Source organism: Natrix helvetica (assembly GCF_964273705.1).
Source record: "Natrix helvetica genome assembly, chromosome: Z".
NCBI lineage: Eukaryota > Metazoa > Chordata > Lepidosauria > Squamata > Natricidae > Natrix > Natrix helvetica.
Genome location: NC_138554.1, coordinates 108,551,434 through 108,623,522, shown reverse-complemented (window position 1 = coordinate 108,623,522; position 72,089 = coordinate 108,551,434). Strand labels below are relative to the sequence as shown.

The 72,089-nt window shown below is 42.3% G+C and overlaps 2 protein-coding genes across 4 annotated transcripts; one reads left to right on the top strand and one right to left on the bottom strand.

Moving 5' to 3' along the window:
* The first annotated feature begins 5,914 nt into the window (after positions 1–5,914).
* Positions 5,915–16,346, top strand: TAC1 (tachykinin precursor 1). 2 transcript variants are annotated; one of them, XM_081932311.1, is made up of 7 exons: positions 5,915–5,945; positions 6,214–6,454; positions 6,738–6,869; positions 9,355–9,451; positions 10,071–10,094; positions 14,412–14,465; positions 15,822–16,346. In XM_081932311.1, exons 2-7 carry the CDS (start codon positions 6,326–6,328, stop codon positions 15,869–15,871), a joined length of 486 nt encoding a protein of 161 aa, XP_081788437.1. In that variant the 5' UTR covers positions 5,915–5,945; positions 6,214–6,325; the 3' UTR covers positions 15,872–16,346. The 2 variants fall into 2 exon arrangements, with proteins under 2 accessions (XP_081788437.1, XP_081788438.1); XM_081932312.1 differs by lacking the exon at positions 14,412–14,465.
* Positions 16,347–38,100: 21,754 nt separating this feature from the next.
* ASNS (asparagine synthetase (glutamine-hydrolyzing)) lies at positions 38,101–64,118 on the bottom strand. 2 transcript variants are annotated; one of them, XM_081932631.1, is made up of 12 exons: positions 63,879–64,118; positions 60,841–61,110; positions 59,371–59,608; positions 58,551–58,736; positions 57,445–57,546; positions 56,079–56,206; positions 54,857–54,983; positions 53,559–53,665; positions 47,846–47,946; positions 44,871–44,952; positions 44,001–44,156; positions 38,101–39,322 (listed from the first exon to the last, which is right to left on the bottom strand). In XM_081932631.1, exons 2-12 carry the CDS (start codon positions 61,087–61,089, stop codon positions 39,113–39,115), a joined length of 1,686 nt encoding a protein of 561 aa, XP_081788757.1. In that variant the 5' UTR covers positions 61,090–61,110; positions 63,879–64,118; the 3' UTR covers positions 38,101–39,112. The 2 variants fall into 2 exon arrangements, with proteins under 2 accessions (XP_081788757.1, XP_081788756.1); XM_081932630.1 differs by having other exon boundaries at positions 60,841–61,113; positions 63,879–64,117.
* Positions 64,119–72,089: the final 7,971 nt, after the last annotated feature.

Sequence of the window (72,089 nt, the reverse complement as noted above, 5' to 3'; positions counted from 1 at the left end):
CATTTTCTTTTATGATACTATCCAACACTAGCTGAAAGATACATAAAATCTGTTACTCTTCACTATCCATTTCATCAAAAATAAACTCTGGTGTCTAACAATAGAAAGAACCAGGAGGACATTTAGTAGCCATTTCAAGCTAATATGGGTGCAACTTATCCCATCCATGGTCAGCCTCATCTGCTGTCTTTCCGTAGCTGTTTCCCTATATAATTGAATATAGCAATGCTGTCTACTGCTCTATCAAAATTGTGCTATAACGCTAGACCAGTGACGGCTAACCTTTTTGGCACCAAGTGCTGAAACTGGAGCACGGGTGTGTGCCGGAGCACCGGAACCCATAAGAGAGCATCTGGCCAGTGCACATGCGCACAGCGGCCAGCTGCTCTTCCAGGTTCCATTGTGCACATGCACGCCAGCCAGCTGAGCTCTTACGGGTTCCGGCATGCATGCACACTGGCCAGCTGCTCTCTTACGGGTTCCAAGCAATGGAATGTGGAAGAGCAGCTGGCAACCTCTGGAGCGCCTGCCATAGGTTCACCATCATGGCACTATACTGCATAGACAGCATAACTATAAATGCATAAATGTGAAATAGTGAACAATAAATAGGATGGGATGACTCTCACAATGCATCCTAACAGAGTGTCTGTTTAAAGGAAATAAAAAGGAAGGAGGGAAGAAAATTCCACATAAAATGATTTTATTTGCTTGCAACTTACCTCTCTTTATGATTCTTTGTTGCTGTTGTTGTTGTTATTGCTTTAAATCTTATTTAACTTAGTGAAATGAAATATAGGAGAAAAACACATGAAAAACCTTAGAGAAAATCCTGCAACAATTTGACAGATATGCTTTTCCTGCCAGCTAGTGACGAAAAGAGGAAAAGCAGTAAATCTAAAAGAAACAACTAATTGCTCTGATAACACATGGTGTACAGACAACAACAACGCAGCACTATTCAGCAATGAGTCAGGACATGGCAAAGGTCAAGCAGGTATTCACAATGCCAGTAATAAATTTAATGCTGGAGGGGTTTTTTTTTTGTTTTTGTTTTTGCCGAAAGGATGGGTGGGTAGCACTTCAATGCAAAAAGTAATTCAGAATTAAACAGAATCATAAAGTTGCAATGGGCCATCAAGTCCAAATCCCCATTTAGTGCCACAATTCAGTGATTTTTCACTCAGGCTATTTACTTGGTCAGCCTGGGTTTTACTTTCTTATACTTTTAAAATAGTTTCATGATTACATTTTTCTTTTTGTCACATTTTACCAAAAAACAACCCCCCCAACTTCTGCTGTTTGATCTTTTTTGGGTACCACCATTAGCAGCTGTTGAATCAAAAAGGAGGGGCCTACACATTTTAAGATTAAGACTAAATCATAAATAGAAAGTATTTAATCATAAAGAAAAGACCATCTTATAGGGTTGTTGTTGTGGGTAAAATAGGTACGAATGTTAGTTTTGCTTGCTGCCTTGAGTTATTTATAAGAATAATGAAGGCAGAATATACAAAAATTAAAAAGAAATAGCTATACTCGTTCTAAACTAACAAGGTATAAAATAGTTTGAGTAAGATGGTGCGATTTAACCCGTTCACCAAACCAAAAGTGTAATAAAAACATAAAAAATTGCTTTATCCTGATTTGCAACCTTGATTCAACTGACTCTTGCCTAAAAGTAGAGGGCCCCAGCAATTCAGGATTTCAGCCAGTTTTCCAGATTTTCTAGCATAAAATGCAAGGATGGAATTTGTTGCATTCAAATCTCAAACACTTTTTTCCTTGCAATAAAAAGTGTTATGGCATCATCTGGGTAGCCAGTGATAATTGTATCATGTGATACTGATAAGTCCAGTCAATAAATAAATGTTCCTTAGGATGCAGATGAGAGCCCACTGCACTGGACATGCATGGCATCCTGCCTGTGGGCAAATATCTTCATAAATCTACCAATACCAATAAATGAGAAGAAATTATGGTTTATTTTCAATGAAACACTTCTTATACGTTAAGAGTAAAAATGTAAGAAAGAACCTTTCAAACTCACCTGCCAATGATAATCAAAAACTCCTAAAGCACATACAATTATTACAATAGAACTGATAGTGTCAGCAAGCAGATACAAAAGGGAAACTGGTTGAGATCATTTTCTCCTTGACTTAGAAGATGTATATCTCCTAATTGGACTGCCTTGTTGGTATAATCAATTTTTTTGCTGCTAATCATATCCAGATGTATTAAGTGTAAATTACTGTCAATACCACTTTTTTAATTAGCTATAAAAAAAAGGCAAGAGCAATCTATAAATACTAAAGGAGAGAAGGCTCAAATCATTAGGAAACTTTTTGGATGTGTACCTCTAATAAATAATTCACAGATTAAATCAAATGAATTTCTTTTCCATCTATCACCAAAGATGATGATTAAAGGTGCGAGGCACAAATATACAGATTGTATAGACAATTACAACTAGACTGTTTTAGTTTTGCAAACGGGTCAAAATTTCTTGAGTCTGAGTGCCCATTAATTGGCAAGGAAATGGGTCACTCAGAAATCATAATGGCTTTTTATGTATTTGATTATTAGTGTGAGGATAAAAGTTTAAGCTTCCCGTAAGGGCTTGTTTTCTCTTCTTGTATGATATTCTGGAATTCTAGGTAAACAAACTGCTTCTACACTATGCTATCAAATGTTGAGGTATCAGCTGGCAGCTACAGACCTAAGCCTATTTGGAACCCGGATAGCTAATCTAATATCTAATACTGGCAGCACTTCTCCAGGTCTTTGTTCATATGATTTACCATTTAACTCCTTAATACAATAGGAAAGAACAGCTGGGTGGGGGCAGGACTGGATCCTATTTTTTCCTTGCAAGTTCCATTTTGATAAACATGGTCCCAGAAATTCTTCCATCTACCTGTGTATGAAACTCATAGTATTTTATATATTGGTGAATTTCCAGTTCCTATGAACTTCAGCTAACATACTCAATGAACAGGCACAGTGAATGTTTAGTCTAGCATTCTTTGGAGGGTCACTAATTTCTAGTCCACATCCATTTTATAGATAGTTATGGACTTGAAGTTTCCTCCAGATAATTCTAATAATGAAGCTTGCAATGATTATCTCTATGTTTACTTTGATTTACAATCAAATATTTGTGATGCTTTTTGAATCAGCCGCAAGTCATATTCATACTAAAATTATAGGAGGGGAGAGAGGAAGAGAAGAGGGGGGAAGGTGCAGAGAGGGAGGGAGGGAGGGAGGGAGAGAGACAGAGAGAAAGAGGAAAGCATAAATTGAAGAAGTATTATCTATCTGTATGAACTTCTAGAGCAGTGGTTCTTAACATGGGGTCCACATCCCACATGGGACAATTTGATTTTTAATGGGAGCAATTTGAACCTTGTTAAAATCAAGTTAATGGCTTTTAGGTTTCCTCCGCGTGAGTAGAGTTCACTTTTTGAGTAAAGTAAGAATTATATGTCACCAGGAAGGGGGGGGCATCAGGATTTTAGAGATGCTTAGGTGGAGCATGGGCAAAAAAAAAAAGGTTGGGAACCACTGTTCTAGAGGCATATGGCTGATTCCTGTGAAAACAGGATGCTAGATTTGTTAGTCTCTGAAAAGGAATTCAATATACTTCCAGCTACAGTGTTACAGAAAATTATTTATTACGATAGTCTTCAAGGCTCTAAAGCAGTGGGTTTCAACCTTCCCAATGCCACGACCCTTTAATACAGTTCCTCTTGTTGTGGTGACCCCCAACCATAGAAGAGTGGTGTCTCAGTTCCTAAGACCATGGAAAATATGTGTTTTCACATGGTCTTAGGCGACCCCTGTGAAAGGGGGTCAACCCCTCAAAGGGGTCCCGATTCACAAGTTGAGAACCGCTGCTCTAAAGAGTCAAAATTGGCATTTTGCAATATGGTCAAGTGTTCCTTTTGGACCTAATGAACAATTTTATTCAATTCCAACCATGTCCTAGCATATCAATAGTGTGACTGTATATGTATTTACTTACATAAATGAAATTAGGTTGAATAGGGCTTACTTATATGTGTTTTCTCCCTCAGCCAGTGTTACTTCTTTAACTTTGATGGTGGTATGATAATAGTTTAGATCACGGGTGTCAATCTTGCTGTGTCACGTTGCCATCACATGATGTATCGTAATAGTTTTTCCCTTCACAGAGCTGGGGTGGGCAGGGCCTGCACATGACACATCCAGCCCACAGGTTGCCAATTTGACACCCCTGGCTTAGATGCTTCAGTACAGGAAAGAGTTCTTCATCTTATTTCATTTAGGGTACTTTTTCTCATCCTTATTTAATATTCTAAAAAATACACTGCAGGAGATTCATTCTATTGTTGTATCCCTTTAGTTCCTTGTTGCATTCCTTAAAATTTATATATTGACAGCTAATCTTGGTTAAAATACACAAACTTCAAACATATTCCCCTTAGAAGAGAACTATCTGACTACTATTTACATACTGATGCAATTGGGTGATGCATATAAAAAAATTACTTGCATCACTCATCATTAGGCAAACTCATTTTCTATCTTTTCTTCTCAAATTTCAGCAAATATTTCATACTAGTGGTTTAGTAACCAAAATTGTTCTTCCTTCATTTGTGGTATATTTTCCTACTAGTTGCTTTATAACCTTTCTCTATGTGCATCAAATTAAAATCATTACAACATATTTTTCTGCCTTATCTTTATGATGGCTTCATTTTTCTCTCCTACCTGTGAAAATTCATCCTTTCTTCTGCCAGTCTTAAAACAGTTTTCTTATTCTTATTCTGACTTCTGAATTCAAGATCAGCTTCAAAGTATACCACATTTGTTAAGCTTTGTAATTTGGAGGGTGATCTGGTGATTGCAGTAAGTGGGAAGAGAAACAACAGAGCCAGCAATGGGGCCAGAAAATATTACGATGGCATAGTTTTCTGCCAAGTCAAAATGGGTTCACAATATTCCAGCTTAGATGTGGAGAAATACCCCCAGCATCTTCTAAAATCACCCAACCAATACTGTGTCTATATAACTTTACCTGAACAATAATAAAAAATACAGCAGAAATGGTGACTATTGTAGAGTAGGAATGGCCATTGAATTATTGCAGAAACCACTGTCTTTGTAGATTAAGTTGTTTCTCTTTTACACCTCAAATGTTGTCTTTATGCATGAGGCTGTCTCACTATTTAGCAAATGAATGCTTTTGCCTGTAACTATGAAGTCTTGACTAAGCCTAGAATAAAATAAACAATGAAACAAGTACCAGAAATTTCTGCAACAAAGCAGTGTGAGCAAAGTATTTTATACACAAATGTTGATGTAATGGTTTCATTACATCATTGAAGCTTATTTTATTCCACATATACTATTAAAAAATCTCATTGAATTTTATTCTACATATACTATATTATTATAACATATAGTTTGTTTAAAAAAACACTCTTCCAATCCTTTAATTGAAATTTGGGGTTCAGTCTCTAAATGACAGTAGGTCTGTCATTCAAAATATTATGTCAAAGTTGCTATAGATAAATCACTCGATCTACTTTGATGTCTATAGGTACTTTGTAAGCTGGGAGATGCTGCCTGCTAGGCGAAATAAAGTTTTCCCTTGGGGGTGCTTGTCCCAGCTTGCTGATAAAGAGATGAGGGGAAAAAAGATAATAATTCCCGGGGAGAGCATCTCCAAAAGAAGTCTTGTTCATTCAAAAAGAGCCTGGTGGCAACTGCATATTGAACACATATGATGGTAATGTGGGGTGAGGGGAGGGGGCTAGTCAAGTGACTCATATGACAAACACCTGAAAGTCATTAGATTTAAGACCTCCCCCATCCTCTGGACTATAAAGTAGAGAGGATTCTTAGCCTGGTACTTGGTATTCCACCAAGCAGCTACTGGGTCACCTTTCTCCGTAGCAGTAAGTGCTCGGGGTTCATTGGAGCTGGCAGGCAGGCAGGCAGGCTGGCTGGCTGACTGGCTGGCTGGCTGGCTGGCTGGTTGGCTGCCTGCCTGCTTGCTTGTCTGGATCTTGCTTTAATTCAATTTTATACATCCAGATCGATTACGGGGCGGGTGTTATGGGCTACGTAGATGTCTCCTTTTCCTTCTATGGTCTTCTGTAGCGGGACGGGAGGGAAGAACCTTCACACTCATCCTTCACTTTTCTCCTCCTCTCTTACCAACAGCTTCGGACAACTTTGGAACAGGCGCAAAAGCGGGAAAGGAGCGCTTTCGCTTCTCTCGACACTGCTCTGCTTGGATTCTTCGGCTGCCCTTCGGCGGGAGAAAAAGCTCGAAATGAAGAAGGCCATGCTGCTTTTGGTCATGCTTTTCCTATCTTCCGCGCATGCCGTGGGGGACGATCTGGAAGACCAGCACGAGTTGAACTACTGGGCGGATTGGTCCGACGGAGGCGAGCAGAACCAGGTGAGACGAAGCGGCGCCTCTCCGCCACTTTGGGGAGGACATCCGCAACTTAGGTTGCTTTTGAAAAACGGTCGAGGGCAAAGATGGCTGGATGGCGGGGCACGGGCGGGCGAGGGAGTAAAGACCAGAGCGGGCAGGAGCTGGCCGTGTGAACGGGCATCCCTGACGTCGCCAGCTTTTGGCAGGTGCGCCAAGGAATGCTGGCCGCTCGCGCTCAGCTGAGGCGACGTCGGGGCGAATTATCCGCTCTATTCCGCCTCTCTGCATCCTCCTTTCGGCCCAGGCGAGAGCGCCGGATTGTGTTGACGGAGCGTCAAGTTCTCCTTTCCAAACTGAGGCCACCGGTGAAAAAGAGCGATTGCTTCCTGACGTCGCTCCTTCCCGCGCGCTTTCTAGCAGTTGTTGCGTTCTTAGCGTGAGTAAACGCATCGGAGTTTTTAATCTTACTTCTTAATGTGTCGTGGCTGTCCTGCTTAGGGTGCCGTACCAGGCAGTCTTTTCTTCATGTTATTCTCATCACCACAGCAACCCCGTCAGGTAGGCTGATCTTAGGGATAATCAGAATTTGACCGCCCACGAAATTGTATGTTAATCTATCAAAGTCCTGTAATTGTGTCCATAGAACGGGTCTAATTTCAAATCACTCTTTACTGTGATTATTAACCATCTTTTAAAGGGTTTTAAAAGAAGACATAAATACATTTAGGGTATGATTCTAAATAATGATTTGGGAGCCAGATTTTGAAATCTGCATATGACAGAGGAGAGCAATTAGAAAACTACTAGGCCAAGCAGTATAGCTCACAAATCAGGGGGGGAAATAGCCCTCAACCACTGAGTTGAGAATCTAAAATCATCAAATGTAGTATGACGCCCATACGTAACAAGACTCTGTTCATATTTGAGAGAAAGTAGCAAGAGCCATCTTATCCTGTCACAAGTCTTATTCATGCCACAGTAAAATAACTTCTCTTTACTGCCATCATCTTTTCTGAGTTGCAAAATGTAGGAAATGTCCACATCTGGCAGCTTAATTAAATGGAAATACTTTAGGAAAAGATATATTAAATTCTATTATATTACTTGCTTGTCCTGGTTTTCGGGTTGTGTTTCTCTCTGCATCAGGAGAATGATAACAAATTTGCCTACAAGATAGATTAAAACCCCAAGGCCTAAGCTCCTTCTTCTTGTCTATTTGTGATATTTTCTTTCCAGGCCTCTATAATCAACACCATCAATTCCCCTTATTATAATGTTGGCTGATTATCACTAGCTGATAGGGTATCTTCTTTGGATGACACTGTATATGTCAGATCTTCAGTCAGCATACTGATCATTCCTTTAACCATAGCTTGAGAACCAAAATTGGGTGAAAAATAAAAATTACTATGAATAGGAATTCCATATGTCATGGGAGGAAACCATTTGAGAGAACAATAACATAAAGGTTTTTTTAAGAAATAGGACTTAAATCTCTTTAGTTTGAGACATGACTTTTTTCTCTTATGTTTAACTTCTCTTGACAATAATTCTTGCATTTCAAATAAGGAGTAGGAACAGGAAAAGTTATACCTACGCCTTTTTCCCTTAAATAATTTTTAAGGAAAGAGAAATTGCCAATTGAAATGATTAGTTTTTGCCATTGGGAGAAGCCTTAATTCCCAACTCTCTACAATTTAAATTCCATGATTGCTTCTTACAAAAATGGTGTATCATTTTTATTTTATGGTTCACCAGCATCTCATTTAACTTGCCCTTGTAATTCCCTTCTGGACAAAAATTAAAAAGCTGAAGAAATGAATGTTAGCAATTGAATGTCATAGGGAAGGTAAATATTCATGCTGAAATGATTCTCCTTACCTGTTTAAACTCACCCATGATTTCATGGGGTGTTGAAATTGGGTGCTCCAGCTCTTTTCACTATTTAATACCAATTACGTATGCTGCTCAAATTTGCACAGTTATATGGAAAAAAGAATCACTTGACATAAAAATGCCCAGTATAAATCTGTGATTTGTTACATGTACTCAAATCCCACTAGATCTTTATGTGATGTGATAAATGATCTGAAAGTACCGCTAAACAATTTAATATTCAAAGTGATTTGATGTGGTGCTATCTAGAGACTGTCCTGTTTGCTCAATTGGCACTATATTCCATCAAAAAATTTGCTGATTCCTATGGAAGAAGTTGAAATATAATTTTTGGATCCCAAATTCACAGATTCAGCTTGGCTCATAGTCATGTATCTTTTCTGTAAAATCTAATTTCCAGAGCAACCCACCCGTATCATTGTGCAAGCAACCACAGGATAGAATACTTAAGAAGATATGAAGCTGCCCTGGTTGTATCAGACCTTGGTTCATTTAATATTCCTCGCTACCATCTTCTAAGTCAACACCTGTCAGGCAATCTCATGGTTTATTCATAAAACACATCCATAATTTATAGGTGATCAGACAAGTTCATTGTTTCATGCTTTTTGCAAGGGATTAAGATGGATTATCTAGATACAAAACAGTTAAGAATGAAAACAGATCACATACTTGTTTTTAAAACTTTACTCAATCAATCCATCAATTTTGAACCAAATCTTGACAATTTCCAGCTCTTAATTTTCAGTGCCCTCTTGTCACCTATGTATGCCCAAATGCAGGAAGCTTTTGATCCTAGATTAACATTTATATCCATTTGCTCATTTGAATTAGAGAAAGGGGGGAAATCCCTTTCCTTTGAAATAAGCTCCTGAAGGCTTTTGAATGTATCAGATCAGGGAAAGGAAAAAGAAAGCTCAGAATATGCAAACCTTCCAGGTTACGTGCTCTTTGTTGTTTAATGGATGTCACATTTTATAAGTGAAGCTGAGCACTGAAATAGTCTTTTTATATTTCTGTTTCAGGAGAAGCTGCCTTTCCCTTTTGAACACTTTCTTCAGAGGATTGCCAGAAGACCCAGACCTCAGCAATTCTATGGCTTAATGGGAAAACGGGATGCTGGTAAGAACCACTTACATTTATTTTAATGCGTTTTTAGGTGTTGCTAAAATGATTCAAATTTTAAAAATATTTAATAAAATAAAACACTTATTCCATTAATTTATTATTTATAATTAGTAAATTCATTATTTATTTATAAACATTATTTAAAATATTTATTTTGATTCCATTAAAAATGTTTTAGAAATATTCCTAGTACCATGAATAGTATATTATGTATATTTAGCAAGACACTTTAGAAAAACTAAGTATGTAAAATAAGAGTCTTTCTTCTTATAAATAAATCGTGAGTTTTGAAAGAAATGAAATGAAAATCATGAATAAAATCAAGGTTGCCGACATGGATCAAACGGGCAATGTCCTTTTACCCAAGGAAAAGTGAATGAGAATCATATAAAAAGCATACCCTGTTTTATAATGGAACATATACAGAAAACACTCCTGGGACATTGTGCCTAGACTAAAAAGTGTTTCTCATCCATTAATTATTCAGAAAACAATTAAGGCATTAATTGCTATGCACAGATAATGTGATTCTTTGAAATGCTTTCATTTTTTTTATGATTGTGTTAGATAATGATATGCTCCTGCTAATTATTTGTCATTTTTTTATTTCCAGGATATAGCCCTGTCTCACACAAAAGTAAGTTGGAATTGATTTTATATATGAATTTATATCTTGCCTTTATTATTTTCATAAATAGCTCAAGGAGACAAACAAACACAGTACTCATAACTATTCTTCCTTTTTCCTTCATGAGGGGGATTGGGCTGAGAGATAATGATTTTCCTCCCATTTTCTTGTGTACCATTTAATCAATTACTTCAATATGAGATACATCCAGAATTGCAAGTATATATTTGATTCTAGGGAAATTGTATCAAATCCAGCATTTCCAATGAACTCGTATGAATGTTTTTTCATACATTCGAGGCAGTGTAAAATTCAAAATGTTTCCCTACTGGTTCTGTGGGCATGGTTTGGTGGGTGTCATGTGACTGGGTGGGCGTGGTCAACTTAAAAATGCTTTAAAAAGTAAAAATGTTCCCACGATCGCATAGCACAGCTGATTGTCGCACAGCTGATCGTCAGAACTTTTTTTTTTACTTTTTAGCATTTTTTAACTGTGGGTTCAGGTGAACAGGTAGCATTTTTTACTACTACTTTTTCCAAATTATTTAGAAATTCCAAAAATTATAACCGAACCATCCATTCTTATCCTGTGCTTTAGGAGAGGGTAATATCAGAACAGGGTGATTTCTGAATACCATTTTTCCAGTCTAGCCTAATCCTGCGCATACCTACTTAGAAATAAGTTCCAATGAGTATAGTAGTCTTGCAAATACAATTAATAGCATTCATACTTTTAATTAAGACCAGCAATGCTTTTTCAGTAGTACACTTCAGAAAGAAATGGGACCAAAAGCCTCATCCTTTTGAAACAGATTTCTATACATGTGCCTAGCTCTCTCATTGATTGATTCACTCATTTTCAGCTGATCCTTGTGTATATTATATTACTGTTTACATTTTCATTTATGGTGGAATGATGTTTTAATTTTACTGATCTTTAGTCATTTAGTGCTATTAATCATAGCATAATTTTGTTGGATTGATTTCATCAGTTATTACAGTTATGTTCCTTTTTATATTCTCCATGAAATATTGCATTAAATTCTAGAGGCTAATATCTAAGCAGAAATATATAGAAATGTCGTGCTAGGGCCAGTCTTAGCAGATACTGTATCACTAATTAAACTCACAATATCCCTTATTAACATTTAGCACCATCAGTGATATTTACTTGCAATACGGCTTAAGTTTATAACCCTCATTTCAACCATTAGTCAGAAAATGATAACTTTTAAAGCAATTTGGAGAAGTAGAACCAACATTTTTATTAGTGAAAGTTATAAATCAACCTGCATAAGCAACTTTTGGATAAATCAAAAATCTTTCCAAAATTATTAACTGTCCACTTAAGGAATAGCCCATTTATACAAAATTATTTCATTACTAAATGGAAATGAGCTACCAGAATGAATATTGATTACATAAAACATATCACTAGAGGAATACTGATTAGGATATGGAAATATAAAAACAGAAGCTATAAGGAAATGACTCTTTTCAAAAATACATATAGTGACAGAGAAAAGATTTCTAGCTTTGTGTTCTTTCTAATGTGTCACTATACGTTAACTATCTTAGACAGAAATGGTCTTCCTTTTGGGAGAGAGCCCTCCCAAAGGGTCCTCATTTTACTGACCTAGGAAGAATGGAAGGCTGAGTCAACCTTGAGCTGGTCAGGATCGAACTCCTGTCTATGGACAGAGTCAGCTTGCAATACTGCATTCTAACCACTATGCCACCATGCATAGACCCTCTAATGTGAGAAGAGAAATGGATCCATTCAGGCCATTCAGTCTTCTATTATTGTCTCTATTTGTACCTTAGATTAAGTTTCACTGATTTTTTTTTTTAAAAAGCAAGGCTTACCTCTGAGCAAGATAATGAAGGCGGCACTATGAAATCCCAATTTTATAATCACAGGGTGCAATGAATCTGGGATTTTTCTCAAAGGACACTTTGTTGGAATAGAAAGCTGTCACTTTGTCACTTTAACATAAACTACTCCCAGTGTGATTTCAAATTGAAATTCAATCCTTCTGCCACACCCTGACATCAAGGTTTAGTAGCAAATCTCCCACCAAACTGATTTGTTTCAATATACATGGGGAAACAAATCAAACTTTGGAAGAACTTATATAAATCTTTTTTTAAAACAGCTGTTTAATCTCACCTGGTGTCATAGCTTTATTCAATTTAATAATATAACTATTTTACTTTCTAAAGTCCTTAGGAATTTTTTAAAAAAAATTAAGGAGAAAATGTACTCCATGGCTGCTAAAAGGCTGCCTGAAAGTTATGCCTGAAATGCACCACTGAGAACATTGAAACTTATACCCAAGTAAGTTTACAGATAATAAACCTGTCCAAGATTCTAGATGTCCCTTAATGTATTGTTTCTGATCCCAGACCTGGTATTAGATTGTATGCAGAGCCTGTGCCAAGTATTTTTTTCTAAATAATGTTGCTTTAATCCAGGAAATCATCTTATTTTAATTGTGTTTCTTGTGTATGAGATTCATTGTAAGCTGCCCAAAATATTTTTAGGCTTGGGAAACCTTAATAAATACATATACATAAAAGAGAGCTGGATAGATGACAGACAAAGAGACATTGTATTGATTCTTCTACTATAGTGTACATATTGAATATACAGTACATTCATTGCAAACAAGCTAAGGAAAATAGTTGGTTAGAGAAGAGAATCACAGAGACATGTTAAGCAATCTGATTTTTACACTTTTCTCCAAACTGACTAAAGCTTTAGCCCAAACCCAGAAGTTTAGTTTTCAGGAAGATTAAAATACTATATATTTTATTTTATTTGACTGGGTTTTACAATACATAAAATAGCCTACCAAAGATATGAAAATACCTTTAGTGTTACTGATTGAGTGTTGAATTAAATCTTGGGGATCAAATCTGTTTGAATTGCAGTTATTTCATCCAAAGCTTCTGTCCACTTATTCCACTGTATTTATTGGCTGCTGTCAAAATTATGATCTGGTAAAGAAAAAAAATCTCACACTGCTTACAAATATGTCATATGTGCATGACATTCTGGACCCTGAAAGCCTGGCTATTTATTTTAGATAGATCAATAATTTGAGGAGCTTTTGGGGAAAAACTCTCCAAAAAGTAATTTGCAATTTGTTGAGATCATACCAAAGCAATTAAAAATATAGCACAGTCTTTATCAAACATAGTATATACAATTTGTAAATTCATTGTATTAATAACTTTAAAAAATATCAACTGGGTACACAATAAAGAAATAATTATTAGAGAGAGATTATTAAATTATTAAAGAGATAATTAAATCATCGTAGAAGCAGAAATAGATACTACATATATTGAGAGGCTGTATACTCCTAGTCTGGAAACTGTCATAGCTTGTGTGGCAAGATTGATGTCATGGCAAAATCGTCAGTTTCAATCCTTTATTTCCTTACATCTAGTGGACATAAATCTTGCCAACCTAAAGCTATAACTGTTGTGTCCAAAGCCAGCAAACATAAGGTGTCAATCAACACCCACCAACCGTCTGGATTGGACAATACCAGTAGGCGTCACCAGAGGGAGCTAACCTTCATCTGATTGGTTGCCGGTTTGACAGCGGCTATATAAATAGCTGTCAAACCGGAGTTCACTGTTCTTGTTATGCTGTTGCTTAGTTGTGTCTCAAATAAATAGTAGTTCTTACGAATCGCCTCATGCATCTTAATTCTAATTAAGAATTTAATAATAACTTTCTAACCTAGATATATCCTGAGAAATTCTAGGGTCTGGCTACTCTGAATCTCTTCCCCACTTCCCATCCAGCTTGGGGACTGTGCAGGATCTTGATCCAGGCCTCTCTCTGGGAAACCTTTATATTGCCAAATCCTTCCCTCATTGCTCCTCCAGATGCAAGTCTATAAACAAATAACCAAGCCCAGAGAGTTCACATTCCAAAGTATGTTGAAAGAACTGCCTAGAAGAGGTGAATAATAAACTAGTGCTTTAAACTACAGCCTAGCTAAATAGCTCACATTTGGAAGCCACTTTTTATTATTAATCAGTCCCATTTTAAATGAATTAAGATGGGAAATTATTCAGTCACAATCAGATTCTGCAGAAATATGACATTTTTAACCTTTATTTGTAATAAAAAAAATTCCATAACTAAGGGTCAAATATATTTAGCCTTGAGTTCAACTATTTAGAGTCTGTTTCTATTGTGTATTTCAGTGTGAAAATGCATTCACATTCCAAATTGTTTTTCTCCCCCCCAAAAAAGGCATCTTTCAAATGTACTGTATTTAAACATCCCACAAATATATTTTTCAGGATATAAAACAGACTCATTTGTTGGACTCATGGGCAAAAGATCTTTAAATTCTGGTATGTATAAACTATAAAATGAAAGTCAAACAAAAACCTACTTCTCTACAATTTTCATTTTTATTTTGTAACATTTTGAATACACTGCCTTTTTACAATATTTAAGACAAAGATTGATAACTTGAGTTTTCCAAGAAGTTGCAAGGACTCACTTTTTATGGAAGTAACATGAACAGGAAGGATGGTCTTTAAAAAAAAACCACAGATTCCTCTAGGAAATAAGGACACTGAAAATTGTTCACTGTTCCTTGTCCATGAATTTCTTTTTTATTGGCACAGTAATTGTCAATTTACCTTTCTTGTATGATCCTATACATCTTTATGGAATTAAATCCAATTTTATGTTATGCAGCATCAATTTCCAGTTTATTATGATTTAATTTATAAATTTAAAATCTGTTAGGCTCTCAAGGTATGTGTATTTTGGCAACTTAACAAAACATTTTTAAAACTACTGAAATATTTTAAAAGAAATAGTTTCTCTTATTTCTCTAAATAGTTCACTAAGCCATATCATCTAATGGTTTTGCAATTCTTTAAGGTGCACCCAGGCAACTATTTTATGAAATTATAATTGTCAAGTGCTTTATATTTCAATCTAATAATTTAATCTTAAAATGTCAGTTCCTTTAGTTACAGTTATGAAGGCCAGTCTTTTAAGCATTTATGAAAACCAATGAAATGTATGATTGCCAATATGCTAACACAACTTCCCCAGACAAACATCTTCCAGATATGTAAACATGAACTCCTCAACTTCTCAAGCTAGCATTTATGAAAATTTGGGAACTAAATCTACATTTTGAGATTATCAAGATTGAGGAGGACTCTAAATGATTACCACTTTAAGATAATTCTATGTTTTATCAGAAGTACTTTGAAAGTCACCTAGTTCAGCCTCTTGCTCACTGCAGGATATAGTAGATGGTGAATAATGTGCTTGCCATATGATCATGAAAATTCATCAAATGAAAATGTGAGGGCCACCTTATGATGCAAATAGTTCTTCAAACATCCTATGATTGAAAAATTATCTTCAGAGAACTCCAAGAAGTCCAGTTTTGTTTGTCTGAATAACATTGAAATATTTTCATGATCAATGACTTTCCAACTCAACAGAAGCAGAAGCTCTTTGGCAGCGATAAATTACATGCCAATATCGGGAGCTGGTTCAGATGAGTTAAACCGTGAATCAAATTTATGTGGCATTTAAAATTAGGAAGCAGCACACCAGTTGTGGTCTTATTGGAACAGCTTACAATGGAACTTCATTACATTACTTTTCAGGCAAGCTTATCAAGATATGTAAATATTAATTATATTCAATTAATCTGCACCATTTTGTTTCCATGTTAGGATCTTCTGAATGGAGTACCCTGCAAATGTTTGAAAGAAGACGCAAATGAGACAGTTTTCCATTGTCCATTGAAATGTTTAAGTAGCCAGCTTAGTGTAATGAAAAATAGCCATCGTAAGGAATATTTATTTATTTATTTATTTATTTTAAAAATGAAAATTTCAATTACAATGATTTCCTCTATTGTGGCAGCGATAGATGCATTATATAGATATGGCAAGCTTTACAGCAACATTTCTGAATGCAATATAGAAATCAGTGGTGTTTCAAAAAAAAGCACATTATTCATCATGTGAAAAAATGTTCAACTGTAAAAAAAAGTGGTAAGAAATAAGAAAAGAGAATCCTTTGTTAATTTAATATTTGCTAACCCACCAAATTGATTTGTGATCACAACAAAAAAGAAAAGGAACAGCCCTATAATTTATGTTATCAAAATTTGCTTGTATAAGTCTAGCATGTGTTTGTTTATTTTGCCTCTGTCTTTCTCTCTCCATCTATCTATCTATCTATCTATCTATCTATCTATCTATCTATCTATCTATCTATCTATCTATCATAGATAGATAGATAGATGATAGATAGATAGATAGATAGATAGATAGATGATAGATGATAGATAGATAGATAGATAGATAGATAGATAGATAGATAGATAGATAGATAGATGATAGAGATAGAGATAGAGATAGAGATATAGAGATGTTGTATTTGTGCTGATAAATAAAGCATACCAGGGGTTGTAACACAAATACATATATAGATATATAGATATAGATATATTAAAGAAATGAAGTGAATTTAAACATCTTTACTTCATTGTCTGATACCTTGCCACTATTCACAGACATCAGATAAAAGTAACACTCTATTCCCACCCATTTTATGCATGGATATCATTAATTAAAACAAAACCAGAAAATTCTGCAGCTATTTTATCTTCAGCTGTGAATCTTGAAATCTTACCGCATTAACTTTAGAAATTTAGAAACTTTAGACAACTTTAGAAACTCCCTATCACACACCTGCCCAGATTTGCTTAGGGATTAGTTGAAGGCCAGATATTCACCAAACAGGGACCATTCTTAATCTGCTTGTCTAGCCTTCCTCAACTTGCTAATTGCAAAACTATAAATGCCAGTGATAAAAATTCTGGCAAGATTGATTAATGGACAATACTCAGATAATCTAATAAAATTCATAATCCTTACTTTTCCTTTAAAAAAACATTGAGATCTGGTGCGTCTCTTTGTTAAATGCATAGCAGAAGTCCTGCCCCAAGAAAGCAGATTAAGAAAGCAATGGCAGGGATGAAAATCATGAGGATAAACTGCAGTTCTTGAACACACCTACAGACTCCGATTATATAGTCATATCATGACTTGGTTTCAAAGCTCCAAATGACTAAATAAGAATTGAAAAGTCCTTTCTGTTATATGAACCCGCTAATGCTCATCTGGATTTTTGCAGGCAAGATTTGCTTTTGTGTAGCACTGCTGTCCCTAATGTGATGGCAATTATGTGGGGGAAAATGCATCGATTTTAGGATTCTATTACAGAGAGTTGAATTACAGAGAGTTCTTACCACTTTTGAAACATATACAGTAAATCTGTGCATCTTGCTTAGCCATGGTAGATCTTCTATGATTCACAGCTTCCCATGTTGTACCAAGTTACTCAATTGTGATTAAGCAAATCATGATATGTGATCTTATCTTTATATGATATACTTAATATAAGCAGTCAGCACTTTTGTCAATTCTAAACCTACTGCCAATCAATTATTACAGTGAACTGTAGATTCTAGTATGATGATTTCCTAATGTTTTGCGAAGAAATGGAGTCCCAGGGAATAAACAACTTTATAATATATTCTAATTTCCTCTTTGAAAACAAAGAAACCTGAAGTTGCATTTTGCAAGCAGCTCAGTTTTATCACTTGCTATTTTGATCCTACAAAAAGTCATATCCAGGTTTAGGGGGGGGGGGAGCAATCTTAAAATGCTTTCTTTAAAAAAAGTTTATATTCTCTATTTGGATCGCTATAAACTGCAAGCCTATATAGTAGTTTAGCTAAAAGCTAATAAAAAAGAACTTATCAATTAACCATCTGTGTTTGTGTATCTTTGTCCTAAAACATCAAGTTTCTGTTTGTCTTTTAAAATTGCAAGAGATTTGCCGCATTCATTTTAGCCTTACATTTTGTGTGTTGGTTTACAGTTAAATCAATTAAGTAAACACAATTTACTTTGAAGAGAATAGGGGAATCTCTGAGAGCCAAGAACAGAGTAAGAGATAGTGGGGGGAGATAGAAATCTCAAATATATGCAGTGAATTTGGTTTGTAGAAGCCAGCTTTCTTTCTATGGAAAAACAATAGCTGCTTAAAAATAATATCAAGGCAGCTAAATGATGTAAGTGTAGCTTAATTTTCTAAGGAAACACATCCGTAGTTATAGGAGAAAATAATTGTAAAATAAGGTGCCTATTTCTTTTTTGTTAGATTCTTACTTATCTTTTAATTATAGCTTTTATTAAATTTGTCATGCTGTTTCGAACATATTTCTATAAAACTATAAATCTATAAAACTAGATTTTATAGTTCAATATAGTTCAAAAATGATGGTTTAATTCAAGGGTAGGAAACATTGAATGGCTAGAGATTGCCCTTAAAGTTGTTTGGAAAGAAAAGATGCAAAGTGGTGAATGAAACCCTCCAGAGCTATAGACAAAGCTAGAGTTTTCTGTTTCTTTCCTTAAAGTTTAGGAAGGTGGGGGGGAGAGATCTTTAAAAACACAGCATAAATGGCAACTTTTGTGTTTATTATTTTCCTACACACTGTTGAAAACCAAATCACTGATTTTAGCAGCTATGATTGGAAGAGTCTTATGGTACCAGAAAGAAGTTTGTGGGCAGTTGGTAACCCAGAACTAGATCAACACTTAGTTGCTCTCTTTGGTCAGATAGGCCTTTCCTCTTTCCAGTGCTCCAGACACACTAAATTGCCATCTTTTCCAAGAGGCTATTGGATTTTCTTTGTTTTTCTTGAAGAAGTTTCACTTTTCATCCAAGAAGCTTCTTCAGTTTTGACTGAATGGTTGAGAACCAATTCTTGGATGAGAAATGAAATGTCTTTGAGGGGAAACAAAGAAAGTTCAGTTGCTTCTTGAAAAAGCATCTCTGGGACAATCATGATCTGGATGACTGAGAATCTCCATAGACACCAAATTGCCATCTTCTTCCACTACCTGCATAACCCCCTATTAACTGTCCCCAGCCTTTCTTATGAAGGGTGCTGTTAGATTGGGTAATGGATAGGCACATACAGGCTTAATGGTAACAACAGCTCTTTATTAAGTACAACAAGTGAGAACAATCCAGCGAAGGTTGAGTCTGACAGCAGCCCTTTTATAGGGAGCTGTCAGACCCTTTGACCAAGCTGGAGCTTCTAGAGCCGATTCGCTCGGAGCTTGCTGCGGGCCTGCAACATAACCAGATAGGTTTTCCAGTACCCTTGGGCTTGAGCTGGCCGTGGAAGGAGTGAGTGTTTGCTCCGCTTGGGTAGGGCTTTGGCTAACTCGTGCAGGAGTTACCTCTGGTTGTCTAAAAGTGGAGTTGGAGAGGCGGCCACGGAGTTGGTCAATGTGCCTTCTCCAATTCCTACCGTCCTTGAGCTCTAAAAGGTAAGAGCGAGGCCGGTGATGCCTATCACTGTGGCAGGAATCCACAGAGTTCCCCCGGCATAGTTGTGGGCATATACCAAAGCCCCTACACTAAATCTTGCTTGTGGAGTCTGGGGGTGATGAGGCAGAATAATTGGGGTGTAGCTGGTCTAAGTGGGACCTCAGTCGGTGACCCATGAGAAGCTTGGAGGGGCTTCTCTCTGTAGTGGCACTGGGTGTGATGTGCTGAATTAGCAAATAGTGGTCAACCCGTGTTTGCCAATCTCCCAGGCCCATCCTAGAGAGGGATTCTTTTGCAGATCTCACCATTCCCTCTGCCTGACCATTGGAGGCCAGATGGAATGGCACGACCAGGACATGCCTGATTCCCTGAGCTGTTAGGAAGTTCTCAAATTGCATGGCCGTGAATTGGGACCCGTTATCAGAAGCCAAGGCGTCGGGCAGGCGGTGCGTGGAGAAAAGTCTCCGTAGCACCTTGATTATTTATTTATTTATTATTTTATTAAATTTGTTAGCCGCTCCCTCTCCACAAAGGGACTCGGGGCGGCGTACAATAAATAAAACACATATTATAAAAATTACACATTGTACACATTGTACAGAGGAGGTATAAAACACAATACAATATATAAATATTAAAATAAGTTAAATTAAAACCCCAATAGAGATTATAAGTTTAAAAATTGCCAGGGGGAATAAAATGGAACTATGGTTGAGCCAGGCCTGCTAGTTGAAAAAGGTGGGTCTTGAGTTTTGAACAGAAGGAGCGGAGGTCGGTGGTAATCCTAATATCCGGGGGGGAGGTCATTCCAGAGGGCTGGGCCCATCACAGAGAAGGCCCTACTCCTGGGCACCACCCTTTGGCACTGCTTAGTGGACGGCACCCGGAGAAGTCCCTCTCTGTGAGAGCGAATTGGTCGTAGGGATGTATGGGGCAGGATGCGATCCCGCATGTAGCTAGGTCCTGTGCCATGGAGCGCTTTGAAGATGGTAATCAATACCTTGAAATGCACCCGATAGACCACAGGAAGCCAGTGCAGCTTGCGCAGGAGAGGTGTTATATGGGAGTATCTCGTACTCCCCATAATCACCCGCGCGGCCGCGTTCTGGACCAGCTGCAGTCTTCGAGTGCATCTCAAGGGAAGCCCCATGTAGAGAGCATTACAGTAGTCCAGGCGGGACATCACCAGCACGTGAGTGACTGTGCGAAGGGCATCCCGGTCCAATAGGGGGCGCAATTGGGACACCAGACGAACCTGGTGGAACGCCCCCCTCGCCACAGCTGCCACATGGTCATCCATGGACAGCCAGGCATCCAGGAGGACGCCCAAATTGCGCGCCCGTTCCATGGGGGCTAGTTGCTCGCCCCCAATGGCCAGTGTTAGAATTAGCTGGTTGAACCGGGGGGCCGGAAGCCACAGCCACTCCGTCTTGGAGGGGTTGAGTTTGAGTCGGTTGTCACCCATCCAGACCCGTACGGCTTCCAAACACCGGGACATCATTTCAACTGCCTCATTGGGGTGGTTCGGGGTGGAGATGTACAGCTGTGTATCATCAGCGTACAGATGATATCCCACCCCAAAACCACGGATGATCTCACCCAGCGTTTTCATATATGTGTTGAACAGGAGAGGAGAGAGGACTGACCCCTGTGGCACCCCACAAATGAGAGGCCTCAGGGACGACCTCTGCTCCCCTGCCAACACACGCTGCGTCCGGTCAGAGAGGTAGGAGCAGAACCACCATAGAACGGTGCCCCTTACCCCCAGCCCCTCCAGCCGGTGCAGGAGGATACCATGGTCGATGGTATCAAAAGCCGCTGAGAGATCTAATAGGACCAGGAGAGAGGAACAACCCCTATCCCTGGCCCTCCAGAGATCATCAACCAACACGACCAAGGCCGTCTCTGTGCTGTGCCCGGGTCGGAAGCCGGACTGGCGCGGGTCTAGATAATCATTCTCCTCCAGGTAACGTAGGAACTGTTGGGCCACCACACTCTCTACAACCTTCGTTAAAAAAGGAAGGTTGGAGACAGGACGATAATTGGCTAGCTCCGTTGGGTCCAGGGAAGGCTTCTTGAGTAAGGGTCTCACAACCGCCTCTTTCAAGGCGGCCGGTAAGAACCCCTCGCCCAATGAAGCGTTCACTAGCACCAAGAGCCAGTCTCGTGTAACCTCCCAGGATGCCAGTACAAGCCAGGAGGGACACGGGTCCAATGAACATGTGGTGGCTTGTAGTCGCCCGCGTAACCTGTCCAAATCCTCGATGGCCACCGAGTCAAACTCCTCCCAGGATGGTCTCTCAAGACTTGCCTGGGGCATCCCTCCTGGCCCACTGAGTGGGACCCATTCCCTCCGGATTTGATCGATTTTATCCTGCAGATATTTCCCAAATTCCTCTGCCCTGCCCTGTAAAGGGGCTTCCCGCGGTCTCTGTGAAAGAAGAGAGCGGGTCACCCGGAACAGGGCGGCAGGGCGGTTATCTGCGGACGCAATAAGGGCGGCACAATGTCCGCTTTGATGACCGCTTTTGCGGTAGTGGAGGTCATCAGATTACCTCTAACCATTTTGAGTAGGCGTCCACAACTACGAGAAATATCTGGCCATGAACTGGGCCAGCAAAGTCAATGTGCACCCTAAACCATGGTGCTTGAGGAACAAAACTGTTCGTACATGTTTGAAAAGTTGTACCTCATTTGCAGCCGATACCAAGATGTTGTCAAAATAGGGGATGACTCCTGGAATCCCCTGCAAAAGCCATTCCATGACGCTTTGGAACAGTCCAGGGGCGATACTAATGCCGAATTGCAGGCGGTGACATTTGAACGCACCCCGGTGCATCACAATGGTTTTGGCCTCCACTGTAGCACCATCTACAGGCAATTGTTGTTATGCCTGCTCCATGTCCAATTTTGCAAAATAATTTCCGGGGCCTAATGAATGAAGGAGGTGCTGTACAATGGGTACAGGGTAGGCACTTTGTTGTAGCGCTTTATTTATTGTGCACTTGTAGTCTGCACAGATGAAGACAGACCCGTCAGATTTGACAGGTGTCACTATAGGGGTCTCCCAGCGTGTGTGATCGACCAGCTCTAGGATTCCCTGGCTTACGAGCTTGTCAATTTCCCTGTCAATTTTAGGGTGGAGAGCAAAAGGTATTCTCCTTGGTTTTAGCCTTATTGGGGCTATGTTGGGGTCCAAATTAAAGGAAATTGGAGTCCCCACATACTTATCCAGACTGATGCCGAAGACATCCTCGAACTCCTTAAAGATGGCTTCAGCGCCGTCATCTTTCAAAGTGTTGATGCCGGTCACTTCTAGGCCCAGGGCTTGGAACCAATCTAGCGCCACAATGTACTCATTAATCAACTCACTCTCTTTCTGGTTCCTGATGTTAAACTCATGCCGGTGAACATGCTTGGACTGCTTGGGGGCATAAAGGCTCTGCAGGTTGTCGCTGACCACTGTCACTGGGAGTTTCCTGCTAAACTGCTTGAACTTCACCTGGAAGGTGCCTTGTCCCATGATGGGGACCCAGTTTCCCTGGTAATTGCGTAGGTGGATGTCAGGGGTGCGTAGATGCTGCTTCTTTAGGCTAGGGATAATCTGCTTTAAGGTAGACCATGGCATGATGGTCAGTGATGACCCGGTGTTGATCTCCATCTTGCATGGAGAGTCCTTGATGAGCACTGTGACCTTCAGCTTTTTTGGCCACCTTGTGGGGACTTGGCCGATTGACGTGTGGTAAGTGACTCTATTGTCGCCCTCTGAGCGCTGTGGTGGCTTCTGCCAGGCCCCTTGTTTGGGCCTCTGTTGGTGGTTTGGTGCGCTTCTAGACTTCCAGATAGTGGCAGAGAATTTGGTCCGGCACACCTTGGCGATGTGCCCCTTTCACTCGCAGTGCTGGCAGATTGCATCGCGGAAACGGCAAGCCGCTCTCGGGCTCTGCAGCCTCGCGATGTACACATGTACTCTTTTGTGCGTCTTGTGGAGCACTTTGGCGCTGCAGAGTCTCAGTAGATTTGACAGCTGATTTGGATGCCCTGGCCTCGTCCAAGGTGATCTGCAGAGTGAGGTTAGATTTAGTAACTTCCTCTGTAGGTTAATGTCCCGCACGCCACAAATTATGCGGTCCAGAATCAGCTTGTACAGGTCTTGGAATTTGCAGTACGCTGCGGCCTTGTGAAGCACCACAATGTACTCATTAATCAACTCACCCTCTTTCTGGTTCCTGATGTTAAACTCATGCCGGCGAACATGCTTGGATGGTTTGGGGGCATAAAGGATCCTCAGCATTTGCTGGAGCATGGACCAGGCGACTGATTGCAGCGGTGTCAGCTCAGAGAGGTCTTTCGCCGCTGTCTCAAACACTTCCTGGCCACGTTATCCGAGGATACCGTGTTCTTCTTGCGGTCTTCAGAAAGGCCCATAAGATTGTTTGCCTCGAGGAAGCAGTCAAATCGTAGCATGTATGAGTCCCAGTGCTCAGTGACTGAGTCATACGGAGTCAGTGGGGCATGCATGGCCATTTTGTGTTCAGAGGGCATTTTGGGTTTGCCGCTCAAAAATGGCTGCTCGAAGCCACGCTGAGCTCTGGGCTAGATGTACTTGCTGGATTGCTACACTCTTTTTGGTTCACCTAGTTGCCTTCCAATCCCATCCTCGTCACCAGTGTTAGATTGGGTAATGGATAGGCACACACAGGCTTAACGGTAACAACAGCTCTTTATTAACAAGTAAGAACAATCCAGCGAACGTTGAGTCTGACAGCAGCCCTTTTATAGGGAGCTGTCATACCCTTCGGCCAATAGGATTAAACCTCTGTTCCTGCTGGAACAGATGACCTTGGTGGAAACCATTGTAGTTAGAACAAGTATCTAACAGGTGTACTATCTGAAGCTCCAGGCTAAATGCATTGTTGTTTTCAATGGGCAATATTATTCTGATGATAATTTCCACCTGCCTTATTCTGCGGCACTTAACTTTCAGGAAGTGGGGGGGAGCCTTGGACTGCAAACTGAAAGCAGCTCTTCTCTCATTTTCATAGAGGGGGGTCTAGTTTTTCTCCCACTTGACACATAATCCTTCCCATCATCAAATGTTTTTTTCTGTATGATTCCTGTAGTCCCGAACACCCCTTCTTCCTTTCCACAGTTGCACCTACTATTTTAATTTAATCTCCCTTGAAAAATAGAAGTAGAAGTAAACCAATTCTGATATGTATCTGCTCTACAAAGCATGGAGGCAGGGCAAAAGAACGGAAGACTATCTACATTTTAAATCCCATTCCTGAGTAGAAAGAGAGCCACTTTCTTATCATAGCTCTTAAAGCAGCAGTTCCCAACCTTTCTGGCTTGGTGTCCCACTGGGGGTGGAGGAATAAATAGTTCCTTGCAAGTAGTAGGTGGGCGTGCACAAGCACATGCAACTCCATTTGTGTGAGTGATGGGCATGCAAGTGCGAGCGGCCATTGCTCACATGAGGGGAGCTTCATGTGTGAACGCAAGTTGGGTACCGCTCACACAAGCAAAGCTTCACACACACAAGCATCCGCCGCTCATGTGAGGGGAGCTTTGCACAGATGCATGCACTCTCCTGATACCTGCACAACCCATGACCTGTGGGTTGAGGACCCTGCTAAAAAGAACTCTCAGCATTGCAAGCTCCTCAAAGAATCCAAGAATATTTTAGAACTGCCCCCCCTCCCTGGAAATAATATACCGTCAGGCATATCTTTTCCAACGGACTTCTCCCAATCTGACTATTAAATATTATTATTTAGCATTTGTTCACGTGAACCAGACCAAATCAGTTAGAACCCTCCCTTCTCCCACCCACCCCCAATTTGCCTTTGCAAATTGTGTTAACCCATAGTTAACTGAACTGCATATTATTACATTAACTCACTTGCCTGGATTCACAGAGTACACTTTGCTATGTTATAAAACAGTACAACAGACTTGATTTGCAAGATACACTGAGGCATAAACTAGCCAACATATTTAGATTCTGTTAGAAGATGCAAAGCCAGCTAAAGTGGTAAGCAGGAGATCAAGGGGGTGGTGATATCAAAAGTTCCAGCCAGCCAAAACACGGACAGCTCACAACCAGTGGTGGGATTCAAATAATTTAACAACCAGTTTTCTGCCCTCATGACAATTTTACATTTTAAAAAAGAATATACCGAAAACGGTTAGTGTTAGCACCTGAATGTTAGGGCTGCGAGGTCGCCTGAATGTCAAGATAACCAGGGGCAGAGGCAAGCAGAGACTGCCTCTTTTCTCACCCTGTCCTAGGGAATCTAGTGGAGGGAGCAGGAACAGGGGTTGGCAAAAGCCTCTGCCATCTGCATCTGCCTCTCACCCACAAGACCTCCAACAAGAAAAAGGAAGACGTGTACACATCACAAATTATATAGGGGTTCTTTATTTCCTCAATCCATTTTTTTCTGATTCTCCTAGTTTTCATTGCTGGCTGTTCTCTAATTTCCTTGCACTTTCTGATGATCTTATGATACCCATTCCAATTTATTTCTTTTTTTAAAAAAAAATGGTTTCAGCTTTACACTGAATTTCTGCCAATTTGTCATTAATTTTATCTTATAGGAATCCTTCTACTGTATTACAAAATTCCCACTGTCATTTGGAATAAATCCATTAATGCCATTGATAATTCTATGTGTGTGTGTGCGCGCGCGTGCGTGTGCAAGCATACACGCACACACATCTATATGACAGATAGAAACAGAAGATGATTTGTTACAGGGGTGGGTTGCTGCTGGCGTTACTACCGGTTCGCTTTGCGCTCGTGTCTGCCTATCTAATATATATAAACTCAATCCTGAAAAAAATTATGCATGAAATAAAAAACTTTGAAAATTTTGTTTGTTTATTCGTTTATTTGTAAATTTTATTAGTGCCCTTCTTGTCACACAGTAACTCTGTGTGACTTACAATATTAAAATAAATATAAATTAAGATAAAACTCTATAATTTATAATAATATAAAAAGAATACTATAAAAATAATCTAGCTAAAAAGATAGGGAGTGGAATATGATGAGGGGGAAGGGACTGGGATCTGTTGTTAATCTATCAACCACCCGCAACATGAAGCCCCTCTGTTGAAACCCCAAGCCAACTGGCAGGAACCATAATATAAAAAAGATGTTGAAATTGTAGACAGAATGCAAAGAAGGGCAACAAAGTTTTAATAGGAGACTACAGGCTAAAACCTATGAAGAAAGGTTGCAGGAATAGTATATCTAGTTTAATGAAAAGAAGGACTAGAAGTGACATGATAGTAGTGTTCCACAGAGAAGAGGGAGTCAATCTATTCTCCGAAGGCAGAACAGGTTTTAAAGAAGAGATTGGAGAATCATTTGTCTGAAATGGTATAGGCAGCAGTGGGTTACACATTTCGTTACCAACGGTTCACTGCCGACAGGTGGGCACCTTCCGTGTATGCACCCAGCCTTCCGTGCATGCACTTTGCTTACTCTCACACCTTCTGCACAACATGCACCCGGCCTCAAAAACGTGCCTAAATAGGACGGCATCAAGCCAGGGGGGCACCCAGGATTTCTGCTACCTGTTCGGGTGAACCTGTCCAAACCAGCTGAGTACCACCTCTGGGTATAGGTCTCCCTGCTTGAACAGGGGATTGGACTAGAAGACCCCCACAGTCCCTTCCAACTCTATTATTCAATCATCCTGTTAAGGTATTAGAGAAAGTCAGGGTGGTTGGAGCTGACCTCACGTTGAGGGTGTGGTTAGATGTTTCAAGTGCAATAGCAGTCAACACCCTTCTCTTTGACATCCTGACAGATGGGGCCTGCAGCATGATTCTTCTGGGGTGGACCAATCCCAATGAAATGACATGGTAGTCTGGACCATTGCCATAAAGGGCTTTAAAGATAATTAACAACACCTTGAATTGCACCCTGAAGCAAACCAGTGAACTTCATGGAGCAGTGGTCCTATTTATCCCAACTTTAAATCTGCTACTCAAACTAGGCATATTTTAAGGACATTATTCCAATCCATAATTATGCTTAACAATAAAGAAGTTCAAATCAAGCCTGAGTGGACAATTATTGCGAAATAAATATGTTAAATTGATCTCTGTACAATGAAGAAGTTCACAATGCCATGGTAGAATTTTCTGATTGCTTATGCTCTTTGTGTTTATTCTTTTGTAGGCTTAAGTCGTGCCCTGACATTTCTTTCATTTTTCTAAGGAATAAAAAAGAAATCTAAACATCCCAAATAAAAGTAGCATTTTAATTAAAGGTCACGTCTCTTTCAAAATGGTAATAGTTGCAATTTTGTTCCTCCAGAAACTCAGTTGTACTGGATTTCATTTAAAATGGTAAATTCTTTGTCCGAGAAAAATACAGGCCAGTTTCAGAGAAGAAATGGTGAAACTCTAATTATCTCATTGCTTTCCCTGTGCATTACATCAAAGGCACAAATAGTGATAAACACCACGTGATGGGATGATGGGTCACATAGACTCCTGGTACAATTTGAACCTATACATTTGAGCATTGATCTTCTTAAAATTCAACACTGTACCAAGAGATTTTAAACCAAATTTTGAATTATATAATTTTAAATCATTCAGTCTTGCAAAATACCTTTGCAATTTTAAAAAAATTTTTTTAATCAATTCCCCACATTTCCACTATTTTTAGGAGCAGTTTAATTTCATATTCATTTTACGCGACAGACAATTGCTAATGCTAAAAGATCTGGGCTGCACAGCCTGGAGATCTACAGGTTCTTCTCTCCTTATAACATTTCACTTAACAACCATTCAAAGTTACAACAGTACTGAAAACGTGACATGGTCATTTTTTACATTTTTGATGCATCCCCATGGTCATGTGATCAAAATTCAGATGCTTGGCACAAAGATGGACAAATAAAGAGGCTTCCTCGGAACAAGAAATAATAAATAAGACAGTGACGTGCGCAGAAATGGACAGACTGACTCTAGAGCTCAAAGATCAGGGTGAAATGGAACATCACGAAATCTGGGACAAATGGTACAGATGGTTAGCAATGAGGGAAAAAGGTCAGGACAGAAAAACACAGACAAGTTAAGAACTGGAAAATATGGTATTAAAAATGTGTGATAGGTAGAAATTGGATATGTATTTTTTAGTAATTATATAAAATAAAGGATCAATGGACAGGTAATCTGCCTGACTACACCTACCTCTGTAATGGATATAAAACGTAATTGTTTTTTTTTAAAGAATTTTATTGGTTTTTAAACATTTATGGGGAAAGGTAAAAAAAGATACATAGAAAATTTTGGCAGCTCCCGTGCTAGTGTAAACCAAATCCATATCCCACCACAACTGTTCTTTGTCTCTCTTAATATATTCTGCTAAAATTGTACTCATAATGTCCTTAAGATCTTCATTTTCTGTCTCTGGTAAGTTCTGGAATCTGAGAAAAAAGGACATTCTTTCAAGTTCTATCTTGGCCATAAAATTTTCCAATTCTAAATTGCCATTCCGGACTGCCTTAACCTCCTTCCCCAGCCCAGCCGCCCCCTCCTCCAACACCTTAATTTTTTGTTTGTTTTCTGTTATATGGTGTTGTATACCTCTGAGTTCTTCTTTGAGATCTGTCACCTCCTTTTTCAGTTCATTTTGACCCCTCATAATTTCCTGAAACACAAATTTACAATAGTCTGCTGCTTATCCATCAACGATAATTAAGGAGATTAGGACGGATCTCTCACCACTTGCATTCCAGCCGCTCCTCCTTAATTGACTCCTTCCTCCCGGAGGCCATTCAGCGAAAGGGCAGACAGCCAAATGCTGTTCCCTGCCCCCCCCCTGTTCCCCGACTCCTGGGGCGAGGCTGGAAACACCCCCGCCGGCTGCCGCCGCATCCAGGGAGTTCCAGCAAGCTGCCCTGTGGCAGGTGGCCCCTCCGAGGCCCCCTGTGCTCCTGAAAGGAGCCCACTAGAGAGAGACGAACAGCAGACAACAACGTCTGTCGCCTTCAGTGACCGGACGTGATCTCCCGGATATAAAATGTAATTGTTGTAAGGTTCAAAAACTGTACAGAAATGTTTAAATCAGAAATGTCGCACTATGTCAAATATTTTTAATGTTTATCTAATAAAAAACTTTTATTAAAAAAATCAGATGCTTAGCAGCTAACTTATATTTTTGACAGTTGCAGTATATTGAGGTTAGTTGATCAACTTTTACAACCTTAAGACAAGCAAAGTCAATGGGGATGCCAGATTCATTTAACAATTATCTTACTTATTTAACAGCAGCAGTGATTCACTTAACAACTGTGGCAAGAAAGGTCGCAAAATGGGGCAAAACTCACTTAACAAAGGTCTACTTAGCAACAGAAATTTTGAGCTCAATTGCAGTCGTAGGACTATCTACACTAGAAGGCAGGATAAAGCTACAGAAAATTACATATATATATATTTTGCCATCTAGTGATTGTCTAAATGTTTACAGCCCAGTTTTAGTAGCCTCATATAGAATTTCTGGAAAAAAAAATATTGAAACCTCCAAATTGTTAATAAAAACTCCTTCATTTATATGTATCTGATAGTGCCTTATGGGTAATGTAATTATTTCTTTTTTCCCCCAAACAATGCTTTGCAAATAGGAGAATTGCCCCATTCCATTTTGACTTCCACTATCATCTAGGGCAGCGGTTCTCAAATAGTGGGGCGCGCCCCCCTGGGGGGGCGCGAGGCTCCATAAAGGGGGGCGCGAAGGCTCCCTTTCCATCTGGGTGCAACGGCGGCGGCGGCGTGGGCGAGGCATAATATATCCCGCCTGGAAGTGGCAGCACTTCGCACTGTGGATTTTCATTGGAACCGCGGGCTGGATCTGTGCAAGAAGCCTGCTCGGGCGGGGGTGGGAGGGAGGGAAGCATGGCTGTCCCAGGCTTCCCTCCCTTCCCCCCCCCACCCAGCCCAAGCAGACTTTTTGCACAGCTCCAGCCCGCGGCTCTGATGAGTCTCTGAGCAGTCCCCAGCGCTGCCACTTCAAGCCGGGATATATTCTGCCATGCCCTCGGCGGCGTCTTTATGCAGGTAGCTCGCCTCCCCCCCAGCAGCTCCACCGCCAGCATTCCGTCTGGAAGCGGAAGCGCAACAGCCGCTGTTGGGGAAGGGACAAAGGGGCGGCGGTCGCCCGATCTTGCCACCCCCACCCCTTCGCCCCTGGTAACGGCGACTGTTGTGCTGCTGCTTCCAGCTGGGATGCTGGAGGAGCTGCTGGCAGGGAGGGAGGGAAGAAGGGGAGGAGGGAGTAAGGATAGACAAGCAAGAGGGAAAGAGGAAAGAAGGCAAGCAGGCAGGAAGGAGGCAGAAGGAAGGAGGGAAGAATGGAACTGGAAGGGAGGCAGGGAAGGAGGGAGGGAGAAAGGAAGGATAGAAGGATAGGGAAAGAGGAAAGAAGGCAGGCAGGCAGGGGGAAAGAGGAAGGAGGGAACAGGAAGGGAGGCAGGAAGGAAGGGAAGGAGGAAGGGAGGGTGGAAAGAAGGATAGACAAGTAAGAGGGAAAGAGGAAAGAAGGCAAGCAGGCAGGAAGGAGGCAGAAGGAAGGAGGGAAGAATGGAACTGGAAGGGAGGCAGGGAAGGAGGGAGGGAGAAAGGAAGGATAGGAGGATAGGGAAAGAGGAAAGAAGGCAGGCAGGCAGGCAGGGGGAAAGAGGAAGGAGGGAACTGGAAGGGAGGCAGGAAGGAAGGGAAGGAGGAAGGGAGGGTGGAAGGAAGGATAGACAAGTAAGAAGGAAAGAGGAAAGAAAGCATGTGACTACGGTGGGAGAGGAGGAAAGACCGGTGTGCTATGTTATGCAGAGGTGTACTTATAACAATTTTATAGACAAATTATACTATTTACAGTCGCGCGGGGGGGGGGGCGCGAAATGTTTTCTTCTTCCTAGGGGGGGCATGACAGAAAATAATTGAGAAGCACTGATCTAGGGGAACAGGTGTCAAATTTGCTGCATCATGTTGCCATCATCTGATGTTTCATTTTTTCCCTTCATTTTTTCATTTCATTTTTTTCCCTTCATGGGAATGGGATGGCCATGGCCCGCATGTGACACATCGTGCCCGCGGGCCACCAGTTTCATATCCCTGAATTTTAGAGAGACACTGTTGACTATCAATTACTGACTTGTAAATCAGTTCCAGCTTGGTCAATTCCCATACAGCGCAGGGGTGGGTTCCTACCAGCATTGGTACCAGTTTGCTTCGTGCATACGCCAGACGTGCATTATTTGCGCATGTGCAGTTCACTGTAAATTATACTGTGCATGCGCGAAGACCATGAAAAGGTAATAAAAAACATGCCGGCAACAGCAGCAAGGAACCAGTTTGGGAGTGTGGTCAGCCTGGGTCACTGCCAGTTCTGCGACCCACACCAAATTACCACTACCAGTTCACTCGAACCGGTGCAAACTGGTAAAAACCCAAGGCAGGCTTTTGATGAGGTGAAAGAGATTTCTGAATCCAGAACAGGGACAAGACGCCGAATGTTAGAAATTAAATGGATGAACTACAAGAGGTTTAATTCATATCACGTCTTAGCTTTTGCAATTTTGTTCAAATGGAATGTACAATGCCCCTGCATTAAAATATGTTTGTATTATGCATGCGTGCATGATATATATGTATGTTACAGCAAAAGGTTTGCTAACATGGATTCTTAAATCTGAAAATCTAGGCAGGGCTGCTTCCAGTTTGCAGAGTGGTAGGCATGCACACCAGTGGTGGGATTCAAATTTTTTTACTGCCAGTTCTGTGGCTGTGGCTTGCTGGGTGTGGCGTGGCTTGCTGGGTGCGGCAGGGGAAGGAGACTGCAAAATCTCAATTCCCTCCCAACGGCAGGGACGTTTACTGCAAAATCCCCATTTCCTCCCGAACAGCTGGGACTCGGGAGGCAGGGAATAGATGGGGGTGGGGCCAGTCAGAGGTGGTATTTACCAGTTCTCTGAACTACTCAAAATTTTCACTACTGGTTTTCCAGAACTGGTCAGAACCTGCTGAATACTACCTCTGATGCAGCTGCGCAGCTAGGTCCAGTATTTGCACATTGTTAATAAGTGCACATAAAACCTATCAAATTAAAGCACACTGCCATTTCTTTAACAGCTCTCTGCAAATGGCTTGAAACTTTCTAAAGGCTAATTTGGCTTTAGCCAAATGCGGGGTTGTTTCCGCATTTCCTCTTCCACAGAAAAATGCAGCCATAACTAATAGATCCAAAACAATGCAGTTCCCCAGGGCATGAATAGAGTGAGAAAATAGGATAAAAGCAGGCTCTTAAAAACTTCCATTTCTTGTTGCCCTCAGTGTCACACCATCTGATGATGTGTAGTGGGGGAAGGGGCCCTTTGCTTCTTTCAAAGTACAAAGTGATTTTACAAGATAGCGGCTCAGTTGTTACTTAAGGGATTTCCAATGTCTTTGCTATCAGTTATTATAGCCATAAAGCAAATTGTCCAATGGATAAGCACCAATGTTACTTTATGGTGTATCGGTTATTTTCTATTGTGTTTGCCTATCACTCAGGGACTTTTGTGATTGGGGGCTAAAAATAAACAGAAGAAGAAGAAAAATTAGAATTTGTGGGGGGGTACACAAGTAACCATGAGTTGCTTTTTTTTTTTTGCTGTCCAAACATTATTTAAGTAACAGGATAAAACTTTCTTTCCTTACATTCTTTTTCTAACTCCTTACTCTTCTTTATTAGCCTTTTCAGTAATTCTATGTAATGTACAGAAAATGCAGCTAGTAAAGCAATGAATTTTAAGCTTTACCATACCTTCTTAATTTAAATTATTTTTCGTAATAAGCAATCGGTGCACTAATCAGAAGATCGGGTTGCAGAAATCACAATTTGAAGCTAGTATTTTGTCTGTATTCTTATCTATTTTTCTCTTTAAAACAAAATATTTATAATATTATATTTTGATTTCTCAGCACTGACCCTGTAACCTAATTCATCAGAATAAAATATTGGTTAAGAAATTTTTTTTTAAAAAATTGACAATAAAGCAAGTAGTTTAGAAAATATAGGATATAAATAACATTATATGAGACAAGCAAAATATCCAGAGCAGTTACTGCCACCTGCAGACGAAAATAAGGAAGTACACAGAAATCATGCATAGGTATATACAGAGAGAGAGAGACAGAGAGACAGAGAGAGAGACAGAGAGACAGAGAGAGAGACAGAGAGAGAGAGACAGAGAGAGAGAGATACCATAATGCAGCGATGGCGAACCTTTTTGGCTCGCGTGCCATAAGTGAGGGGAGCACAGGGGGGGATCATGTGTGGTCGTGCCACACCCATAATGCAATGTGCGACCCCAAGTGCGAATGCACGCACTACAGGCATTCCCCCCATTTTTAAATTCTTTTTTCTCCCTCCCCAGGCTCCAGAGGCATTATAGGAGCCTGGGGAGGGTGAAAACAGCCTCCCCCGCCCCCACGGACGCCCTCCGGAGGCGTCAGGGAAGCCTCCGGATGGTCCCTGAAGCCTTCGGAGTGCTCAAAACGATCCTCCGAGCTGGTTTGCTTGGAGGGTCATTTTGAGTGCTCTGAAGGCTTCAAGGACCATCCGGAGGCTTCCCTGATGCCTTCAGAGCGCTCAAAACGACCCTCCGAGCAAACCAGAAGTCACTTCCGGTTTGCTCGGAGGGTCGTTTTAAGCGCTCCGAAGGCTTCAGGGACCGTCCGAGGCTTCCCTGACGACTTTGGAGTGCTCAAAACGATCCTCCGAGCAACCGGAAGTCTGCGGAGGGCGTCCGGGGGGCAGGGGGCTGTTTTCACCTTCCCCAGGCTCCTATAAAGCCTCTGGAGCCTGGGGAGGGCGAAAAATGGGTTTAAAAAAGGGTGAACTCAGCTGGCCAGCACCTCGCGTGCCCTGACAAATGGCTCCGCGTGCCACCTGTGGCACACGTGCCATAGGTTCACCATCACTGCCATAATGGGTACCTGCAGGCCGCAAGAATTGTACCATGCCTTGGAAACAATACAAAATGTTTAGTTCAAGTTGAGCAGAATTATTTTAAATTTGCACTGTATATATATCACACAATCACAATGCTTGACTCAGCCTTCCATCCTTCCAAGATCGGTAAAATGAGGATCCGGATTGTTGGGGGCAATATGCTGACTCTGAAAACAGCTTAGAGAGGGCTGGAAAAGCACTATGAAGCAGTATATAAGTCTAAGTGCTATTGCTATTGCTTTATATGCTATTTCAGATATAAGAAAACTTGTTATGTGGGAATCCAACACTTGAATACAATCTAAACTATGTTGCTATTCAAGAGCCATTGGCTTTAAAATAATGAACAATAAGAATCTTTGCCAGAGCAGCTTCATATCCATGGTAACTGTAACATACAAATAAGATTTAAACAGAGGAATTCCACAAAGGTTAACTTACAGAATTCATCCAGAAAATGTAGGTGGCATTTCTTCAGAAATGAAGTTTTATCTGGGTATGCTTCGTCGCAATCACTGCGTATCATTAACAGGAAAGCCTGCAAAAGAAGTTATGTACAGGTAGTTCTCAACATGCACTACAACTGAGCCCAGAATTTCTATTGTTAAAGAAGACAGTTGTTAACTGAGTTTTGCCTCATTTTACAACTTTTCTTGCTACTGTTAAGTGAACCACTGCAGTTGTTAATAACACTGTTGTTAAGTGAATCTTACTTCCCCATTGACTTTGTCAGGTCACAAAAGATAATCACATGACCCCGGGCACTGCAACTGTCATTAAATACGTGCCAAGCATTTGAATTTTGATCACATGACCATGGGAATGGTATAACTGTTCTGTAGGGAGAACAGGGCAGACTGGAACTGAGGCAAGGCAGGTTGAAGCTAACACAACCTTTATTAACAGTATAATACGGCAAAATGTAAGGCAAACCCCGACCTGGCAAACAGCAACATTTGATAGCTGACAGCCCTTTTAATATTAGAGCTGTCAGACGCTGAACCAATAGAATGGCTGCATTCGCCAGCTGGCTGTTCGCATCTCAATCAATCAGGGGCCGGCAATGATAGTCAATGGTGTTGTAACATCCCTCTCCTCCCACTTAGCAAATCCGTAGTCAGACAAATACGCCAGCTGGCGTCAGGTCCGCCCAGATCGCCTTAGTTCAGGGGCAGTGGCCAAAGGAGGAACCACTGGTGGAGAGTCCTGTGGAACATCAGGAGACTGCACAGTTGAGTAGCCGGGAAACTTGACCCCCGTGGGACTGACCGGATTCTCAGGTAAGCCTGGCGACAAGAATACATCAGTGGGGGGGGGGTGTTGCGTGCGGCTCTCTCTGCGCTGGAGCAGCCTGTCGGTATTAGTTTCCCAGGGCAGCATTGGGCCTGCACCGGGTGTTGGTCTGCTGTGCTGGTGGCTCGCCGCCTGAGCTGGTTGATGTGTCAGCGCCACATTTGCCCATCACTGAGCTAGACTTTATAAGAGTAGGGTCCAGTTAGTTGCGTGATTTGTCCGACATTTCATATGCAATGGCTTCATCCATGGCTGCCTGAAGGCTCAGCTTTTTTCGTACCAGCAAGCATCGCTGAAGTCTGAGGTCTTTGATAACACATACCAGCTGTTCTAACAGGGCATCATCCAGCACAGGAAAGTCACAGTGCAGGGTTGCTGTTCTGAGGGAATCGCTCACAGATTCCCCTTCTCTCTGGGTCCTCTGCCTAAACGCATAACGTCTGGCTATGCGCGAGGGAGTTGGAGAGTAATGATTTTTAAGTTTCTCCAAAAGAATCTCCCAAGGCATCGAATGGACAGATTGAGGGGCTGCTAAAGCCCTGGTTGTTCCAAACATCTCGTGGCCACATGCGCTGAGAGAATATTCTCTTTTACGGCCACTAGACAAACTGATGAAGTTGTTTGCCTCCAGGAAGCACTCAAACCACTTGAGATAGCCATCCCATGTTTCAGTGGCCAGCATGAATGCCATGAATGCCGGTAGATTAGCCATCCTTAGGAGGACAGAACTTGAGGAATTAGCCTTGGAGCGACTTCTCGCTGCCTGTGGCTTGAGGCAGCTCTTATTAGTGACTTCGCTTTTCCTTTACCTCAGTCCTGATCCCATCCACATCGCCAGTGTTCTGTAGGGAGAACGAGGCAGACAGTAACTGAGACAAGGCAGGTTGAAGCTAACACAACCTTTATTAACAGTATAATGTGGCAATATGTAAGGCAAATCTCGACCTGGCAAACAGCAACATTTGACAGCTGACAGCCCTTTTTATACTAGAGCTGAACCAATAGAATGGCTGCATTCTCCCGCCAGCTGGCTGCTCGCGTCTCAGCCAATCAGGGGCCGGCAATGATAACCAATGGCGCCGTAGCCTCGAGGACTTAACAGTAACAATCTATGAAAAATAGTCATAACTCCATTTTCCCCAGTGCTGATGTAATTTTTAGTGACACTAAACAAATGGTTGTATATCAAGGACTATCTGTTTGGCATTGTATGGCATTGAAGCAAACCACACATCTTATTTTTAGGCAATCAAAACTGCACCAGGTGTGTGTGCAAGTTTTGGAAGAACATCACAGAATGGAAATAAAGAATAATCTCCCAATGATGGAAACACAAATGCTGACACATACAGGGAGGGAGGGACAGAGAGAGAAGGAGAGGGGGAGAGAGAGGGAGAAGGGGAGATATAGCACATCTGCTTGCACCATTCATTTGTATTCCCCATTTTGCCAGTCCCATTACTTTGCTGAAGTGCCATTTTAACTAAACTGATTTTGAATGTGTACTAGAGATCCAGTTTTTGCAAGTTTCTTTGCTACTGCAATTACTTTTTCTAACACGCTAAATCAGAACTTAAAGAAAAATGTCTGCTTATAATTACATGTTTATTATTTCAATTACGTGCCATGCAAATGTTTGAGATTTCAAAACTAAGGTGTTTTTTTTTAATCTACCTCACTTCCTCTGAGCATATTTTGTCTCTAAATCGATTATCTTCAAAAGCAGACAGGAATTTCTTTCGGAAGTTATATACCTAGAGAACTGATTTCTTCCCATATTAAGAATTAAGGTAAGTCTGGATGAAAATGAAAATATGTTAAACTCTACTCTTTCCATTGTTAAACACTTACCACCTCTACTGAATATGATTCTTGGTGATGTACAAAGATATAGGCAAAGTATAGTCAAAAAATATTAAAATGACTGTTTCAATGGTATTTTTAATACACTAAAAGTGAATTCTGGTGCAATACGTAATTAGTGTATTGTGTGAGCTACATTGTGGAAATATTGCACTACAAAGTAATTATAGCAGGAGTAAAATGCTATCTTATAGTTTTTGAAAATCAATCAGTTGATTAATCCACATTAATATTTCTTAACCTCAGCAACTTTAAGATTCCCCTTCCTGCATGTTGCTGAGGAATTCTGGGAGTTGAAGTCCAAACAACTTAAAAGCTACTGAGGTTATAAATTCTACTCTTAAAATACATCAGGAAGTTCTCTGGCGCCATCTTGTGGTTTCAGAATAGGTTTTAAATAGAAAACAAAAACTTGACACAAATTTTATATCAACAAATCCAGGTATTTATTCAAGTATTAACTTTTTAGAACATGAACCTTTTAATTCCACATGATGTTATATATTAAGACTATTTTAACTTATTAAATAATCTCCTGCTGAGTTAGAATTAGAAAATATATTTTCTGCATGAATTTTCTTTCAACAGCCCTCTCATTTAGAATAATTAATTCTACAGGCTTTACTGAAAAGGGAGATTTAACTATTAATGGCATTAGTTGTGTAAAAGGGATTCTGCTGAGTGCAAAATGTCATATTTGGATCCTTTAAGAAAAGATATATCAAAACTCTATTGCAGTTTTAAACAGTGATGGACAAGTGACTGCATCATGATTTGCAATGTGATTAAAAAGCTACGGTATGAATGGTGAATTGTTGAGGTCTGATCATAGGATGATGCAGACTGAAAATGGCAATCACTCTAAGGCTCTGAAAGAATCCAGGTTTCCCAGATATACACAGCTGTATATAATATTTGGGAGTGTTAAACTTACAAAAATTAGTTAATTGTCCTTTCCCACAGTAAAATAACTAGTATTTACCATTTGAACTCAGAAGATTATTTTATTTTATTTATTTATAAGACTACAAGCATACTACTTAAAAAAAAACCTAGAGCTCATTAATTGCAGAAAAAGTGCATTTAAACCACTATTAATTCTCCTAATGCTTAGGTTGCTTAAATATCATTTGATGTCAGAGTGAATTAAGCTATCTGAATAAAGACTTACAGTCCTAGCTTTCATCTTACCAAGCTTCATTCTGGAGTATATCAGTTGTTTGCATAGTGAAGTTTAAGGCTAAGAGACATTCTTGTTACTGGCAGAGTTGGAATAATCAATTACATTCTATTTTATCTAAATAAACTACTGCATTCATTTACTTTTTATAAAAAAAAAACACCATATATTGCTTTTTAAGTTCCTTTAGAGCAACAAGATTCATCTTGTTTAATAAGCTCTTTGGAGAAATTATTCCTTCAATATATGTTAAGCTATTCTTTTGGAGCTGATTTGTAATGCTTCAATGTGCGAGCAGATGGATCAGTAGCCCTGATCCACTTTGGCATCCAATAGTGCGGGAGCCAAGTGGAATAGCCGGGGTAGTGTTTCTCAAAAATCTGACGGTAAAAATATCCTTCTTTTGTTTTGGGAGGATTGAATGGAAATTTCTCTTCAGCTTTCTCCAACAAAAGGTCATCAACCTATGGGCAGATATAAAAGAGTAACATATGAGGATTTCATCAGAAATTATTCCTTATTTTAAAAGTTACAAACAAAAATTTCTCTGTTCCATTTTATTTTTAAAAAATTACACTGCGGAATTCTTGGACTAAACAACTTAGAAACAATGTATAGAACTCATAAAGACAAAGGTGTCCAGAATAGATGTTGATGTGTGTCATGATGCATTACCATTGTGAAGCTTTTTATTTTCCCTGCAAATACCTCTGCCTAAGAGCCACTGAGAAACTAATTTGAATCTTCTTAGGAGTGTCATGGTCCGCAGGCCAGATGCATTACGCACTGGCCACGCCCATCCCCCGGCTTAGCAAAGGGGGGGAAAGTCATGATACATCAGGTGATGACAACATGATGCCATGAGTTTGACACCCCTGTCTTAGAATGAGAAGATTAAAGAAATGATGGTGAAACAATCAGTGGACCAATTTTTCTGTTATTATTATCAATGCTATTATTATAATATTAGGCCATCTATATTACAAGTTCTCTAGCAGAAAAATGAGAATTGTTTTATAATAAATAAACCAAAATACCTAACAATACAATACAAATACATCTCAGTAGAAATATAAATGAAAATGTGTAGAAGAATGTAGATCTGGCTTGGGAACTGGGAAGAAATGACTGATTTAAGGGAGGATTTTCAGAAAAGAATACTCTACTTAAGTGTAAGACAGAATAAGAATAATTTTAACAGGCTTTCAACATTCTGTTGTACTACCCTGTAAAGAACAATCATGGAATTTCTGCTACACCTATGTCTTAACCCTGCTTAATTTGAAAGGCTAGCAAAAGATCTATTTTAAAAAATTAAATTACACCTCTTCTCAAGGAGCTCAAGATGTCATATTTGGAGAAGAGTGTCAACTCCCATTTTATCTTCCAAATCATAATGTTTGGGAGCTGGATCAAAAGACAATGACTGGCCTACAGTAACTCAATGAATCTCTTTGTCGAATAGATATTTGAATTTGAGCCTCCTTAATCCAAGTCTTACATCTACTTTTTTTTTAAGAATAAATTTGTAAGCTTGATTATGTGGGCACACATATGTATGTAGGCATGCTACATGAGTAAGTGAATTTGTTATATTTTTAAAATTTACAGAAACAACTCAATTTTTGTTGTCAATGCTAACAATCATTTTTAAAATCAAGATTTAATTTAAATTACTTTTTTATGTTTCAATTCTGTATTCCGAAAAACACAATTCTAAGTGAAAGTACAGGTAATGTTGATGCAACTCAAGTTTTTAAGATCCAGATCCTGAACCACTGTATCTTATATCTTTCATCCCCAAAACAAGAAAAATCAGAGTATTTAAATAGAAGTGTGATGACCAATTTTGGCCAGCAATAGCAATAGCACTTAGACTTATATAATTAATTTAATTTATTAAATTTATAGACCGCCCCCTCTCCCCAAAGGGACTCGGGGCGGTGTACAGACCACAATACAACAATATACAAACTTAGATAATTATAAATACCCATTAAAACAAATTATATGATAGGCTGTACAGTTATAGTTAAAAATTAAAACAACCTAAAAAATCTATCCCTAAACATTTAAAATTTAAAATATAGGCTAGAGGGACACAAAAGCTACAGTTAGGCCAGGCCAGCTAAGTTAAACAGGTGGGTCTTAAGTTTTTTACGGAAGGAGCGGAGATCGGTCGTTATTCTAATGTCGGGGGGGAGGTCATTCCAGAGGGTCGGGCCCATCACCGAGAAGGCCCTACTCCTGGGCGTCGCCCACTGGAACTGCCTAGTGGTCGGCACCCGGAGGAGTCCCTCCCTGTGAGAGCGAATCGGCCGCAGGGATGTGTGGGGCAGGATGCGATCCCGCAGGTAGCTAGGTCCTGTGCCATGGAGCGCTTTGAAGATGATAGTCAACACCTTGAAACTCACCCGAAAAGCCGCAGGTAGTCAGTGCAGCCCGCGCAGGAGAGGTGTTACATGGGAGTATCTGGTACCTCCCATAATTGCCCGCGCGGCCGCGTTCTGGACCAACTGCAGCCTTCGGGTGCATCTCAAGGGAAGCCCCATGTAGAGAGCATTGCAGTAGTCCAGTCGGGACGTCACCAGTGCATGGGTGACTGTGCGCAGGGCGCCCCGGTCTAATAGGGGGCGCAATTGGCACACCAAGCGAACCTGGTGGAACGCCCCCCTTGCCACGGCCGTCACATGGTCATCCATTGACAGCCGGGTATCCAGGAGGACGCCCAAATTGCGTGCCTGCTCCATGGGGGCCAGCTGTTCGCCCCCGATGGCCAGTGATGGAACCCACTGGTTGAACCGGGGTGTCAGTAACCACAGCCACTCCGGCTTGGAGGGGTTGAGTTTGAGTCTGTTACTGCCCATCCAGACCCATACGGCCTCCAGGCACCGGGACATCATTTCGACGGCCTCATTGGGGTGGTTCGGGGTAGATATGTACAGCTGAGTATCGTCAGCGTACAGATGGTACTCAACCCCAAAACTGCGGATGATCTCACCCAGCGGCTTCATATATGTGTTGAACAGGAGAGGCGAGAGGACCGACCCCTGCGGCACCCCACAAGTGAGCGGCCTCAGGGTCGACCTCTGCCCTCCCGTCAGCACACATTGCGCTCGGCCAGAGAGGTAGGAGAACCACCGCAAAACGGTAATCCTCACCCCCAACCCCTCTAGACGGCGCAATAGGATACCATGGTCGATGGTATCAAAAGCAGCCGAGAGATCTAATAGGACCAGGATGGAGGAGCAACCCCCATCTCTGGCCCTCCAGAGATCATCCACCAACGCGACCAAAGCAGTCTCCGTGCTGTGGCCGGGCCGGAAACCAGACTGGCGCGGGTCTAGATAATCAATTTCATCCAAGTGGCGTGGGAACTGTTGTGCCACCACACTCTCTACAACCTTTGCCAAAAAGCAAAGGTTGGAGACAGGACGGTAGTTAGCTAATATAGCTGGATCCAGGGAAGGCTTCTTGAGTAGGGGCCTCACCACCGCCTCTTTTAAGACGGCTGGCAAGAACCCCTCTCTCAAGGAGGCGTTGACTAACTCCTGGAGCCAGCCTCGTGTGACCTCCCAGGATGCCAGTACAAGCCAGGAGGGACACGGGTCCAGTAAACATGTGGTGGCTCGCAGTCGACCACGCAACCTGTCCATATCTTTGGCGGTAACAGAGTCAAACTCCTCCCAAGATGGTACTTCAAGACTCGCCTCTGGCGTCCCTCCTAGCCCACTGCAGGGGACCCACTCGCTGCGGATCTGAGCGATTTTGTCCCGCAGATATTCCCCAAATTCCTCTGCTCTACCTTGCAAAGGGGCTTCCCGCGGCCTCTGTGAAAGGAGGGAGCGGGTCACCCGAAACAGGGCGGCAGGGCGGTTGTCTGCGGACGCAATAAGAGCGGCACAATATCAACACTTGGCCACTCTTAGTGCCACAAGGTAGGTCCGTAAATAGGCTCTTACCTGTGTTCGGTCAGATTCAGAGCGTGAAGATCTCCATCTGCTCTCTAGGCGTCTCTTGTGGCGCTTCATCACCCTCAGCTCCTCGGAAAACCAAGGGGCCTGGGTGGATCGCTGCCGCAGGAGAGGCCGCAAAGGCGCAACCCGGTCTAAGGCCCCGGCAGCCGCACTGTTCCATGCGGCCACCAGGTCCTCCATCTGGGAGCGGGTCAGGACTACAGGAAGTGGCCCAAGCTCCGTCTGGAACCTATCAGGTTCCATCAGGCGCCTGGGGCGGAACCATCTAGGACATTCCGGTTCCGCCTCCCCGCGATGGGGGGTAGCGCCTAGGAAGTCGAGCCGGAGAAGTGAGCGATCTGACCATGACAGGGGTGTAATAGCTAGTTCCCCTACTCCCAGATCACTCCTCCACTGGTCAGAAACAAAAATAAGGTCCAGGGTGTGGCCTCCCTCGTGTGTGGGGCCCTGAATTATTTGGGTCAGGTTCATGGCTGTCATGGAAGCCATGAACTCCCGAGCTACCTCGGATGATCCCCCTGTCGACGGCAGGTTGAAATCCCCCATAATCAATAGCTTGGGGGTCTCAACCGCCATCTTGGCGATCACCTCGAGGAGCTCTGGCAGGGCCGCTGATGCATAGCGAGGAGCCAGGTATGCAATCAGCAAGCCCAACTGTTTCCCTGGGCCCCACTTCACGCATAGGGACTCACACCCGGATATCTGTGGCACAGTGAACTCTCTCGGCTATATATACCACTTTATATTGCTTTACAGCCCTTTCTAAGCAATTTACAGAATCAACGTACTGCCCCCAACAATTTGGGTCCCTCATTTTACCCACCTTGGAAGGATGAGTCAACCTTGACTCTGGTGAGATCTGATCTGAATTGATCTGCCAAATTGCAGGCAGCTAGCAGCAGAAGTAGCCTGCAGTACTTCATTCTAACCACTGCGCTACGCGCCTCACAAGTCAAGCTAGCCAAATCCTTCCCCCAAAACAAAGAAATTAAAAGTCATCTTCATCCAATCTGGGAGGTTACATATGCAAAGCTGATGGGCTTCATGTATTTCACATTTTTGCTCTACGTTTTTCATAATATACTTTCAATATAGTCAAACTAGCTCTATTATATGAATTAAATAGTCTTTTAGTCAAACAGACTTTAAAAATTCAACCTGTTACCTGAAGCTCAATATAGTCTTGTAGCATAGAGAACCAAGATTTTTTGATAGACGCTAAGCCATCACTGAAAGCTTCTTTGGGTCTCCAAAGTATTTCTTTAGGCAATAAGTTAGAATCTTCGAAGGCTTCCCTTAAGAGGTGCTTTTCAATCCCATTCTGTGCAGAGATAACATAATCAAGAACACATAAAAATACTTTCCTAAGGAATAAATATGTCAGAAATCCTAAAAAATATTTCAGAAACAAGTCAGCATGACAATCCCATATTCAGCAGAATATTTTAAAGAATAATCTAACCCTGTGATGGCGAACTTATGGCATGCGTGCCAAGGGTGGCACGCGGAGCCATATCTACCGATCCGTGAGCCATCAGCTTCAGAGCACATGTGCATGCCTGCCAGATGATTTACAGATTTCCTAGACCTCCCTCCCACCCGAGAAAATACCAAGCTCAGCTTGGAGTTCAGTGTATATGGGGCAGGAGCGGGGTGGGGGGTTGTGTATGCATGGGGGGCACGCTTTGTAATATGGGTGCCAGCACGCACCCGCTATTGCGCTCACATGCTTGCATTTTTGGCACCCAACAACAAAAAGGTTAGCCATCACTGATCTAACCCATCAACTGTTAGGTCCTTGGCATGGCTTCCTGTCATAGAATTTAGGTTTGAATGCTAAATCTGTCAGTTCAATTGAGATCTGTTTTAAAAAATTTCATCTATAGCAAGACATCTAATGATCACAACCTAAGGCTGAAAATCACAAGCATATACAAAGCTTCAGAGAATAATCAGTAAAACTTAAATGTACACTATAGCTTCATTAGGTAATACTGTAATTTCTTCATTTGTCTAATGGTAAAGGCTGGATTACCTTTGGGATTCTGAGTTCTGCTGGCAAAGAAAGGTAGTAAGCAGTAAACTGGTGATCCAAAAATGGAACTCTTAGTTCAAGACTGAAAACAGAAATAAGTATTATTGGTGTACAAAATAAGCATATAGATTTGAAAAAGGCATTTTATACAACTTATATACTAACACAGGGATATCCAAACTTCTTCCAAGGAGGGCCAGGTTTGGTGAGGTGACAATGTGTGGGGCCGACCATTCAGCCTCACATTCTTTGAACCATTAACATTAAATGCAAATGAACTATTTTATGAAAGATTAAACAAAGAACTTTGTTTATTTGTTCCTTCTCCATGCCAACTTTGTTGGCAGGGAGAAGAGGCTGTGGGCTGCTTGAAATTTGAAAATGGACTGCAATTGGCCCCCCCAGGCCGGACTTTGGACATGCCTGCATAACAGAAAGTAACTCATTAAATCATGATTTATTTAAAACCACCATCTATTGTCTCCAACATTAAGTTATCATTAGGGAATAAGCAACGTTTTCACCAAAAATAACAAGAAAGCATTATAGCTTAGTATGATAAATGACACATTCCAGGTTTCTTTGATTTTAACAATGCCAACTATTGGGGCACCAGAAGTATTCCTTCTCTATGGCAATGCCTTCTGAAAGACCAGTAGGGTGGAAGCCATCTGGGTCTCCAGGGGAACTTCATGCTAGAGAGCAAGGACTTGTCCTCTAGAATCAAATTCCCTGGAGACCCAGGTGGTATCCATCTCCTACTGATCTTTCAGAGGCCATTGAAGATCTGGTCCCGGTCTCTGGCAAAAGTGACTGGAGCCCCTTTATGAGTAGTGCAGTATGCTTCTTGTTATCCAGGTTCTGCCAAATTTTGTTTTTATGCTTGGCCAGCTGTCCAGAGTCACTGGGAGTCTGGTGGCATAAAAATGTAAATAATAAATAAAATAAATATGAGAAAAGGCCACTGTTCAAGTGTAACCTTGACTATATAAATTGTCTGTTGCCTTTCCTCAAATCAGTACCCTTTCAATATAACTACCATTCCCTGTATCTTCAGCTAGCATGGCTACAAAGGCAGAGATACATCTAATTTCCAATCAGGAAGGCTTTACAGCTCTCCACCTTTGGTACTGGTCTTGGAACCACTACTGAAGAAAATACAGTGGTATCTCAGTACTCATCATTAAATGATTCCCTAAGACGTGATGACTACCAAAAAGATGAGTACCAAATTTTTCCCATGAGGAATAATGTAGTAAGGCAGCCAACACTAACAAGCTCTATCTTGTGCACTAAATATCAAACAAACAATGAGTGCCAGGACAAACGTTTTCTGTCAAAATGTCTTGAGTACAAAATTTAATATTAAAATTCAAAGCAGTTGAGTACCAAGGTGTGTGTGTGCGTGTGTGTGTAGATGACTATGTCATGAATTTTAATCAAAGATAAGGTAAAGATATCCCTCATACATATTTGCTAGTTGTTCCTGACTCTAGGGGGGGGGTGCTCATCTCCGTTTCAAAGGTGAAGAGCCAGCGCTGTCCGAAGACTTCTCTGTGGTCATGTGGCTGGCATGAGTAAATGCCGAAGGTGCACGGACTGCTGTTACCTTCCCACCAAAGGTGTTTCCTATTTTTCTACTTGCATTTTTACATGCTTTTGAGCTGCTAGGTTGGCAGAAGCAGGGTCAAGTAACGGGAACTCACTCCATTACACAGTGCTAGGGATTCAAACCGCCAAACTGCCGACCTTTCTGATTGACAAGCTCAGTATCTTAGCCACTGAGCCACCACATTCCTTAATCAAAGATAACCAACCACAAATAAATTGGCATAAACAAAAAAGTCCGACCCACAATGCGTAATAAAAACTGGAAAAGTAGATGATTAGACTTCAAATAGGAAATAAACACGTATCACTTCTGGGTATAGTGGAAATAATCCCTGTTCTCTTATGAATGCCTTCAAAACTGGTCAGGCAGGAAAAGCAACATCAACTATCCTGAAACTGAAAATCTCATTTTGGGAGAAGTCCAGACGTCTTGAACAAATTAAGAGAAAAAAAAAACATTTATTGAAGGGACCTATTAGCCATTAAAACCAGAGGAAGTGATCCCACCTGGAAAAATCAATTGAAAGAGCTTTGTTTCATGAACCTCTGGCAGTGGATACAAGAATCAATTTTAGATCTTTCCCTAGAGACAAAGGAAATGGCCATCTAAGGGCATAACATTCTGCCACAAGCTAAAAGCAAAACAGAGACTTTGAGACCTTAGACCTTGAATATGGTTGTGAAGGCTTGAAGTCCAAAGATTTAATGCCATAGATTCTCTCAATCATGTCTGTCCTCTTAAAAATATAAATGTGAAGTAGGAAAAAAGGATAAAAATTTAATGAAATAAAAAGGACATTTTTCCCAAATGCCATCACTCTGCCTAACAACTAATTCCCACAATATTGTCAATAATTGACTAAGAATGTATTACTACTCTTCTTCTACTCCTTCCTAGTATCTATTTCTCCACCCTTATGACTATAGCCATGTTGCTTGTATCTTTCAATTTATATTGTTTTTATTGTTTCCTAGTACGTTTTGATATCTTATTAGTAACCTTTACTATCACTAAGTTTTATCTTTTTATTCTTGATTAATGTATTTTATTCTCCTTATGAACACTGAGAGCATATGCACCAAAGACAAATTCCTCGTGTGTCCAATATTGGCCACTTGGCCAATAAAGAATTCTATTCTATTCTATTCTATTCTATTCTATTCTATTCTATTCTATTCTATTCTATTCTATAGTAAGCCTGAAGAATGGAGAAAAAACTCTACAGGTGAAACATGTTCTTCATCAAAAATATTCTTCATTACAGAAAGTTCCTAAAAGGATTTTGGTGGAAATGTAGAAGCAAGATGTGAGATCCATAGAGAGAGACCTGAGAGGAATTAAAGGGTCTACAGCTGAGCATTACCCATGGGCAGCAGTTGTCCTATCAGCACGGAGAACATCAAACAGGTAGAGCTCTCGAAGAAGTCTCTCACTTTCTTCAGCAGCTTCTTCAGCGGTTGGTGCCTACAAGAGACCATGCAAAGGATGTTTGGCTGAAGCCATGCATAGCTGTGTGTGGTTTATAAACAGCACTGAAAATATTTCTTTTGGTTCAGGAGCACTTGGGCTGCTATTCCACAAACTTTCAATGCTGAAGTAATGCTTGGACTCAGAAAAATTATGGACTTTTGCATTAGCAGAAAGTACTTCTATTCACTAAGAACTAAATAAGCACTTTTGTGTATTAACCTTCCCTACACCTCAGCGGTGTAATCCTCTGAAGTCTGCTATCTTTTCGGTGAGCCTGCTACTGAGTGTGCACTGAGGCGCACTCCACAGCGCTAAAAGAGGAACATTTTGAAGCCTTCCGAGTCTGCAAAGATAAGTAGAACAGCGGGGTGGCGGCTGGAATCCGCTGTGCCACATGATTTAGATTAGCTAGAAACAGGAAATCCGTCAATTCTAGCTAATATAAATCGTGTGTCACAGTTGATCGTCGCCCAGCTGATCACCAGAATAATGGTTCGCCTGAAAGCATTTTTTACTACCGTGTTTCCCCGAAAATACAACCTGTCCCGAAACTAAACCCATGCCACATTTTTCACGTGGGCAAAAATATAAGCCCACCCCCGAAAATACCCCCCCTCCGGCCAGGCAGAGCACCGCTCACTGACCTAGCGTTATTCCAAAAGCGCCAAGTCCAGGAGCCGGGGGGGGGGGGAAGCGCTCACGTTGCTTGCCGCCTTCGGGATACCGCTAGGTTGGGGAGTGGTGTTTTGCCTGGCCGAAGGGGAGAGTTGCCGGGCGGCTGCTCCCTTGTGAACTGGCTCCCGAAGAGCCGGGCACAGCCTCAGAGGCGAAGCAGCCATGAGGTAACCATGCCCACGAGCAGCCGCCCGGCAAATCCCCTCTCCAGCCGGGAAGAGCGCCATTCACTGACCTAGGGGGTAATCCCTAAGGTGCCAAGCCATGTGGCGCTCTGCCCGCCCCCCAGCTTCTGCAGCTTAGCACATTCGGGATACCCCCTAGGTCAGTGCATGGAGCTCTGCCCGGCTGGAGAAGTTATTATTATTATTATTATTTCTTGGATTTCTAGACCGCCCCCTCTCCCAAAAAGGGACTCGGGGCGGTGTACAGTCAATGCAGATAAAAATACAATCATAAAACAATTAAATGCATTTGGATGGAGGAGATAGGCTGTACAAGAAATAAATATATTCTAAAACCCTAAAAACATCCCCAATTAAAAACCCAAACCCAATTAAAATAAATCCCCGGGAGGTAAAACTAAGAAAGTGCCAGGCCAGCTGATTGAAATAGGTGAGTCTTTAACTTTTGACGGAAGGAACGGAGGTCGGTGGTGGTTCGAATGTCGGGGGGGAGGTCATTCCAGAGGGTTGGGCCCATCACAGAGAAGGACCTACTCCTAGGTGTCGCCCGCTGACACTGCCTAGCGGACGGCACCAGGAGGAGTCCCTCCCTGTGTGAGCGAATAGGTCGCAGGGACGTGTGTGGTAGGATGCGATCCTGCAGATATCTAGGTCCTATGCCATGGAGCGCTTTAAAGATAGTGATCAATACCTTGAAACGCACCCGAAAGGCCACAGGTAGCCAGTGCAGCTCGCGCAGGAGCGGTGTTACATGGGAGTAACGTGTACTCCCCATGATAACCCGCGCGGCTGCGTTCTGAACTAGCTGCAGTCTCCGGATGCATCCCAAGGGAAGCCCCATGTAGAGGGCATTGCAGTAGTCCAGGCGAGACGTCACCAGCACATGAGTGACCGTGCGCAGGGCACTCCGGTCCAGTAGGGGGCGCAATTGGCACACCAGGCGAACCTGGTGGAACGCCCCCCTTGCCACGGCTGCCACATGGTCCTCCAGTGACAGCTGGGCATCAAGGAGGACGCCCAAATTGCGCGCCCGCTCCACAGGGGACAGTTGTTCGCCCCCTATGGCCAGCGATGGTGTCAGCTGGCTGAACCGAGGTGCCGGTACCCATAGCCACTCGGTCTTGGAGGGGTTGAGTTTGAGTCTGTTGTCCCCCATCCAGACCCCGACGGCTTCCAAACACCGGGACATCACTTCGACAGCCTCGCTGGGGTGGTTTGGGGTTGAAATGTACAGCTGAGTGTCATCAGCGTACAGGTGGTACTCAACCCCAAAGCCACGGATGATCTCACCCAGTGGCTTCACATATGAGTTGAACAGGAGCGGCGAGAGGACCGACCCCTGCGGCACCCAAGTGAGTGGCCTCAGGGACGACCTCTGCCCCCCTGTCAACACACATTGCTTCCGGTCGGAGAGGTAGGAGCCGAACCACCGCAGAACGGTGCCTCCGACTCCCATCCCCTCCAACCGGCGCAATAGGATACCATGGTCGATGGTATCAAAAGCCGCCGAGAGGTCTAATAGGACCAGGATAGAGGAACAACCCCTATCTCTGGCCCTCCAGAGATCATCAACCAACGCGACCAAGGCTGTCTCAGTGCTGTGCCCGGGTCGGAAGCCGGACTGGCGTGGGTCTAGATAGTCGGATTCGTCCAGGTGTCGTGGAAACTGCTGCGCCACCACATTCTCAACAACCTTCGCCAAGAAGGGGAGGTTGGAGACTGGACGGTAATTAGCTAGCTCCATTGGGTCGAGCGAAGGTCTCTTGAGCAAGGGTCTCACCACCGCCTCTTTCAAGGCGGTTGGTAAGTAACCCTCACCCAATGAGGCGTTCACCAGGCCCAGAAGCCAGCCTCGTGTCACCTCCCAGGCTGCCAGTACCAGCCAGGAGGGGCACGGGTCCATTGAACATGTGGTGGGTCGTAGCCGTCCACGCAACCTGTCCAAATCCTCGGGGGCAACAGAGTCAAACTCCTCCCAGAATGGTCTCTCAAGACTCGCTGTTGACGGCTCGTCTGGTCCACTGACGGAGGTCCATCCGCTAAGTGGGTTGCGCGAGCGCCTGTTCCGCCCGCAGCCTCACCAAGCCCTTGCGCAGCTCTCCCAGGCCACCGCCGCTGGCTGCTGCTGCCGGGCCGCCGCCCACCGCCACCCCGCTCCGCGCAACTTCAAAACTCGGGGCCGAGTCTTTCAGCATCGGCCGCTCTAGGAGTGCTCTCTATGGTGGGCTGGCTGCCGGACAGAGAGTCTTCCAGCAGCCGGCCCACCATAGAGAACACTCCTAGAGTGGCCGATGCTGAAAGACTCGGCCCTGAGTTTTGAAGTTGCGCGGAGCGGAGAGGGGAGGCGGCGGGCAGCAGCAGCCAGCAGCGGTGGCCTGGGAGAGCTGCGCAAGGGCTTGGTGAGGCTGCGGGCGGAACAGGCGCTCGCGCAACCCACTTCTCCAGCCGGGCAGAGCTCCATGCACTGACCTAGGGGGTATCCCGAATGTGCCAAGCCGCAGGAGCTGGGGGGCGGGCAGAGCGCCACATGGCTTGGCACCTTAGGGATTACCCCCTAGGTCAGTGAATGGCGCTCTTCCCGGCTGGAGAGGGGATTTGCCGGGCGGCTGCTCGTGAGCATGGTTACCTCATGGCTGCTTCGCCCCTGAGGCTGTGCCCGGCTCTTCGGGAGCCAGTTCACAAGGGAGCAGCCGCCCGGCAGCCCCAAAACAATAAGCACTCCCTGATAATAAACCCAAGGGCATATTTCGTGGGGCAAAAGAAAATAAGCCCCTGGCGTATTTTCAGGGAAACACGGTACCAGTTCGGGCAAACCGGTCCAAACCGGTAGCATTTCACTCCTGCTACACCTTCAAAAATCCAGAAAGGTAGGTAGTAGATATTCTAAAACAGTAATTATACAAAGTATCTCATTCTATACAAGCAGAAGTGCATTAACCTAGAATTACATGCAATGTGGACACATATCTTGTTTAAAATGCCCCTTTTTCTCCTACCATTTGAAGTGTACAGAAACTAGAAGCACTACCGTGTTTCCCCGAAAATACAACCTGTCCTGAAACTAAAGCCTTGCCACATTTTTCGTGTGGGCAAAAATATAAGCCCACCCCTGAAAATAAACCCCCTGGGCAACCCCACCCCCTCCATCCAGGCACCGCTCACTGACCTAGCGTTATCCCGAAAACGCCAAGTCAGAGGAGCCAGGGGGGAGCGCTCACATTGCTTGCTGCCTTCGTGATACCGCTAGGTTGGGGAGTGGCGTTCTGCCTGGCCAGAGGGGAGAGTTGCTGGGCGGCTGCTCCCTTGTGAACTGGCTCCCGAAGAGCCGGGCATAGCCTCAGGGGCGAAGCAGCCATGAGGTAACCATGCTCACGAGCAGCTGCCCAGCAAATCCCCTTTCCAGCCGGGAAGAGCGCCATTCACTGACCTAGGGGGTATCCCTAAGGTGCCAAGCCATGTGGCGCTCTGCCCGCCCCCCCCCCCCAGCTCCCGTGGCTTGGCACATTCGGGGGCTGGCTACCAGACAGAGAGTCTTCCGGCAGCCGGCCCATCATAGAGAGCACTCCTATAGCGGCCAATGCTGGAAGACTCGGCCCCGAGTTTTGGAGTTTGGAAGTTATGCTCGGAGCGGAGCGGTGGCGGGCAGCAGTGGCCAGCAGCGGTGGCCTGGGAGAGCTGCGCAAGGGCTTGGTGAGGCTGCGGGAGGAACAGGCACTCGCGCAGCTCCCCTCTCCAGCCGGGCAGAGCTCCATGCCCTACGGGATATCCCGAATGTGCTAAGCTGCGGGAGCTGGGGGGCGGGCAGAGCACCACATGGCTTGGCACCTTAGGGATACCCCCTAGGTCAGTGAATGGCACTCTGCCCGGCTGGAGAGGGGATTTGCCGGGCGGCTGCTTGTGAGCATGGTTACCTCATGGCTGCTTCGCCCCTGAGGCTGTGCCCGGCTCTTCGGGAGCCAGTTCACAAAGGAGCAGCCGCCCGGCAGTCCCAAAACAATAAGCCCTCCCTGATAATAAGCCCAAGGCCATATTTCGTGGGGCAAAAGAAAATAAGCCCCTGTCGTATTTTCGGGGAAACACGGTATTACACTTGTAAAAAGAATGTTCTTGAGAATTTAATCTCAAGAATGTTTCACGGAGGATCATGAAAATTCAGCACTCAGACATTTCAACATATATTAATATATATTCATTAAAATAATGATGACAATAATTTTAAAATCAATAACACAAGGTATATAGGGTAAGTAAATACTCCACTGTTTTGCTTATTCCTGCCATGCGTGACCTTCAAACACAGCAGCAAGTATTAGTTTCCCTCAGATGACCATGCCTGATTTGATGGAGAGAACCACAACACTCCCTCTTCTTGATCCCAAATCATACAGCTATGTCTAATGAGAGGGACATCAAGGAAAATGTGGACTTCCCAACAACCTAAGATTCCTCCCTCCCCTACAACTGATAGCACGTGACTTCTAATCCACTGAGGCTGGATGCTGGCCAAACCAGTGTATATCCACTTTCTGCATCTGTAACTAAATCTTAAATTTTAAATCAGATAATGGCGGCTTTCATGTCTTTTTCAGTTCTCAACTTTGGGTAGGTAAGAATAGTTTGTTGCTCAGTTCTTCCTGCATGCAAATGAAGTTCAGCTATGCTTATAGCTATTAGCACCTATAAAAATTACTTTAAAAACCATTCCTTTATTATGGTGCTTGGCATAAGCACGAAATATTACATTACCTTATGAAAATAGATATAGCCTTGGGTCAACTCATCTGATCCTTCTCCTGAGAAAATGACCACGCTGTTTGTTTTCTTTCGGATGTATCTGGAGACCAGATACATGGCTAGAACGAGAAACAATTTTCCCTCAAAATTGCTTATTAATCTTGCACAAGACCTGTATGCAGTTGTATTTTTCATAATAACTTGCATGATATATTTCCTTTCATAGCCATTCAACAAAGATTATATAGAAATATATTCTTTAAACTTAGAAGTTTAGATACCTTGATTCAACAATCATTGTAGTATAATACACCATTTAAGCTAGTTTGAGGATACAAACAGACAAACAGATAAACACAATGAGAGTTTTGATAGTATATAGATAATTACATAAATAATGCATACAAACCTAGGAACATGTAATTTGGTTGGTGGAGATAAACTTTTTCATCAAGTCCTTTTTATAGTATTCTTTTTCCCTCTACCACCACCAATGACATGATCAAAGTACCCTGATGAGAAAAATTATGTACAAGGAGCTCTAATTGAATATTGTAGCCCCTCTGGGTCCTCATTTTACCAACCTTAGAAGGACAGAAGATTGAGTCAATCTTGAGTTGGCCAGGATTGAAGAACTGTGGGCAGATTTACCCTGCAATACTGCATTCTAACCACTGTGTCACCACAGCTCTTAAACTTATTTCATCTAGCAACATCCACACAGCCAATATTATTAGATAGCTGGAAGTCTGGCACTTTTTCCACTTTTTCTTAAGTTTGGATTCCACTCAATGGAAGCAATACAGAGATGTATTAACTTAGGTAAGAATGTAAACAAGCATCTATAATCTCATCATGTAGTCAATAATGTTTTTTCAGAATATAAGAAGCTGTTAATGGAATTTTTTCACCATAACTGGAAATACCTGGCATATAACTTGAGACTTTCTATATGCCAAAATAGGGTCTACCAAGTAAATTGTAAATGTTCAGAAGAACATCTGTTTGATTTGATATGGAAAGTTTTATGATCATAAAGACAGGTCAACTTAATAATTTTCCTAAATAGTACTTCGTTTCCATTAAAACCATTAGTTGGTTATTCAGAAAAATTCTTTTTCCATCCTTTTAATCTTTTTCTTCCATTATCAGTAAACATAATGCTAGGCATAAAAAATACATGGAAGCTGCCCTGTACAAAAAAGTATTGGAGGATTAAAATTCTACTTAATTTATGCCTGTATTCATCCTGCTTCAAAGCAGGACTGAGTAGGAAGGTAGATCCTACTTCCATAATTTGCAAACCTTACCCACTGACGCTCGTACTGTTGTGATGTCATATGTTTCCAAGGAAAGTATTACTTCTTCTAGTGACTGAATCCCTTCTTGAGAACTAAACATAACCTCATGATGCTCACTCCCAATGTGAGCTGCTACCTATTAAAAACAACCATTTATATTACATTTGTTAAATTGAATATTCATGCAGCATGCAGTCAATAGAAGTTGAATTCTGCAAAATATATTTTACAAATTAGTACGTTTTATTTTCCACAATCCATTACGCTGCTGATCTAATGGGGGTTACACAGAAGACTAAGGTGAAGAGTTAGCTTATTCCACATCCAATTTCCCCCACTGGCCAATCAGCACTTTGTGAAAGTCACAATAAGGCATGAATGTGCTAATGCTCCATCCTTGGTCCTAGCCAGCAGCATGTGTTCAATGGAATATTGCTCCCAAGAGAGATCAGAGAGAATTAGTCTAACAATAATAATATTCAAGGATATCAATTTATTGCAGAGAAGAGCAACAAAGATGATTAGGAGACTGGAGGCTAAAACATATAAAGAACAGTTGCAGGAATTGGGTATGTCTAGTTTAATAGAAAGAAGGACTAGGGGAGACACAATAGCAGTGTTTCAATATCTCAGGGGTTGCCACAAAGAACAGGGAGTCAAGCTATTCTCCAAAGCACCTAAGGGTAAGACAAGAAGCAATGGGTGGAAACTAATCAAGGAGAGAAGCAACTTACAACTAAGGAGAAATTTCCTGATAGTTAGAACAATTAATCAGTGGAACAATTTGCTTCCAGAAGTTGTGAATGCTCCAACACTGGAAGTCTTTAAGATGATGTTCCATTTGTCTGAAGTGGTATAGACTATAGAGTTTCCTGCCTAAGCAGGGAGTTGTACTAGAAAACATCCAAGATCCTTTCTAACTCTGTTATTCTATATTCTATCTTGTGCTAGCAAATGCTATAAAAATAATTATACAGCGCAAGACAAGGTATTATCTTTGTTTGCTTGGAATTTACCAATCAATTTTACTAAATTGCAACAAACCTGCTCTGATCTCCAAAATTTTGTTCAAATCTATCTATTCTCTCTTATGAGCCTAGAAGCTTACTTAAATGCAAACATGAAAGATAAATTTCTAGAAACTATTTCTTTGCCTCCTATTATTTTCCATTTGGTATAAGAAAAAGTGTTTACACGAAAAAAAACTGCTAAACCAATAATACCACTGTACCTTTCTTGCAGCCAGTACGTCAGGGCTATCTTCCATCCCAATAGAAAATGTTTGCAAGGGATAGGGAAATTTTTGCTCTTTCGTAAGTTTGATAAGTATGGCAGCCACCAAGCTAGAATCCAAACCACCTGGTAAAACATGAATTGTTGATATTGTCGTTATCTTTTTTTTCCTCATCATTTAAAAGTTTAAAGCAACTCAGATATTCTTCTTTTCTATCTGGAATCCTTTTTCAAAGGAATTGACTTTCCAGTAAGTTTTAGAGCATTCTGAAATTATTTGTAAAATTATCTGGCACATAATGACTGTTGCTATATGATTCTTTATTTTATGACTTAAATAAATTTAAGAATTTAAGAATTCTTAAGAGTTTAAGAATTGGAAGACAACAGCTATAGCATTAGATAGAGTTTTCTGTCTAATTCTATTAGTTACAGTATATCAAAAGTTCTTTTGCACTGAATTAAGCCTTCACAGCTTCAAATAGACCAAATAAACTTTTAAGGAATCATCTTGTATCCTTTATCTAAAAAAAGCACTGATCAGAGATTCATCAATCAATATCAACAGAAAATAGGCCACCTTTATTACTATGGAAAATGTGTATCTATTATTATGCAGTTGGCTCTGTAAAATATTTAAAAGCAGTATCTATTAAAATTTTCCAAAATATAGAATTGTTGCTAATAGAATGAAAATACATGTAGTCCACAACTTACAATAGTTCACTTAGTAATCATTCAAAGTTTCAACAGAACTGAAAAAGTGATTAATGAACATTTTTCACACTTATGACCATTACAGCATTACCATGGTTATGTGTTTGACATTTAAATGTTTGACAACTGACTCACAGTTATGATGGCTGCAATGTCTTGTGACGATGTGATCCCCTTTTGCAACCTTCTGACAAACAAAGTCAGTGGGGAAACCAGATTCACATAACAACTATTTTACTAATTTAACAACTGCAGCAATTCATTTAACAAGTGGAGAGGAAAGTCGTAAAATAGGGCAAAACTCACGTAACAAGTTTCTCACTTAGCAACATAAATTTTGGCTCAGTTGTTGTCATAGGTTTAGGACTTGCATAAGATACATTAAGGAAATTTGTGCCATCAAGTCAGAATTGACTTAGTATTGACAAGTCCATGTATTTTATTTGGCAACATTTTTAGAAGTGATGTGCCATTGCTTTCTTCTATGGCTGAGAATACATATCAAATCATTCAACTGGCTTCATGTCTGAGGAGGGACTATAATTCATAAGTCTCTCAGTTTCTAATTTTACCTTTAACCACTACACAAAGCTTCCTCTCTATATGTTATATTAAAGGATCTGTTATGGTTGTGGTTGTTATTTTACCTGATAAGAGACAACCAATTCTTCTATGAGTCATCAAACGTTTTCTAACAGCATTTTCAAACAAAAGTCGAATGTTGCTTTTCACAGTTTCAATATCAACACCTAGCAGGAAAATAGACCTTCCATTAAAATAGATGAAAAAGGAGGACAAAGTACTAATCAATTTTATAATAACTGCTTACAAAACATTAAAATATTATCTCCTTGGAATAAAATTAGCAATAACCAAGAAAGTTGGTTCTTGGCCCAAATTCTAGAGTTCTCAAATCAATATTAGGTCAGATGCCTGGCAAGAAAGATCTCCCCTGTCCTCAGCAATACAGGGGTGGAGGGGGGGCTGGACTAGAAAGTGACTGAAATACCCTCTCCTGAAGGAGCTGAATCCATCCCTTCTGACTGTGGCTTCCTTCACCACAATCCACAGGATGTCTTCCAAACACTCCGGTTCTCCAAGAGCATCAAATATTCTGACAGGAAGACACATATTCCAATTAAGTGGAATATTTGTGCAGCTAAGGGTTGAAATGAGGTGTGCTCTCTGAGCGTGGTTGTTTCACAGACATTTCATTACCCAAACTACTACTAAGAGTATAAGACGGACCATGATTTTGAAGAGGTAACGTTTTTTTAAAAAGGTTTTGCACTCTGCATGCCTCCCAAACCCTCTACACGCCTTAAAAAAAAGAGGAGGGGCATGCCGAGCTTTGGGAGGCTTGTAGAGTGCTCCTGGGAGCTGGGGGGGGGGGAAACGAGCAAAAATGGTGTTTTTTGGTCATTTGTGCCCTCCTCAGCCCACAGGAGCACTTTGCAAGCCTCCCAAACCCTCTGCACATCCATTTTTGCAAAGGGGGCAGAGTTTCGATAGGGCAAAAATGCTGTATTTGGTGTATAACACACACCCAGATTTTCACTCTCTTTTGGGGGGAAGGTGCATCTTATACTCCGAAAAATATAGTAGATATGATTACCTAGTCAGGGAATGAAATGTCTGCAACAAAACAACCAAGCCAGGAAAAGAATCAAAGACCCCTCAAGACACATATTCACTGGAGGAATACAACCTGCCTGACACATGAACCTGCCTGAAAACTGAACAATGCTGTTACCTGAAGGCAAATTTTGTACTGTGCTGTAGGCAGCATGCAAAGGTTCATCTTTAGGGCTGTGAAATTTGACCACTTCCACTGATGCAACTTTCCCATTTAGCTTTAAGTCCAAAACTTCATAATGTCCAGGAAGAAAAGGTTCCACTTTGAGAGCACTGGACATATTGTGTTTCAAGTCGATCAAACCTACAAATATAGGATAGCACATAGATAGAGCAGTCGTTATTTTACACTTGGCCAAAAGAAAATGCCTGTTATTATATAACTTTTGAAAGTGTAGATTTCAGAATACCAACTTTAACAGTGAACAATGAACCAGGAGAACATTTATTTGTGTCATAAGCCTAGTTCAAGTCACAACAGCTGCACTGTGCATGTGCCAAGGAACATAACAGACTGTGATCCTTTCCATATGCTTATTTTCATACAAGTCTAACAACATTTCTTTCTATTGATTTTTATGAAAATTTGCAAGCTGTATGGAAATTATAGTTCAACAAGGACTTCTAACATTTCTTTCAAATACCTCAAAACTGAAACAAAACTCATCGTAAAGAAGATCATACAATAATCTATTCTATACAATAATATTTTACTGCAAAACCAATGTCTTGTTTTCCTTTCATAGGTTTAACTTTCTGCGGAATTGTGTAACATCTCACTATTAGGAAGTTTCTGGTTCATTCTTAAAAAGAGATTTTTGTGGGATGAGGCGTGATAATTTCAATATTAAGCAGGGAAACCATTTAGCTCTATTTGAGAGTTCAGATTCAATACTGTTATTAAAGGATAATTCAGAAAGATACAGAATTTGAGTTACCTTTTGCTTCAGAGCAAACAGCCAGGAATCCATCATCAGTTAGGACCCTAAACAATGGTCTAACTCCATATGTATCTCTCCCCAGAAACACCTTTCTATTTGCGCTGTCAAGCAAAATAAATGCAAACACACCATCGAGCATGGAGGCAGTTTCCTCTATTCCTCCTTTGTCATAAAGATGAAGAATTACCTCTCCATCTACTAAGGTCTGGTACTCAAATCCAAACTGTTTCTGTAACTACAAGAAAAGAAACATATTTAAAGAGATACATAATTAGAATACAGAGGAACAGACACAAAAAGCATGTTTTTTTACCACCAAACTATGTTAATAAGACAATTTTTTTTACAAAAATGCATGCTTCCCTTTAGTGAAATCAGATCTCTGTTTCCTACGAATTCCTTTTTTCCTAGATTATCTATCATAGATTATCTATTAGCTTGAAGAGTTATTGATAAGGCACTGAAGACCATTAGAAATGCTGAAATTTTTAGCCAATCTGCTATTTCCCTTAACCTGCAATCGGAGGCTCTAAATATACAGATTTATATAGTTGTAAAAAAAAAAAACTGTGGGAGGTGAGCATATCGCAAGGGTAACCATATGACTGAAGCCTTGACTTTTTTTCCACTCACACATGAAAGATGGCCCTGCTAGGGATTATAAGAGGCCAACTAAACATATGATTATGAACAAGGTATTTTACACTGGAATGCCCAACCAAGATTAGTTTACTTGTTTTCTGTGCATTGATCTTTGGGGGAAAGAAGTCCTTTAAAAAGTTGTTCCAGACATTTGAAGATCTAAATATTAGATTTTATTTGTTTCAGGATTTGACACCCCCATTGTCTAATGGAGGTTTCCATTTCTGTGCTCATATTTATTATAGACATTGTTCTCTTAATTGAATGCCATCCTAGGAACTTACTTTGAGGAGAGAAATATAATAAATATTCAGTTATTTAAGTGTAATATTAAAGAGGGAGAATGATGAAAGATGACAAAGTTATTTGTAACATGAAAAAATAGAAAAACATGTTTGCTATGTTCAAACCTGCTCAGCATTCAATATATTTTAGGGGACACTAATAAGAGTATGAGTTCCTATTGAATGCTTTATATTAAATTGCACATATTTTTCTATGGCAAGTTTTAGTCTTTTATCAAACATTTGCTTCATTTACATTTTTTTGTCATGAATACCCAATTACCCAATCTATTGGTCCAATATTTTTGCAATTTCTCAAGATGCCAAACTCAAGAGAAAGGCCTAGTGTTAACATATGAACAATATACTGCTCATTTTAAATTTAAGGAATGTATATGCTACTTTTCAGTTTTCCCAACCCAGCTTATACATCTTGAGCCAACATACAGACATATTAAACATGCTTAACGGTCTGTTCAGACACCAGATATTAGGGAATGCTACCAAAACCATTATAATGTAGTTCTTATCATATCTGTACCCTTTTGAAGTTGTAGATCTCTCCATTGTAACACAGCCACAAGTAGGGAAATTTCTTCACCCTTATAGGCTGCATTCCATATAGCTGATCAACAATTGCTAGACGATGGAAGCCAAAGCAACAGTTGGTAAAGCCATTGACATTTTCAAACCGGAAAGCATCTGGACCTCGGTGGGCTATTTTCATAGCAGAGAGACACTGGGCAGAGAGGCATCCATCACTTCCGAAAAGGGCCCATATGCCACACATGGTGATGATGATGAATAAAGGCTACTGGGGAGAAAATGAACAAAGTAGGTTTTTTTTAATGTTCTTTATACCATTCCATGAAAATAAATGTGGCATGTAACTTGTCATTAAAAAAACACATCACACACAAAATTTCAGTATTTAATTTAAAATAATTAAACTATATTTCAGGGGTCTACAAACTTGAGATCTTTAAGACTTGTGGACTTCAACTCCCAGAATTCCCCAGACAGCATTGATGACAGAGGAATTATGGAAGTCCACAAGTCTAAAGTTGCCAAGATTGGCGATTCCTGAAATATTTTGTGGTATTTAAATTAGTTTGCATTAATTTTGTATTAATTAGTAATACCAATTTTGAACTTTTTTTCTGTTAGTTTGGTCTTCAGAAGAAATTTGTCTTGTTTCATTTTTGTACATACCTAATTCCAAAAGGTTCTGCAGAGTATAGCATAAACATATTTTGATCTTTTTCCCCATTATTTCATCTTAATTACAATTAAGCAACTTTCCTATTGCAGTTGAAACTTTTCTATATGACTATTTAGCAATGCTTTCAAACAAGTGCAGTCTTGCTTGACATTGAGTCAAGCTATTTAGCAAAATATCCTCACCAATTAACTCTTCAACATTTCATTTTTAATCTATTATGTCATGATGGATGTTTACTTTAGAGAGCGAGAAAAAAAATAGATAACTCCTTACCTTCTTCCTAATTAATAAAAAATACAAACTTATGGCAATGATGTAACAGCTACCTACTTAGAGTAGACCACAACTAAGAGTCAGTAATAATAGATAAATAAATTCTATACATACGATATTCAAGGAAGAATGCAAAGATAATTCTTCAATTTCTCCTTGCAACACATCTGTGACTGTGAGATAGCTTGTGTTAGAAGAAAGTAACTGGTCCAAAGCTTTTCAATTACTTCTTTGGTCATAGATTTGGTTTCCCCATTCAAAAACTTAGCCACTTATCACCCTGCTCTAAAATTTATCAGCTAATCACGTGTCCCTACGGGGAGAGGGGGCGGTCTATAAATCTAATAAAACCTAAACCTAAACCTATTGTCTACTTTCACATTAATTTATGAATGTCTTGTGAAAACCTTCACATCAATCATTAATCAATCTACCTTGCATGTTTTATTGTAAACAATTGATGCATATTTTCTATATAATTCTAAAAACTACTCCCATGGAACACCCACTGAAACAGCAGGAAAACAGTGTTCTGATCTTATTATTGGCTTTAATCAAATAGTTCTTCTGGCTGAATTAAATTAAACAAATTAGTGAATGAATTGATAAATAGGCATACAGGATACAGCAACAATAGGCAATAGGCATACAGCAACATCCAACTGACCTGTCACTAGGCCTAGAAGCCAAGTATGGTCAGACCAAATTAATTCAGATGGAAAACCACCAGAAAGTGCCAGAACTGTGTTTTAAATGAAGACATTGGAAGACATCTTGGAACAAAGCACTGCCAAGCAACTTCCATACAGTTGGCAAAGAAAACTGCATGCCTGAACCTGTGAGAGCAGAGGGCAGAGCAGTCTTCTTTTTTTATAAAGCAGAGGTAGTCCTCAACTTACAACATTCATTTAGTTACCTTTCAAAGCTACATCACTGAAAAAAGGACTTATGAGCATTTTTCACGCAACTGTTGCAGAATCCCCATGGTCAGGTGATCACAATTAAGATGCTAGGCAACTGATTCAGATTTAGGACAGTTGCAGTGGTCATGTGATCCCTTTTGCAACCTTCTGACAAACAAAGTCAAGGGTTAAACCAGGGGTGTCCAAACTTGGCAACTTTAAGACTTGTGGACTTCAACTCCCAGAATTCCCCAGCCAGCAGAGCTTAAAGTCTTAAAGTTGCCAAGTTTGGACACCCCTGGGTTAAACCAAACTCACTTAACAACTGTGCTACTAACTTAACAATTGCAATGATGATTTAACAGCTGTGGCAAGAAAAGCCATAAAATGGGACAAAGCTCACGTAACAAATGTTGCACCTAGCAACAGACATTTTGGGCTCTGTTGTGGCTCAGGTCTACCTGCATTCTGCTTTGAAGAAAAAACTGACTAGAGAAAAACAGTAAACGTATGAAAGACAGTATCTGGAAGAGATTCTAATGTTAAAAGAGACAACATAGCTGTGGAGTTGTTGGAAAGCACAGCCACACTCCTGGCTGGCTAATTGCATGGATTTGCCCACACACTGGGCCAATTCAGACAACACCCTGTGCCACAAATTAGTCAGCAGCTAAGCTAAGCCTGTTGTACTAACCCCACCCCTAAAATAACAGTTTATATTCTCCTGCTTCTCCTTTTCCACAAGTGAGAACCAGCACTAGGCATAATTAGAAAGTAGCGTTTTTTTAAACCTATTGAATAAGATGTTGCTTGTTTACAAGAAGTCTGACAACCAGAAATCCTACAGCTCCAGTACAGTACCTTCGGGGAGAGGGGGCGGTCTATAAATTTAATAAATATAAATATATAAATATAGCTGCAGTTTTTAATGAGTCGTTCTTTTGTTTGCATTCCGTACTTTTAAACAATTACGGCCACTTCCGATTCATCCGTGAACTGAACTAGTGCCCCCGACGCCAGCAGAAAGGTAACCTGTTACAGTTGGCACCTGAATCACACGTGTTTTGCAGGTCTGAATGGCACGGGGGGGGGGGGTTCTGGGCATAAATAGAGTGGATGGGAAACTAGTAAGTACCGGTCCTTACAGCCCAGCCTTGAAAAGGGATCCCTTCGCTGGCTTACCCTTTCAACTTCAGCTCAGGTTTTGCACCGGGAAAAGACGCTTTCACAAGCGAGAAGAGATCATTCACTAGCAGGCTCGACAGGTGAACCGCGTGCCGTTTGGCCGAGCTCAAGAGAAAGGAAAGCACAACGCGGAAACCAATCACAATTCGCTCGGCTGCTTCTTTTGTAAGACTGAGCCGGATTTCATCAGCCGGCGGTCCTCCCACCGTCCGTGCCTGGGACTTCCTCGTTCTGTTCCCCGCATCGCATTGGTTGGACGCTTTCCTACGCCTCCGGCTCCTGCTGGGACGGGTTCCCGTTTTGCTTTCCGGAAGCTATTTTCCAGCGGATGGCAGAAAAGCCGCGTCGTTTTGAAGCGCAATTCTATATGAAATTGCAACTACTGGGCAGTGGTGTGCCTCCCCCCCCCCCCCATGACCTGGTGCAATTAAGGATGATGTCACTAAAAAGAAGTACTGGTACTGTACTGGAGATGTGTGTGCAAAATAACTCCAGTATATCATCTGAATGCGGGGGAGGGTGTGGGGGCAAGAGGCCATTTGGCCCGGGCCTCGAGCCAAAAGAATAACTTATTCTTTTTATCCATTTATCCAAACAAAGGGTCACTCTGTTTGGGATAGTGTGCCTTGTTTTATTTTTACGGGTAATTGGTTTTTCATTAAGACTAGACCTAATCTCATGTAGAAAGTAGGCTGGACTTTTGTTTTCTGAAATATCTTGTGTATTAGACCAATATCTTAATTTCATAAATTTTAAAAAAGAGGAAACTGATAGATGACATAATATTTTAGAACCCCTTTGAACATTTTTCAAACTTATTCTTGGTTGGCAACTGAATATAAGTAGTAACTTCCAGGCATGTAGCCACTTTATACATGTGTGTGTTCACACACACACACACACACACACACACACACACGTATCTATATCAAATACATTCGTACACTAAATGCAACCTTAGTATATACATGTGTGTCCCCAAAATATCATCATATGAGCATATTTTTATGTTTTACAAGTTAATTGGAGCAACATTCAAGAATATAGAACTCACCTGTCATATATTTACCCATTCCTATTGTCAGAAGAAATGTCCTCCTGAGTTCAATTCCAAGTGGAAACATGGAGACTGTTTGGAAAGATGGTTTAATGGTGGACAGGATCACGTGACTTGAGTTCCTGAACAGAAAAAAAGTGATCACATGCTTCCAGATGTTGGGTGAAGAAGAGAAAGAGACAGAGATGCTGAAAGTTCCTGGTTTTATGCCCTGTCTGGGCTTTGATCTTGAACTTGTATTCTGATTGGTTGTCAAACTCCCATGGGGCCATGCAGGGACAACTATGCAGGCTGTGTTTTGAGTCCAAATTTAGCTGAGCATTGCTTCTTCCCAGGTACCCTGTGGGGAGATGGGTAAAGGGCTAATACTATCATGCCTTAATCCCATCACCCTGGGGCTGAAGGGGAGAGATTTTTTGTTATGTAGAATAGACAGACTCAGGCCTTTTAATGGCCCATTGACAACGGTGGGGGCTATTAAAAGTGAATCTGTTTCCTGCCTAAAAACATGTTTCTTCATTTCTTATCCAGGAAAATATAATATTCTGCCTTTTCAATATTTCCCATGATATTTCATTCTTCTAGGAGAGTGGTGGGTGCTAACTTCCTACACTATATAAAAAAATAAATTTACAGTAAATAATAAATGATATGACTTTCCCAGCCTTGAGGCTTACAAGGGATTGTCCACTACATCAGTGGGTTATCCTATTGATTAGTTCTTTGATTTTTTTTCTACTTCCATTTTGCTTTCAGGCTCTGGGATAATAATGGGTGTCTTTGTTCTCTGGCACTGAAAGTTGTTGGCATTTTTGCAGCCCCATGGCAAAGGCTTTAAAGATCAAAAACAGCATGTTGAACCCAGAACAAAGTGCAGCTTGCAGAGCAGAGGTATGATGTGTGTCATTCTAGGGAAATACATAATTCTCCCACTGCCGCATTTTGCACCAACTGAAGCTTCCAAATTTTCTTCAAGGGCAGCTCCATATAGGTTACATTACAGTAGTCCACTTGGGAGATAAGCAGAGCATGGATAACTGGCCAGAGCCAGGAGCAGTTGCAAAAATACTGGTAATGCAAAGCTGCAAAAATCCACCTAGTCATGATTACTTTGTTTTTTAGCAGAAATCGTAAGTCTAGGAGGACCATTGAGTTGCGCACTGGGTCTGTTCGGGGCAGTGCAATCACGCCCAACACTAAAGATCTCATACCATGAGACAGAAGGCCCCGATATTCAGAGTCACTCAGTCTGGCCAGGCTTCAGCTGAATCCTGGGGGGGGGTCAGGCTCCTACATTCCAAGGCACCAGGGTAGGACATAAACAACATTGCTTAAGTCTTTATACTGGAGATATCTCACCCTTGGCATCCAATGATCTTCAATTTTATGTAGATTTTGAATACAATAGGAGGGGAGAAAGTACTTGTTAGATACTCCCCCCCCCCATCTAGTTGTTGACAAGGACAATCACAGTCTCCACTCAGGTCCTCTCCTTTCAGGCAGAGCAGGGGACCCTGATTGGCTGGAGAGCTGGGCAGTTTCCCCTTAAAAGGGGGAGCTGCCAGACCCTAGTCAGAGCTTGCCTGAACTTGACCTAATAAAGAGCTGTTGTCACCACTTGCCTTTTGTGCCTTCATTACCCTATCTAACACTGGCGACGAAGGTGGGATTTGAAGGCAATTAGGCTGACAAAAGAGCGAAACTCACTACAAAGAGCTTGGTCACAAGACTGACAAAAGAGCGAAACTCACTACAAAGAGCTTGGTCACAAGACAGGGATTCCGCCTGGAGCACAGAGAGGCATACTAGCCATTTGTGAACCCAGAGAGAGAGTCAGAATGGCCACCTATGCCCAACCACCTCCGTTCAACCCAGCCACAGACGACTGGGACGCCTATATGCTGCGGTTTGACGTTTTCTTGGGGGCAAACGATCTCGGGGGCGCATCGGATCTCCGGAAGAAGAATCTGTTCCTGGGATACTGCAGCCCCGCAGTTCTTGACACCGCCAAGAACCTCTCGGAACTGACGCCGCTACCAGCCGTCTCCTGGTTTGCCTTACAGCAGGCATTGAAGACTCACTACGCCCCGACACCATCCAAGTACGTACGGCGCTATCACTTTCACCAGAGGAACCAGTTGGAGGGCGAGCCCATAAACGAGTATATCGCCGAACTCCGGAAAGCCGCAACGCATTGCGAATTCCGGGATCTGGACGATGCGCTGTTGGACCGGATCATAATGGGAGTCCGAGACCGGGGCCTGCAGGCAAGACTGCTGGCAAGGAGCAACCTTTCCCTCCAGATCGCCCTCGACAAAGCACGGGCGACCGAGTCCGCGCAGAAGTCCGTGCAAACTCTCCAACACCTTTCCGCACCCTCCGAGGCCCCCAGGAGCACCCGCGTCCATCGCGAAACTGTAGAACAAGAGAGCTCCGAGAGCGACGAGGAGGTCAGCCACCGCATGCGCAGCAGCCGCGCAGTACCGGCGCGAAAACTCAAATCGCCGGGCCTACCCTGCGCCAGCTGTGGCGGCGATCATGCGAGAGCAACCTGCCGGTTCCGGGATGCGACATGCCAGCGATGCGAACGGAGGGGGCATATAGCTAGGGTATGCCGCAGCGAGCTCCCTGCAACCAGCGGTCGGCCCGAGAGAACGGAAAGAGGGCCAAATCAGAGGCAGCGACCCAGCCAGAGGCAGCTCCGCAGGGCAGAGGTGGACGACCACGTAGCCAACCTCACCGCATCCGACCAGGAACACCAGGAGCATCACGCGATTCCAAGCGTCACGGTCCCTGTTCGGCACATGTGGATCAGCCGCCCTAGGAAGCTCAAGGTCACCGTTTTCATCGAAGGCGCCCCCTGCGAGATGGAGATCGACACCGGGTCAGCTCTCAGAATCATTTCATGGGGAGTACTAAAACGAACGGTCCCCACGATGCGAAAGGAGGACCTCAGGAGCCCCGACGTCCGTCTCTGCGACTATCAAGGAAACCTGGTTCCCCTCGTTGGTCAAGGCACGTTCACGGTACGCTACAAACGGACCACGAAGAAACTGCAGGCGATCGTGGTGCGGGACAATCTCCAGAGCCTCTTCGGACTGGACTGGTTCCAAGCTTTGGGAATGGTCGTGGCCGAAGTCAACACCCTAGAAGAAGCAGACCCAGCAACCGTTGCCGCCACAGGGAGCGCCGCGGAAACCATATTTAAGGAGTTCCAGGACGTGTTTGCTTCCGGCCTGGGTGAGTACAAGGGGGCCCCCATATCATTTAGCCTAGACCCGAACGTGGCCCCAATTCGGCTCAAACCCAGGAGAGTGCCCTTTGCGCTCCGACCTAAAATCGATAAAGAGATAGACAAACTGGTGAGCCAGGGGATTCTCGAACCCGTCGATCACGCCCGGTGGGAAACACCAATAGTGACTCCGGTTAAGTCTGACGGGTCAATCAGATTGTGCGCCGATTACAAATGCACAATCAACAAGGGTTTGCAACAGAGTGCGTACCCCGTACCTGTAGTCCAACACTTACTGCATTCGCTCGGCCCAGGGAAAGTTTTCGCAAAATTGGGTTTGGCGCAGGCATATCAGCAGCTGCCAGTAGATAGCGCTACTGCAGAGGCCCAGACTATAGTAACACACGGGGGCGTTCAAGTGCAACCGCCTGCAATTCGGTGTTAGTATTGCCCCTGGGTTATTCCAAAGCATTATGGAACGCCTCTTGCAAGGGATACCGGGAGTCGTCCCATATTTCGATGACATCCTGGTCTCTGCTGCAAACGAAGCGCAACTCATAGAAAGAGTTCGCGCTGTGTTAGGCAGGATCCGGGAAAAGGGCCTCCGTCTCAAGAAAGAGAAGTGTAAAATTAATGTACCCAGGGTAGAGGTTCTAGGCTACATGATTGACGGCTCCGGGATTCACCCGACAAACCAGAAAATCAGGGCCATTAGGGAAGCCCCCACTCCCCGGAATCAGGCTGAACTCCAGGCATTCCTTGGACTCCTTAACTTTTATAGCGTGTTCCTTAAGCAGAAAGCGACGGTTGCTGAACCGCTACACCACCTGCTATCAAAGAATGCGGAGTGGTCATGGGGGAAAGCCGAAGCTAAGGCGTTCGCCGCCGTGAAGGGACTTTTATCAGCAGACTCTTTCCTGGTCCAGTACAGTCAAACTCTGCCATATTGACCTGCGACGCCTCCCCGTTCGGAGTTGGCGCTGTCCTGAGCCACCGGATGCCGAACGGCACGGAAGCCCCAATTGCATTCTATTCGAGGACGCTGTCCACCGCCGAACGGAACTACAGCCAGCTGGACCGGGAAGCCCTGGCTGCCGTGGCGGGGGTCAAGCGATTCCACGAATATTTGTACGGCAAGGATTTTGACTTGGTGACTGACCACAAGCCGCTGCTGGGACTGCTAGCTGGAGATCGCCCAACACCGGTGTCCCTCTCACCCCGAATGACCCGGTGGTCAATTTTCCTGGCTACGTACTCTTACCAACTCATCCACCGTCCGGGCGTCACACTGGGGCACGCAGATGCACTGAGCCGATGCCCCCTTCCGGAGCTGCTCGCCAATCCAACACCCGAGACCGTCGTTCTCCTCATCAACTGTCTAGACTCGGGCCCCATCTCCTCCAGGGACGTCGCACACCACTCTGAGAAAGACCCAACCATTAAACAAATTTTAAACTGGGTGTGGAGGGGGTGGCCCAAGGGGCCATTTGGGGCAGAGCTCAACCCATTCGCCACAAAACGAGATGAACTGTCCGCTATCCGGGGTTGTTTGTTGTGGGGGGACCGAGTGGTCATTCCGAAACAGCTACGAGTGGCCGTGCTAGAGGCCCTCCACAAGGGTCACCCGAGGATAGTGAGGATGAAGGCGTTGGCCCAGAGCTATGTGTGGTGGCCCAACATGGACAAAGACATTCAAGAGTGGGTGGCCACATGCACACCGTGCCAAGAGTCCAGACGGCTCCCCCAGAGGCACCCCCGAAAGAATGGGAGCGACCCCAGGCACCATGGTCCAGGATCCACATAGACTTTGCAGGGCCAATGCACGGGCAGACTTTCCTCATCGTGGTGGACGCATTCTCGAAGTGGCTGGAGGTAGTCCTGATGACATCCACCACCACAGACGCTGTTATCAGGACGCTCCGAGGACTATTTGCGACCCACGGATTCCCGGATGTGCTAGTATCAGATAACGGGCCACAGTTCACGGCCAAGTCTTTCGAAGAATTCTTAGCAACACAGGGAATCCGGCATGCCCTTGTCGCCCCATTCCACCCGGCGTCCAACGGCCAGGCAGAACGGATGGTGAGATCTACCAAGGAGGCACTAAGCAGAATGGGCCCGGGTGACTGGAGAACCCGCATAGACCACTACCTCCTAATCCAGCACATCACGCCAAGCGCCACCACCGGCAGGAGTCCAGCGGAGCTGCTCATGGGGCGCCGACTCAGATCCCATTTAGACCGCCTGCACCCTAACTACTCCTCCGACACACCGCCTGACTCAACGGAAAAGATCCGGGCATTCACCATCGGAGACCCAGTCTATGCCCACAATTACACAGGGGGAACCCTGTGGATGCCCGCAACCATCGTCGGAATATCGGGGCCGAGATCATACTCAGTCAGGCTCGAGGACGGGCGTCACTGGAGGCGGCACATCGACCAGCTCCAGGGACGAGTGGAAAGCTCCCAGAACCGGCAATCGCCACCAACACCAGCACAGGTCGAGCCACACCCCCCACAGACCGGGGCGGAAGGACTTGGGGACTTAGCAGACTCTAACGGGGCACGGGCAAGGCCTCGAACAACGATGCCAGCCAAGACATCCGAAGGGTTCGAGGAATCCCCGTCCAACGAGTCCGGAGAAGGAACGGGGCCGACCGTCCAGCGTGAGGACACCCAACCATCGGAACCGCACAGGTCCAGCAGGTCGACCCAGAGGACCGTCTACCTGCGCGACTACGTCACTTACTAGAATGCTCCATCCTAGGGGGGAGGGGTGTTAGATACTCCCCCCCCCATCTAGTTGTTGACAAGGACAATCACAGTCTCCACTCTGGTCCTCTCCTTTCAGGCAGAGCAGGGGACCCTGATTGGCTGGAGAGCTGGGCAGTTTCCCCTTAAAAGGGGGAGCTGCCAGACCCTAGTCAGAGCTTGCCTGAACTTGACCTAATAAAGAGCTGTTGTCACCACTTGCCTTTTGTGCCTTCATTACCCTATCTAACAGTACTAAATACTGTGGAATATAAGGTAACTTCCCCACCCCACAAATTATTACAATATAAATCTCAATATTCCACTTGCCAGGGAGCCAACTTGGTATATGGTCATGGTTAAGGCACCAGGCTAGAAACTGGACAATCTAATCATTCTTTATGCATGAAACTAACCAAGTGTCACACTCCGTCAGTCACACTCACACAGCTGTAGGAAATAGGCAAAGGCAAACCATTTCTGAAAATCTTGCCAATAAATCTACAGTTCAGGCTGTCACCAAGAGTCAACACCGACTTGAAGGCACCAAATCATCATCATCATAACTTAGCCTTAAACTATCTCCTGTTGACCTCACCACATTCCTAAGAGGTCAGTAGGGGCATGCATAAACGCACTAGCATGCCTAATGTCCCTGGCTTACTGTTCCTGTTTATTTGTGTTCTTATTCATGTTTATTCTTATTCCTGTTATCTTGTACATGAGTGACAAACTAAGTAAATAAATAAAAATCATCCAGTGGTGCAGCAAAATTTCACAGACTGATTATCTACAACCAAATTATCTACAGTTGCCAAAATCATTCAAACTTTGGCAGAAATTTGGGTTTGAATGCAGTAAAAATCACTGAGAACACCAAGTTGACAAAGTTCTTGAAAAATAACAAGTCAAGATCCTATGGAACTTTCAAACAGACAGTTGTTTGGCCCATAACACATCTGACATCACTATTAATGGAAAAGAAAAAAAGGCTGGCTCATTGATATTGCAATAGGTGATGCACGAATTGAAGAAAAACAAGTAGAAAAAATAATGAACTATTGTGATTTACAAATTGAAGTTGAGTGATTGTGGAGAAAGAAATCAATGCTTGTATCAATAGTAATAGGAGCCCAAAGGGTTACCTAGATATATGAAACTTTGAA

Excerpts from the sequence above, each read along its gene's own strand:
- TAC1 (XM_081932311.1), top strand. The coding sequence starts at position 6,326 with ATGAAGAAGGCCATGCTGCTTTTGGTCATGCTTTTCCTATCTTCCGCG. Across the intron at positions 6,455-6,737 it reads ACGGAGGCGAGCAGAACCAG|GCGAGAGCGCCGGATTGTGT; the intron begins GTGAGACGAAGC and ends CTTTCGGCCCAG. Across the intron at positions 9,452-10,070 it reads AATGGGAAAACGGGATGCTG|GATATAGCCCTGTCTCACAC; the intron begins GTAAGAACCACT and ends TTTTATTTCCAG.
- ASNS (XM_081932631.1), bottom strand. The coding sequence starts at position 61,089 with ATGTGTGGCATATGGGCCCTTTTCGGAAGTGATGGATGCCTCTCTGCC. Across the intron at positions 59,609-60,840 it reads AGATCTACAACTTCAAAAGG|TTACAGAAACAGTTTGGATT; the intron begins GTACAGATATGA and ends CTTTTCTTGTAG. Across the intron at positions 57,547-58,550 it reads AGTACAAAATTTGCCTTCAG|GTGTTGATATTGAAACTGTG; the intron begins GTAACAGCATTG and ends TTTTCCTGCTAG.